The following is a 60948-nucleotide window of genomic DNA, read 5'->3' on the forward strand; positions in this document are numbered from 1 at the left end:
TGAAGATGGGTTCCCCCAGCTCCCCACCATGTCTCTGGTTTCTGAAATCTGATCAGGATTCTTGGTTCTTGTGAAGCCTTTCTAGAAGTAACAAAACCCTGACATTACAATATCAGATGCAAGGGAGAAATTAGCTGCTCCACCAAATTAATATGTAAACTTTCTCTTTCTATCTATCCCTCCCCAAGTAGTCAAACAGGACAAGAGGAGGGGGAGGGAAGGAGGGAGGGAGGGAAGGAGGGAGGGAGGAAGGGAGGAAGGGAGGAAGGGAGGAAGGGAGGAAGGAAGGAGGGAGAAAAGGAAGGAAAGAAAGAAAGAAAGAGAAGAAAGAAAGAAAGAGAAAGAAAAGAAAGAGAAAGAAAGAAAGAAAGAAAGAAAGAAAGAAAGAAAGAAAGAAAGAAAGAAAGAAAGAAAGAAAGAAAGAAAGAAAGAAAGAAAGAAAGAAAGAAAGAAAGAAAGAAAGAAAGAAAGAAAGAAAGAAAGAAAGAAAGAAAGAAAGAAAGAAAGAAAGAAAGAAAGAAAGAAAGAAAGAAAGAAAGAAAGAAAGAAAGAAAGAAAGAAAGAAAGAAAGAAAGAAAGAAAGAAAGAAAGAAAGAAAGAAAAAGAAAATTCTTCCAGTCAGCTTAAAATAGCAAGTAGGCTCTTAAAATGCAGGAACAAAGGGGCAAAGTCTCAAAACTGGGTGTAAATCTCCTAACAGAAATGCTTTCTGGGTGAATGAATTGTCAGCAAAGTCTGTCTTGTCTTTTCTGGGTGTCTGAATGTGACGTAGTTAGTTTAGTGAGAACAGTAAATGAAACCTTTAATTTAGCTGCAGACAGCTCTCTTAGGAGGGAAAGAAGTACCTAAAGTAACCCTTGAGCAATTAATTGGGTGATTTTTCTCTTCTAAGAGCTGGCTGATCAAAAGAAAAAGGAGAAATAAATAAGGAAAGTCTCCTCTTTCCAAGATTTATTGCATAGAGTGATAACACATGTATAACATGAGCTTGTTGGCTCCAAGAGGGGACGGAAGAGGGGAGGGAGAGAAAATGAGTCATATAACCATGAGAAAATATTTTAAAACTAAAAAAAAACAAACACAAAATCTCACAAAATTGATTGCATAGGATAATGCTTATTTATGGCCCTAAGGAAATTGGACAGTTGGAATTTATTTTGAAGGATTGGGAATAATATCTGATTGAATTTCATAAAGACCTTATTATGGATTGTTAGATTGGGAATTAGGAATTTGGATGTTTATAATCAGTCCTAGAATAAGATTGTGTTTTGCTAATTCACTGTTTATTGCCTTTTGAGGGGAGAAAATATCTAAGATGATTTGTTCTTGAAATTAGAAGTTATTACATTAACTTTTTTTCTGGCCAAAGTATGTTTAATGTTTGGAAAAGATTGTACTTTGAAGCTTAAAGTTATTGTTGTTTTAAATACCTCTAAATATGTAAACTGCTTGTGTTCTTTGAAAAAAATATTGAATGCTGTGATTTGCAATGGTAGGGTTACTTTAAATGGAAGAAGGCAGCCTTCAGGGTAAACAAAGCAATGCTTTGTATGCCAGATACAGTAGGAAATGAATTTAGAACATGGTGCCCTCTCTCAAAATGTTTAAATATTTGGTTCCTTGGTGTGCCAAGAAAAAAACAGACAACTTGCAAGTTTGACTCCTTTAACAAATTCTGAGTCAGTTTTCTGTGAAATAAAAATGGCAACTTCTGCAGGAATGTGTGTGTGTGGAAGTAAAGCTTCTTTGCATTTTAACTTGAGAAAATAAACCAGGATAATTAGAAAAATGTTTTTTTTCCAGATTGATACATTTTATTTTAGAAAGGTACATGGATTTTAGAAACCAACCTATTTAAAAATTGAAATATATATGAATAATCCTCTTCAAGACAGAGACACTAAGATAACTAGGCTCTGGGGCATTTAGGTGACTAAGTGGATAGAGAGGCCTAGAGATGGGGGTCCTGGGTTCAAATTTGATCTCAGACACTTTCTAGCTATGCTTAGGTAAGTCATTTGATTCCAGTTGCCTAGGCCTTACCATCTTCTGCCTTGGAAAGGATAAGATAGAAGGTAAAAATTAAAAAAAAAAAGATAATTAAGTCTTTCCCCTTCCCACTAGAATTATAGGAGGTAGGGGAAGATAAGGAATTATGGGACATACCTTGAAAACAATACAGCTCACAAGAACAGGGAACATTAAGAGTATGATTGTGAAGACATTGCTTATGTAGTATATAAATGATGAATTTGTCAGGCAATTCAGTTCATTATCTTTTCTCTTTAAAATGCCAATATTTCAGCCTCTGGCTAAATCCGTTTTGGCTTTTCTGGTTTATTTTTAAAAATATTTTTGAGAGCTCTGAATGATTATAGACAATTGTAGAGTGATAGTTCATTCCATATGGTCCACCAAAGTATGTGGGAAAAAATTCACTCACTAGATTCTTACTCTAGACAGGGATTTGAAACCTTTCTTTGGTAACATTTCTCTTTGGCAGTATCTTATGAAATCTATGGACTCCTTCTCAAGACGACGTCCTTGAAAACAAAAAATAAAATATATAGGATTACAAAAGAAACCAAATTTTATTGAAATATAGGCAACTAGGTGGCATAGTGGATTGAGAGCCAGGCCTGGAGTCAGGAAGACCAGAGTTCAAATATGGCCTCAGACGTTCCTAGGTGTGTGACCCAATTGCTTAGCCCCTTACTGGTAATTAGTTTTGATTCTAAAGCAGAAGATAAGGGTTTTTTAAAAATAATAAAAAAAATAAGGACATCCCTAAGGTTGCAACACAGTAGAGATTCAACTCTCTGAAAAACATGGGTAAAATAGAAAAGGAGAAAAGTCCAGGGCCACAGAGACCCAAGACTTGTAGACTGTATTTTTGTTCATCTTCTGAGTGGATCCCAGGATAAAGCATCATCCAGCATTTGAGAGATAAAAATCATCTTCGTGTATTATCACTCAAAACCTATTTCCATATTATTCATTTTTGCAATAATCTTTTAAAATCAACCCCCCAAATCATAGACCCATATAAATAAGTGGTCAATTATATGTTTTCTTCTTCAAAAAATAATCTTCAAAGAGGAGGAGGCTGGCATATGTTAGAGGAAGGACCAGCCCCGGGACAGGGTACTGGCCCAGGTAGAAGCTGGGAGCAGGTATTCTATCTTTACCCCAAGAGTATTAGCGAATCAAACTTAAAACAGAGTGGGCAAAGAGTCGTTAGAGGCAGTGAAGAGCAGAGGGTGGAAGGTAGCCCCGTTAAAGCACTCAGTTGTAGCATGACAAATATTAAAAGCAGCTTTGATGTACCCAGGCCATCCTGCATAAAAAAATATTTCAGCCCAAGAAGAGTTATGAGAATAATGGATGCAAAATTGGTAGTAATGCTATTCCCCTACACTAATTCTATGTTCTCTTTGGCTCCCCACACACTGTGGTAGATGCCACTGAGGCGATAATTAAACATGTCTGCACCCGTGGATGGGAAATAAGCCCCAAGAAAATTCAGGAGCCCAAAACGTCTATGAAATTCCTGGGAATATAATGAGTGGGGCCCTGCTCTCCTCCTAGCCTTCCCTGGAGCCCCCTGCCAGCCCTCTTCAATAGAAGGAGGAGGAGAAGCTACCTGGTGAGCTGCTGCCCAAGAAGACAGCGAATTCTCGGTGTGGTGGACTTTTCTGTGACCCTGAAGGTATTTGCCTGCCAAGCCAAGCAAAAAAGCAAACTTTTAAGGGGAAAACATAAAAATGGCCCCTAGGATTCTGCAGCTGGTATTTCCCAGAGGCAGGCACTGCAGCCTTTGAAGGACAACCCTGGGCATGTTCAAGGCTGACTCAGGGCAACCCACCGCTCCTCCCTTCAAGCCTGAAATTGCAGTCTGAGATGGGTCTTGCAGACAGGGATGGAGAAGAGAGGGCTGGGCCCTAATGGGGCAAATGATCAGGGAGTGGGTGCTTCCCATAATGGCCTGGGGCATCCACGGGCCAGATCCACAGCAGAAACTTGAACACAACAGCCACGAGGTTCCGATTGGTCGGAGTTTTATTCCTATTAGCACTTGTCACTCAGAAGAGGTCTTCCTATAAATGCAGATGAAAACACAGGATTTAGCCCTTGTTTATTTGGGCTAATGTTTTGGGGTTTTGGTTCTATAAGATTATTCACTTACAAAAATGAATAATATAGACATAGGTTTTTCCATAATACACGTATAAACCAGTGGAATGGATTGTCAGCTCCTGGAGGCAGGGAGGAAGAAGACAAAACGAATCCTATAACTTTGGAAAACTTATGTGGAAATTTGTTATTAAAATAAAATAAAGACATTAAAAAAAAAAGGTCTCCACTGGGGCAGTGGGACTTGGACACCCTCATCCGGTTGTTCAGTTCAACTTGTTGAGGTCATGGTGACTAAGACACCATGCCCTGTGGGATGGGTGCCCACATGCTCCCTCTGACTAATGACCATGTTGCTGACTTCCTGAATATCAAACAATGAACCATTCCTAAGTGGATTTTAAGATGCCCAATAGTGATAGATGGATTGGAAACACTAAGACCTATTTGTGGTAGATACCTACTCAGAGTATAAACCAGCAATTCCAACCACCACCATTGCCATCTTCCTCAAACATTTTCCCTCCTTTATGGATGACACAATATGCTTGGACCAAGGAACCCAGTAAAGAGGGGCAAGATGGGACAAAGTCTCACCATGTTCCCTGGAAATACCAACTCCTATATCACCCACACATTGTGAGGTGATATAGGAGTTTAAATTTAATTTTTTTTCTATGATTCCATGATTTGTGTTGTCTTCCTCCCTTCTGGAATTGACAAGCAATTGCACTGGATTATACATATATTATCACTCAAAACCTATTGGAATGAACTTCTTAAAGAACAGTTTAATGATTCATCCCCATCCTATAGAAATATTCTGGACTCAGCAGTGGCTACCCCAGACCATTGCCACCTATGCAAAGGTGGCATCACATCTGGGTAGATTTTTGAGCATCTCCTCAAAGACATGATACCAATAAGAACCAATTCTCCTTTTTTCAATCCAATAATTGCTATTTTGGGGATATCTGACTTGGTGATAACTACCCTAGGGTAGAAGAATTTCCCCACAAGTAATGCCACTTAACTTTAAAATCTCATTCCCTCAAGGATAGTTTGGACAAATCCGGCCCCTGTCACATCAAGGAGTGACTAGGTAGACCTGGGTCATAATTGTAAATGAAATTATTGTTACAAAACCAATGATTTAAAGGATTTTGTGGAAGAAAGGGGAAATACTAGTCCAGCTGATTCTTCTTGCCAAGTCAAAGGATCATTGATGCAGCCCCCTACAAAGGACATCAGGGACTTTCTAGTTCAAATCCTTCATTTTAAAGATAAGGAAACTGAGGTCCAGTAAAGCTGTGACTTGGCAGTCATACAAAATATCAAGTCACAGAACCAGGATTTAAACCCAATCCCTCTGATTTCAAGCCCACTACTCTTTCCATGGTCTCCTTGAGTAAAAGTTAAGTGAGGAAGGAGCAGCTAAGTGGCTCAGTGGATTGAAGCCAGGCCTGGAAACAAGAGGTCCTGGTTTCAAATCCAGCCTCAGACACTTCCTGAACACCACTGCCTAGTCCTTGCCGCTCTTCTGCCTTAGACCCAATAGGCAATATTGATTTGAAGTCTGAAGGTAAGGTTTAAAAAAAGAATGTCAATGGGAAACTTCTGGCTTCATTTAGATTGTTCACTATTGTACTCATTAAATTTAGTTTATCCTACCTTCAAAAAAATAAACAAAATGTTAAGGGTAGACAATACTCAAAGCAATAATGTAGGGGGACAAAAATCAGGAAATACTGATGGAGTTAAGGCTCCGAAGAGGAGAAAGAGGTCATTGCAAGAGGTCTAGGTAACAGATTGGGTGGCAGAAATAGGAAGACAAGGTGAATGCCTGTGTCTATGAGAGAAATCTCAGCAAAGGGGCATGGGAGCCCTTTATAAATACAGGTTTTTAATAATCTTCACTGACACTATTACTCCAGTTAGACAAGAGGGTTCAGTGGAAGCTACAGTGAACCACAGGAATATTCAAGATCAGGCACATCCCTGAAAGAGAACAATTGTTGGCAGATGGCCACTTGTGGTCAAGTCTAAGCAAGGGTAGAAGTGGGTTTTGGCCAGATTTCCCCACCTCCAAGGACCCTACCAAATGTCAGGTGTTTTACAGAGAAGTGGGATAAGGAAGAACTCCTAGAAAACAGGGTGGTAAAATTGAGGGAGGGGAAAAGCTTAGTCATATAGCCCCAAGTGGTTTTGTCAAAGGATTCCACATGCAGCATTTGGGCTATAAAATTACTTCTTGCTCTTCTGATCTGATGAGGCAGTCACCCTTGCTGTGTTCTTTTGAATTTGTTCTTTTTGTACTTTGCTAATAACATTTAGGATGAATTTACATACTTTGTAAATACAGAGATCCTATTACAGTTAATAGAAGCCATTTAAATCAATTCTATTCACAGATTTGGATCTTTCAGTATGCCAGCAGTGAGCCATCCATTTATAGAGTAAATTGGAAGGGAAATTGTGAGACTTTACAACCACCAGCAATTATCACTGCGAGTCTGTTAAGGGCAGTATAATGGCAAACTGGAAACCTTAAGAAGGGGAAAGTTGAATTTCTGCTAAGGCTGAACCTAAGTGGCTTGATACATTTTCCAATTCTTCAATGTAAAAAGGGAATAATAGAAATGCAAAGCACGACCCGACTCCACAGGAAATTCTGAAACTAAGCTTTATGTGAAAACCTGCTAGTTCTAATTACCCATACCAAAAAGATGTCCAATTATGAGAACACACCAATGTCCTAAGTTCACTATGTAAAGATTAAAATTTAGGAATATGGGGATACTGAGGCAGGTAGAAATTAGTTTCTCTCTGCAAGGAGTATTATATTTTTTAGAGGTTTATTAAGGATTAAGGATTAAAGAATATACAAGTAAGAAACATGTGCCTAGGCCAGAGGCCTAGACAAAAATAACCTCACATCATGGAAGAGACACCTCTGCTCCAAAACAGAAGTCCAAAAGAGCACCAAAAACCTTTGCCACCAGCTTAAATCCTTCCTCGATCTCGGTCCACCTCAGAATTCCCATGAGATTACAAAGCATTTTGGGGAAGTGGAGCAAAGGCTTGTGGGGATTGTAGTCCTGTATTCGAGTCTATTTTTACATTCCTCCATTTGATCCTCTGGGAAGAAGTCCTTCCCCAAAGGATCATAACAACATAATGAATTTAAAGATTACAATAATTTGAGGATAAGAAAAAAAAAGAACAAAACCAATAATTACTGGACGCATTGACAGAAAGCCAATTAGGGGGCAGTCCCCTTTGGCATAAAAGTTTACATACAGATAAATGTTCAATCAACCATACCCAAAGTTCAATTTTGTGCAACTTGTGGTCTAGAGGCTTCTTCATGATGGCTTCTCCAACAGTTCAGTTCTGGATTCAGAGAGGTAGCATCTTCTTTACCTAAAATTCTTCTCAAAAGGAATTTAAACTTTGCAATTTAAATAATGATATTTTTTACATTCCCCCCGTTAAGAGGGTGATTGACAAATACAGGATCACTTAGGGATGCATGGCTGAGGTATGAGGTATATGAATCAATTGGCAAGAGATATTAAAAGACATCAGAAAAATCGAAATAAAAAAAGAAAAATTTCTAGATGAAAATATAGACTATCAAAGTCTTATGTGTAAAAATTCCAAGTAAAAGAAAAATAAATCTATAACAGGTCCTTGAATCAGGGCCCAATTAAAATGATCGAAGCAATCATGCATTTACCCAATCAATAGCCAGGACTACAGAAAATTACCACACTATGAAAGGCAGAAAAGGGACCAGATTATAGGAGCCAAGGTTGAGATACTTGGTAGAATGTGGAACAAGGAAGACTTGCCTTTAACACATGTTAAACAGCCTCAACATCAAACCCCAAACACATTCAAGTCCTCTTTGTCTAGGCTCAAAATTGCATCAATCCCACCAGGATTGGTTGGTCTCTTTAACCTTGTGCTCGATTGGCACTATACAGTTTAGCTTTGTGCTTCTTTGGCACTGTGCAATGGCTCTTTTGTGTATATCTTGTCATGGAATCAGACAGAATCATTAAGCAAAGTCCCATAATTTTTTAAAATAATTAATGGCATCGTTTTTAGGGCATGCATTAGCAAATGTATTTCAAACTTGTAGCACTGAAAAGTCAAAAAGTTAAAGAAAATCTTAATGCTGGTGACATGTGCTTCAAATATAAAAAGGAGAGAAAAAATAATAAAAAAACTGAAAAAGTATATTGCACATGCAAGAAAAATATAATAATAAAAGAGCTTTAAAAAATTCAAAAATATAGCTTATAATCATTGACACTCTGTGTCAGCTAAGAAAATATAAAATGCAAGGCTTTCTCACCAAAAATGAGATCCATTTCCTCTTAATATCTGGCCATGATCACTGTGAGTAGAAGGCAAGTGAATTGAACAAGGTTAACAATTTTTTCATTTTTAAAAATACAGTAGTACAACTATGTAGTTACCAAAATCCCCAAAATTCTCAATAGCCCAATTAATTACAATAGCAAACAAACACACTTTCATATTTCACATAAGTTGCTGTATGACATTTTTAAAACCTATGAATTGATGGACATTTGTCACAATTTTTACAAACATAGCAATCCTTCAACCTTGGTATTTAAACATATTTTTTTAAACAAAGTAAAACTCATCTTGGGTTAAGAACATAATCAAGAAATCTAGATATCATTCTGGTGCAAGTAAAGTAGTGAGCTGAAGAGTATAAATAAAGGGGTGCTCCTTTTTTGGAGGCTTTTAGGGATACAAATGCCCTGAGATTAACTGCCCAACTTCCATTCACATGTGGGAAGGTTGGGGTTTATAAAATGTATTTCACTTCAGCTACTAGAATGGGCCTTACCTCGCGGTAGGGGCAGGCAAAAATAACCAGATTGTTAAAAAAAATTCCAAAAATCATATTTAAAAAACCCTTAAAATCAAATCCTTTGAGGTATTTAGCACATTAATTTTTTCCAAGGTTGTTAATACAATTATAACCAGTTCTGAAGTCCATCTATCCTTGGCAAAATAGAAAAAAGCTGTTTTTTCATATATGGGCTTATTCACAATAATATTTGTTCAATAGTTATAGGGGGAAAACAACAGAATTTTTAAAACTAAGTACATTCAAAATAAATTCAATCAACCTTCAATTCAAGCAGAATAATATTGAATCCAGTAATATATGAACTTAAAATCACAAAGTTAAACCATAACAAAAAATGCAATAGAATACAGAGATTTTTATAAACCATTGGAGTCTGAAATGCCTTAGAATATAGCCTTTAGTCTCTTCAAAGTTCCTTGGGTTCTTATCCATTTAAATGTCTATTGTCAGAAGGCAGAGTGGTAAGGGCTAAGCAATGGGGTTTAAGGGGTCTGCTCAGGGCCCCACAGCTGGGAAGTATCTGAGGCCAGATTTTAACCCAGGACCGCATGTCCTCAGGTCTGGCTCCCAGTTCGTTGAGCCACCCATTTACCCCTTCAAAGTTAAAGTTGAATCTTTGGGCTGAATCTTTCTTCTGGCACACAGGTGAAATCAATGAAATTACCAGAAGAGTCAAAAGGTATCCTTTTAAACAGCCCATTGCTTTTTAAGTTTCTGTTTGAAAAGTCTGTTTCTTCTCCTCTCCCTTTTCTCTCTCCCCTGCTCTGATACCTCCTCCTGCCCCAGTCCACGTGGAGCCAATTACCCCGTTTGTTAGTTACCAGCTGATAGAAATGAGTAATCTGCTCCAAGGCTGGAGTTTGTTGGGCAGGCAGGTCACCAGATGCAATCTTGGTTGAATTAGGTGGACCAGGTGATTGAGAGAAAAACAGCTGGGGGTGGGCAGGGCCGGGAGCCAGAGTACCAGGTGAGGACAATCGGGGCTGCAGGCAGGAAGCAACGGGCCGAGCCTGGTGGGATGGGTGGCAAGTGCAACAGGTCCGGAGCCTATAGCAGCTTTACGAGGATAAAAATAAACAAAAAACAAAAACTCGGCCAGAGTAATGTGGCCCCCCCAAAAAATTTCTAGGTACTAGATATTAAAAGCTAAACTAAAGATCAGAAAAGAAATCAGAAGATTGAGAGTTTTTTTTCCCATTAGGTCACTAACTGTAAAGATTAAAATTTAGGAATATGGGGAGACTGAGGCAGGTAGAAATTAGTTTCTTTCTGCAAGGAGTATTATATTTTTTAGAGGTTTATTAAGGATTAAGGATTAAAGAATATACAAATAAGAAACATGTGCCTAGGCCAGAGGCCTAGACAAAATAACCTCACATCATGGAAGAGACACCTCTGCTCCAAAACAGAAGTCCAAAAGAGCACCAAAAACCTTTGCCACCAGCTTAAATCCTTCCTCGATCTCGGTCCACCTCAGAATTCCCATGAGATTACAAAGCATTTTGGGGAAGTGGAGCAAAGGCTTGTGGGGATTGTAGTCCTGCATTCGAGTCTATTTTTTACAACTAGTAGATATCATTAAGTTCTTTCTTACCAACTGATTGTTGTTGTTGCTCAGACATTTCAGTCATGTCTGGCTCTTCAGGACCCCATTTGGAGTTTTCTTTTCTTTCTTTTTTTTTTTGAATTTATTTAATTTATAGTATTTTTTTGGGTGGTTACATGAATCATGTTCTTTCCCTACCCTCTTTCCCTAACCGTAGCCAAGCCAAGGAGCAATTCCACTGGATTTTACATATGAATTAAGACCTATTTCCATATTATTAATATTTGCACTAGGATGATCATTTAGAGTCCATACCCCCAATCTTGACATAGATACTGGAGTGGTTTGTCGTTTCCTTCTCCAGCTCATTTTACAGATGAGGAAATGGAGGCAAACAGAGCAAAGGTAGAGGGTTACAGCTAGCCAGTATCTGAGCCTGGATTTGAACTCCAGGACAGTCATCTTCCTGACTCCAGGCCCACTATGAAAACCCTTGGCATTTGATTTTCTCTTTCTCCTGTCCTATCTTTGCTAAACCCCATCAGACCAAGAAAAAGGTCAGAATGGACACACCAGCTTGTTTCCACGTTAGATGGAACCTCCTACTGTGATTTTTAAATCTCTATCTTGCTTGGTCTAGCACCCAAAATTGTGCACCCACCATTGGCACATGTGAGGCGCAGGAAGTGAGGTAGAGAATAGCCTCTGGAGTTTGCTCACTTCCTGTGGACAGGGCTAGGCGCTTGAGCAGGGAGGAGGCCTGCAGACAGCTTTCCTTCAGATACGTCATGTGAGTGAAGGACTGATTTCCTTCTCTACCTTGTCCTTCCAGGCCTTCTTTCCTTCTCTCCCTCTCCTTCTTTCTTACTCCTGTTGTAATTAAACCACCATAAAACTCCATACTGACTTGTGTTTCATTTAGGAATTTCATAAGTGAATTCCTTGGCGACCTTAAATTAATATATACCAGTCTTTAAAGGTGATTTCACTATCACTCTACTCCTACCCCACAATCAAAAGGGTAAGGTGGATGCTGTTCCTCAGGTTTCTTAACTCTCAGGTCCAAGCTTGTCTCATTCAAGAAGTTGAGGATTCTCTGGTTTTGGTTTTTCCTTTCTTCTTCAGGTATCTAAGTGACCAGAACTTTCAATCAAAGGTAGCAACTCCCCCTCACTCTGATTGGGAGGTCAAATACCAATTACCTCAAGATAAATAACACTGAATAAAGTTACAAGCTGGGTTGCTTTTTTTTGGTGGGGGTGGGTAGAGATAACTAAAGAGATCTTGTCTCCTCCCTTACATTAATCCATCTTAGAAACTGGACTCTGTTAAAGGAGCTGTGTTTTTGTCTCAATTCCCATAAGTCCCTTTCACTTTTAGACCGGTTAAACAGACAGTTCTAGTTCTGGACAATAATGAGAAATTCTACAAGGAGGCCCATCTTCAAAGCTCCTAAAACAGAAGCTAGCCATTGCTCTTGAGGGACACAGATTCCTCTCAGACTTTGGAAGGAAAGTCTTTCTGTGGTCCTTAAAGTTCTATTGGCCTGCTTTGAGCAAGACATGATTATTTTACAATGATAGTACCTAGTCTCAATTTATCCATGGAAATCCATGGATGACTTCAGGCAAGACATATACCCCTCCAGGGCTCCAGTTTTCCAATTAGCAAAATAAGGAGGTTGGTCGCCTATACCCATCAAATTAGTAAAGAGAGAGAAAGAGAAGGTGGGATGGAAAAACTCAAAATTCAGGGGGCATTTACTAGTTTATAAGCACACAAATTCATTACTATTGGGGCTATTAACTGGTTGAACTTCTTGGGGAGAGCAATATGGAATAACCCAATAGAAGTTACACAAACAATTCATGCATTTTGACCCAGAGAAAGGGTTTATAGCCAATGGAAATTTGTGATAGGGAAAAAAGATCTTTCTGTATAAAAACGTTCCTAGAAAACTGGAAACAAACTGTATGCCCAACAACTGAAGAATGGCTGAATAAATCATGTTGGATAGACATAATGGAATATGATGCTCTAAGCAATGACAAATACCAAGAATCCTCCAGTAATGTGGGAAGACACATAAAGTCATGCAGTGGAGAAAGTAGAACAAAAAGAACAAAAATCACAACTGTGTAATTAAAAAAAAACAACAAAATTCATGTTCAATAAACAGACAATATTGGCATGACCTTGTTAAAATTAAGTTTTATTTAACAATCAGTAATAATACTGAATATTATTACATATACAATCACTTTTTTGTCCTACTTTGTTCAGTAGTTATTAAATTTCTTTTTTTGTTCATAAATTTGGATATTCATGTTGATGGAAACTGGAACACAACTGATCAACCAAAAAAAAAAAAGGAATCTGAAATGCCAACCAAGAAAGGAATGAGAAATTGGACTGGGTGATCTCTAAGGTCCCTTCTATGAGGTATCGTGGTATTATGGGAAGAAGGGTCTTGGTCAAATCCTGATCCTTAATTACTATGCTGTATTATATTGTATTATACTGGCAAATCACTTCAACTGGACCTGTTTCCACATCTGGAAAATGGTGATGCAATTTAATCTCAAGACTACCTCATCCAGGGGGCTGTGAGGGAAATGCTTCATTATCATCACTGTATCAATAGAAACTAAATTATTCCAGCTCTAAATTCTATGATTTCATCAATTCAACCTTTGTTTTGTTTTGGGGGTTAACAGCCCAGTACTCATTCATAAATCAGAAGTCCCTTAAGACAAATAAAACCCTTTCCCAAAGTTTCTTCTTGGGGGAGACAGGGACAAAAACCCAGGGCCAGAAAGAGCTACTTTGGCAGTCAACCATCCCATTATGAAGACTGGGTAACGAAAAATTAAACATACATACGAAGATTTCTGTTGGTTCTGTCACTGAGTGAATTGGACTAGCCCTCTCGTACCACAGCCACCTTGTGCCACACTGGAGAAGGGGACGATAGATGGATCTCTGTACCCCTTCTGCCAACTACCTTTCTCTTGGACCTCATTAAGGAAACTCCTTAGCTTTGGCCTCCTTTAAACATGAGCCAGGGGTTTAGCACTAAAGGCATGGTGCTAAGCCCTTAGCACAGGGGGATCTATATATCATGTAGAAGCCATCTAACACATGAAGGGAAAGAGGGAAAAACTGGAATAAAGGGCTTCACTCCACTCCCCCTGGGTGTAGGGAGTGGAGGTGAATGGTGGGCAACGGAACTCATAATTGGGGCCATTTATCCCATCAAATCTTCAGGGATGCAACAGGTCCAATTTTGTATTTTCAGCCCTGTCTGACTCTTCATGGCCCCATTTAGAGTTTTCTTGGCAAAGGTCCTGAATGGTTTCCCATTTCCCTTTCCAGTTCGTTTTCCAGATGAGGAAACTGAGATAAAAAGGGTGATGTGACTTTCCCAGGATCACCCGGCTAGTGAGTATCTGAGGCCAGATTTGAACTCAGAAAATGGGTCTTCCTGATTCCAGGCCCAGGGCTCTATCCACTGCGCCACATCGATGCCCTTAGCAGCATTAATAACCATCCGTATCTCACTAGCACTTTAAGGCTTAAAAAGCACTTTTGCATGTGTTAGCTAATGGGATACTCATCTCAGCCTTGTGAAGTAAGTGCCATTCTTATATTGCTTTGATAAAGTGACTTTTTATGTGTGATGCTCCTCACCTAAAGATGAGGAAATCAAGGCTCAGACGAGTTGAGTAATTTGACCAGGGTCAAAAGAACTAGTGTCCGTGGCAGGATCTGAATGCAAGTCTTCCCCTCTCTCAATCTTCAGGATCCTTCCTAAGGGCCCTGGGGCAAGGGGGAAGGGAACGTTAGAGTAAAGGGCCCAGGATGGGTGTGTAAAGACACCTCCAAAAGGGTGCTATGAAGTTTTGGCTGGAAATCAGCCAGTTTGACTGGTCCAACTTCATTCTACACAACCAATATCGACTCCTGGGGAGGAAGGGAAATGAGAGCTGAGGAAATAAAAAGTCAAAATATACATCTGTTTCCTTCCACCCTCAGGATACTGAGCTTTGTCTGACGCCACAGCCGGGGTGAAATGTGGTGCCAAAAAGCGAGGAGATGGGGGGTTCGGAGAGAAGAGGAAGCAGAAGGCAGAGGGGAAATCCCTGAAGACAGCAACAATTATTTGGTGCCGGAGTTTTGGCTACAATTTGATCTTTAAAGCAATCGCCGAGCAGGAGTTGGCGATGGGGGCAACTTGGAAGGAAGGGCCGGGAAGCTGCCTTGGGGTGAGTGAATGCTCCGGGCTGGAAGAGGTGTGAACCCCTCAGTTCGGGATGGCAGAGGGACAGGAACTTGGAAGACACGATGAACTTAACGGTAGAAATAATAGGGCGGGGAGAAGTAGCACAGGGAGGAGATAAGGAGTAAAGATGCTTCTTCTCACCATGGAGAGCCATACCTGTTGGATATCAATTTCCCTCTTTCACACTCAAAAAAGGAAAAGAATGAAGTTCACAATGCTCATTTTTTCCCAGTTAATATAACCCAAAATGAGAATAAGAAGAAAAGGAAATGTATGGTTGACCTGGGGTACCAAGGCAAATTATGATAGACAGACTGAAGGCAATACATCTGGGCACGTACCCCTCGGTCTCTCTCTGACTTGGAAACAGTATGGAAAATCACCACCCAAACTCAGGGTTAACTGCAGTAGTTGACTTTCCTCTAAAAAAATCTTCTGTAACTGCTCAGGGGGAGGAAAGCTTTAGAGACATCTCCACCCCCTCCTTGGCATGGAGGGCTGCCACCACCACCAGAATGCACTTCACATCCCCCAGGAAGAGGCAGGGCTGGAGAAAAGGAGAATTCCTGTAAACACATATTTTCCTCACTTGTATAAAAACAAAGGGAAGTCCAGAGTGGGATATGGGAGGGAGGGAGAGGCAGTGAGGGGGAAGAAGCCACGTTTCAAGGTTTTTTCAGCTCGGCTATGAAACCTTTTGGGTCCTCCCCTTCTAAGAGGTGGAGAGCATTTGGAGGGCCCAGAGGAATCATTAAGGCAAATGAAGCTACAGAGATGGGCTCAAAGGGACAGGGATAATCAAGGGGCTTCTGTCAGGACAGGACCAAAGGCTGTTTTGATCCCTAAGATTGTGGGGGCGGCAGTGGGGGGGAGGTGGTGAGGACAGGGCACCGTTGGGACAACCATGCTCATGAACCACAGAAGGGAGCCCAGGGGACACGGGAGGGAAAACAAAGCAGGAATGCAGAAAGTGCTGGCCCCTGAGAAGATGCTTGGGTGCTGCCTCCTGGGTCTCTTTGGAAGAATCCTGGGTAGCCCGGGGACCTTGCAGCATCTGCACAGCTCCCCCTGCAACAAGCCCAGCTCAAACATTCACTCTGACTCCAAAGTATTTCCGGAGTTCTTCCAAAAAGATGAAGGTGAGGACGGTGTGGGGGACCAGGCGGATGCCAGCAGGGAAAATGCCCTGATGCGAGAGAAGATAAGTTCAATTAGAGGGAAAGGTGTGTGGTGGGAGAGAGGGGCAGGAGAGAAGGATGCCGCACTCCGCAGGGGCCCGAACCCCCAAATCCGGCCCCCGCCCTGCCCGACAGGGCACCAGTACCTTGTAGAAGGCCAGTGGCCCAAGTTTCGCAGTCTCCTTGGCACAGTGGAGAAGACCCTGAAACAGATGAAGGCGTCAGTGCCTCCAGCGGACAACAGCTACATCACATCCCAGCTCTCACAAGAGCGACTGATCTGGAGTCAGAAACAGGTTTCCATCCCTGACTTGACCAGGAGGTCTTGGGTGGGACGCTGCTTTCTCTTTGGGACTCCATTCCCCACCCCCCACCCCCGTTGAAGGAGACGGGGCCCAGATTAAAGGGTCTTTAAGGTCCTGTCCAGCACGGTCACTCGTCGAGGCCGGCTCAGACACACTGGGAACTGAATTCATGGCAGAAAATCAACTTGGGCTTCTGAGAAGGAAAACGAACGGAGAGGCTCGAGGAGCAAAGCAGGCAAAGCAGGACCACCTCTCTGCCACATTGGAAATAAGAGACACCGACATGTTTACCTCATATTCCCCCTTAGAGTTCATCAGACGAGTCTTCAGCACGTCCAGGGGATGGCACAGAACGGTGGCACACCCGCCCTACGGAGAAACGAGGTTAGGAGCTGTGAGAGAGCCTCCTCCTCCAGGCTCGGCTCCAACCGCGCGGTGAGGGACCCTCCCAGGGGCACTGCCGTCTGCTCTCCCCTCCTTCCTCCCCCCATGGCAGAGGCCCAGGACGTCAGGCCCGCGTGTTACGGGAACTTACAGCAATGAAACTGGACAGGAAGTAGGTAGCGATGTTGTCTGAGAAGAATCCTGTGCTGAGGACCAGCTGCTTGGCTTGGTCATAGCAAGATAACTGCAAGGAGAGAGGGAGCAGGACTGTTGGCGGGTCCCCCCAGGGTCGGAAGGAGAAGGGCACATACCCCATCTCCAGTGCTGCCCATTCTTCAGGCAACACAGCCAGGCTTCTGTTTAAATGCCATTTGAAAAAGTAAATGAATGCATCCAATGAACATTTATTAAGTCTACATGACAAGCACTGTGGGGGATACAAGGATAAGCAAGATGTGGTCCCTGCTTTGGGGAGCCCATAGTCTGGAGAGGGAGGCCTTAGACACTCTCTAACTATGAGACCCTGAACTAGTCATTTAACCCCCAATCTTATGTCTTAGAATTAAGATAGAAGGAAGGTTTAATAATAATAGAGAGGAAACTGGGTACACAGCTAGAAAGCTGGCCCTTAGAGCCAGGAAAAGCTAGGTTTGTTACGTTCTTGACATATATTAGCGTTGTGACCATTTAACCTCTCAGGATCTCCAGGCAAATAGTTTTGTTTTTTTTTTAAAGACTCACTAGAGAGCTAGGGTTAAGTGACTTGTCCAGAGTCACACAGCTCGGGAAAGCCAAATAATCTCAAGGACTGACAAGTTGCCAATCTTTAGCATTCAAAGGAATTTCCACAGAACCAGGAGAACATTGTACCCAGTAACAGCAATACTGTGGCATGATCCACAGTGAAAGATTTAGCTACTGTTGTCAATACAATGATCCAGGACAATTCTGAGCAACTTGGGACAAAGAACGTTATCCATCTCCAGAGAAAGAACCAGTGGAGTCAGAATGTAGAGGAAAGTGTACAATTTTTCCCTTGTTTATTTGGTTTTAGCCCTTATCTTCCACCTTAGAATCAGTACTGCATATTGGTCCCAAGGTAGGAAAGTGGTAAGGGATAGGCAATGGGGGGTCAAGTGACTTACCCAGAGTCACACAGCCAGAGTGTCTGAGGCTATATTTGAACCCAGGCCTGACTCTCAATCCACTGAGCCCCGTAGCTGCCTCCTTGAATTGGGAGGACCATAGGAATGAAAGTCAAGGTGGAACACAAGGGTTCGCAGAAGGAAAACAACCAGCAGCCTTGTCCCCACATTAGGGACGTTGGGGCAGCTGCATTTTACACCCTGTTTCTTTAGCCAAAGGAGAGTAAGAAAGCTAGCACCCCCAGCTCACTCCGCTGTGTACTGTCGGCCAGTGGCTCCACAGAGGAGGTGTGCAACTGAGAGGTCACCTACCTGCCCCACAGTGACGAGAGCCCCTCGGGTAGATGCCATCGAAGCTCCAGAAAACAATTTCTTTAAGCCTTCTGCAATAGAACCAGGAGAACATTGTACACAGTAACAGCGATACAGTGGAATGATCAATTGTGAGAAACTTAGCTACTTTCAGCAAGACATGATCCAGGACAAATGTGAAGGACTTAGGGGACGGCTGGGTGGCTCAGTGGATGGAGAACCAGGCCCAGGCATGCTCCCATCCTGGGTTCAGATCTGGTCTCAGACACTTCCTAGCTGTGTGACCCTGGGCAAGTCACTTAACCCCCACTGCCTAGTCCTTGGAACTCTTCTGCCTTGGAACTAATACATAGTTATTGATTCTAATACGGAAGGTAAGGGTTTAAAAAATGTGAGAGACAGCGCAAAAAATGCTATCTACTTCCAGAGAAAGAATTGCAGCAGCCTGACCACTGACTCTGCTACCCCTTATGGGAACTGAATCCATTCATTGAGCCTAAATGCTCAGCTTCCTTTTAGCCCACCGTATGGGACACTTCCTGGTGTACATCTGTGTGCCTACCGTGCAGAGAAGGTATTTTGCTAGGTAAACTGAATATGAATGAAAATGAAGGTATCCTTCCAGGACCTCACACAATTGATAGAGTACTGGATACAGAGTTAGGAAGACCCACATTCAAATCCAGTCTCAGATATTTAGTAGCTGTGTGACCCTGGGCAAGTTACTTAACTGCTCTGACTTAGTTTCCTCATCGATAAAATGGTGGTGATAATAGCACTGATCTCACAGAGTTGTGGTTAGGGTCAAATGAGATCGCAACTGTAACATGCTTTGCAAATGCTAAAGCATTATATGAATGCTAGCTATTTATTATTCATTATTATTATTAATCTAATGGGGATGGGGAATGATGCAATATAGATACAAGTAAACGTGATTAAAGAAGATTAAATGAGGAAACAAAGGACAAAGAGGTTTAAGAATTAATTATGGAGAGACTGCCTTCATCTGGAGGAGAAGATTCCATGGAAAGAAGGAAGGGAGGGGGAGGAGAAGGAAGGAAGAAAAGAAAGGAGGGGAAAGAAAAGGGGGAGGAAGGAAGGAGAGAGAAGCTGGAGGAAGGCAGAAAGGAGAAGGGAAGGGGAGAAGGAAAGGGGGAGGGAAGGAAGAATTTCAGCAGGCACTGATGTGAGAAAGAGTATTCAAGGCATGATAGAAGGCCTGTGTGAATTTATAAGTACAAGGGAATATAGGACAAGAATTGGGGGAACTGCTAGGATTCCTGTTTGGTTAGCACAGGAAGCTGGAAAACCCTATGAAATAAATGGCTCTGGAGTCAAAAGTACTTGACATTTATAACCTGGGGGACCTTGGACAAATAATTTAATGCCCCGAAGTGGTCTCAGGTTGCTTTTATTTAAAAAAAAAAAAAGAAATAAAGTTGAGTAAGATAGACTCTTTAGATCCATGTTCCTATGAATCTTGTGGGAAAGGCAGACTGGATCCCCAATGTGGCAGGCCTTGAATGCTAAGCTAGAAGATTATTCTATGGAATCCATACTAAGACAACAAATCTGGCAATTCTCAAGTGACTCGGAACCACATCACCCTTCCTGCAACAGATCTTACCTTCCCGGGCAACACGTATCAGGCCGTCTAAAGCATGGGAGTAGCTGTGGGGTACAATAAGAGCCCAAGGTAAGCTTCCACTTAAAGAGAATTCCCAACATCCCCAGCCCTCCCCCGACATTCCTTCCCCAGACCTCTGCTGATCTCCTTGCCACAACTTTCACAACGCCTGCCTCGGCCCCCGGGTTCCTGGACCTGACACCCCAGCTCAGTAAGAGTCTTCATGACTCTTATGTTCAACCCTCACTTTCCTTCCTTCTCTTCCAATTTATCTTCTTCTCCCCGAGTCAAGCAACCAAGTGGTGCAGTGGACAGAGTGTCAGGTCTGCAGTCAGGAAGCCTCTTCTTCCCATGAGTTCAAATCTGGTTTCAGACACTAACTACCTGGGTGACCCTGGGCAAGGCACTTTTCACCCTGTTTGCCTCAGTTTCCTCATCTGGAAAATGAGCTGGAGAAGGAAATAGTAAACCACTTTGGGATCTTTGCCAAGAAAACCCAAATGAGATCACAAAGAGTAGGACACGACTGAATCACAAAAACAACCGAAGCCCAACACCTAGAATCCTAGATTAATGAGAGTGGGAAGGAGCCCCAGAGGACAATCTCCTCCATGCCACTCCCCACAAGGGGTCACCCAACCTCCAGGGATAGGACGAGGGGTTCAGGAGGGCTCACTTCCTATCAAGGTCATCTGTTCCACTTTGGGACAGCTCTAAATGTTATAGAGTTTGTTGCTGTTTTTTAAAAATAAAGATGAAATCTATTTCTCTAACTTTCAGTCCCAGTGCTGCCTGCTTGGACTAAACTAAACAAAGAATCTATCACTTTCCACAGCAATCCTCGACCTATCTGAACCACCAATCAAATCAAATAAATTTCTTTTTTCCATGAAGTGGAATGCCTGTGACATCCTTTGCCCATGGTACGGAGGCAGCTGAGGATCTCCTCAATCCATAGTCATCTAAATTCCTTCTCATTAGACAGACAGAGAGGCTATGAAACTCAAACCCTCCTCGCCCCACCCTCTACTACTCACTTTCGCCTTTGGTTCAGAGGTAACTTCATGTCATTCTGCATCCTGAAACCCAAAACCATATACAGCAATCAAGACAGGCAAGATCAGAGACGATGAGAAACAGATGGGGACAAAATGAGAATTCCCCTGTTTCCAATAGCAAGACACTGAGCTTCATCCCAGGCCACAAGAAGTTAGGAATTTCGAGATAAAATCTCTTATCAGTAGAAGGATCAATGGCAAAGAATGCTGTCCACCTCCAGACAAAAAACTGTTGGAAGTGGAATGAAGAGCAAAGCATACTCTCTTTCACATTAGTTTATTTATGGTTTTATATATTCTCTTACAACAATGACCAATATGGATTTTCAAAAAATTAATTAATTAATTTAGAATATTTTCCCATGGATACATGATTTGTGTCCCCCCCCCCCCCCCTTCCTGGAGCTGGCAAGCAATTCCACTGAGTTATGTATTATTGCTCAAAACCTATTCCAATATGGAAGTATGTTTTGCATGATATTCAGGTGAAGTCCAGATCAAATTGCTTACCATCTCTGAGGGGCAGGGGAAGGAGGAGAGGAAGGAAAGGAAGGAGACAATTTAGATCTTATCATATTGCAAAATGCATGTTGAAAATTGTTATTACATATGATTGGGAAAATAAAATGTCTGAATAAAAACAACAAAAAATCTGGCTTCTCTGTAAGATTGTTTTTCAAACATACAATTTTTCACTTGTTTATATGGGATTTGGGTTTTATGTGATTATTATTAAATGAAAATATATATAAAATGAAAATGAAATAAAAATGAAAAAAAAATTTAAAAGATGGCTTTATAGCTTAGGAGTTTCTTGCTATCTGATCTACTTAACTCTTATTCTGGGAAAAAGGGAATCTAATACCACATTTCTATTTTTCAGATTAGAACAGTCTAGTGGCATTTTTTTGGTTTGTTTTTCTTTCTTTATCCTGACACTGCCTTGTGTTCCATAGACCCACAATAGACCAGTCATGACTGACCTGACGTTCACCATATCTGCAGGAGTCCCCACAAGACCACCAGCAAAACCTGAAAAAGGAAAAGATCATAAACTCTCACAACCATAATCTCTCTCTCACTGAACTGCATTCCTCATCCTTCTTTGAAATGTCCCCTCCCCCACATCCCTTGGTAACCCTCTTACCTCCAAGAGATCCCAACAACACCTTCTTATAGAACGGGAGGGGCTCGTGCTTCCCCTTTGCCTGCCAGTCTCGTATTGTGTCATAGATGGCAAACCGGGTCAGGGAGTAGGTCATCTGGGGACGAGAACATCACACTTTGGAGAGGTCTGCCCACACATGATGCAAAGCATACCGGCTGCTGCTAGACCTCGAAAACATGGAGAAGCCCACTTGCCTCTCCTCTCCTGATCCGGAGAAGCTCGAGTCCAGCCCTCCATCCAGGAGAATGCAGGTGCTTCCACTGTCCCACTCAGAGATCCTGCTCCTTCCTGCCTCCACCAATGCCCCTTGCCCTGTTCTGGTAGGGGCTCGCCTGAGCAGCCCTCCTCATTCCCACCCCAGGACATCCTCGCTCTCGCTACGGGGCTTCAACTGACTAAGGGGTTATTTTATTCCTCCCATTCCTTCCTCCACCCACCAAGAAGGCAAGAAATACAAAGCCTATTACAAAGGGGTACAGCCTTCTAAAACCAATTCCCACACTAGCCATATCCAAAAAAAAGGGAAGGGGGTGTGTGTGGAGAAAAGGTGCGCTTTCATCTGTACTCCGAGTTCTGGGCTCGGCTCGCTCTCTCTGGAGGTGGGTGACATGCTTTATCAGGAGTCCTTTGGAACTGTGGTTGGTAAGTTAATCAGAGTTCTTTCAAAGTTGTTTGTTTTTAAATTTTGTTGTTACTGTATAATACAGTTTGGGTTGGGGATAAAAATCAATTAGACTTCTTGGATCATTTGAGTCCCCTAGCCATTTGCTTAAAGTTCAAACTCCACAATGTGACCCCAAAGCCCTGGATGGTGCAGTAAGGAAAGCAAAAGCACTTTACATTTTACATCCACATGTTTCTAAATAAAACAGAATGATAACTATCTAATAGCAAGTTCTGTAAGGTGTAACTTGGCCACTGGCTGAACTTAAAAGTCTAGTCATTATAGAAGTGTTCCAGGAATCAGCCCTTGGCTTTAGGCTGTTCAACATTTTTCTCAATGACTGGAGGAATGAGATGAATTTGACTAATACTGTATCTACAGCTGACACAAAGTTGAAAGGGGCAGGTCATATGTTAGCTGACAGAATCAGGATCTCAAAAAATCTCAATAGACCTGCAAAGACCCTCATTGTCCCCCTAAATGCACAATTTTATCAACATAAGGAACTCCCTGAATGGAATGAGTGTGCTGTAGCTCTGTCTTCCCCCAGAGATGGAAGGTCACCCCCTACTCCCCACTAGACAAGCTCCTATTGGCTGCTAGGCAAAGGGATGGGGGAAGTGAGAAATGTCCTCGGGTGCATGAAAAAAGGGATAGAGAACAGCTTCGCCCTTGTCCCTCTGGCTTTCTAGTACAGAATTCCAGGAGGCAACTGCAGGCATGCCCTTCTGGCACATGTGCCATAGGTTCACCATCCCTGGCCTAGTGGCTTACATAAGTTAAATGACTTCCTTGTTCCTGGTCATACAGCTAATGTGCCAGAGACAGGTCCAGAATCCAGTATTCTGAATTAAAAATCAGTCTTTGGGGACAGCTCAGTGGCTCAGTGGATTGAAAACCAGACCTAGAGACAAGAGGTCCTGAGATCAAAGCTAGCCTCAGACACTTCCTAGCTGTGGAATCCTGGGCAATTCATTTAACCTCACTGCTCAGCCCTTACCATGCTTCTGCCTTGAAACCAATACACAGAACTGATTCTAAGATGGAAGGTAAGGGTTTAAAAAAAAAAGTCAGTTAGTCTTAAGTCCACTCTAATGCCCTTACTTTTCATAAGAAGCAGTTCCCTTTCCCAGAGGCATTAATAAACTTGCCAAAAAAAAAAATTTTAATTTAAATTTAAAAGAAAAACTCTTTTTATCAATAGAGATGAGTACCAGCTTGGCATCTTTTATTTCTGAGCTCATCTTAAAGATTAAATGAATTTCCCAGGCATCAGAGCCAGTACCTGTCAAAGATGGGATGACCTTGAAGACAGTTCTCTATCCCCTGCCCCATCACAGTCTCTCACCCAGGATCAAGCAGGTATTCAAAGACACAGCTGGGATTGGAACCTGGGTCCTCTGAATAGTCATCTTTCTACCACATCACATCACCAGACACAAATCCATGTGAAAAAGACCTTAGGGGTTTAGTAAACAAGCTCAAAGTGTCAATAGTATGATTAATCACAAAGGTTATGGCTACATTCACAGGAACTGTGCCCAGAAATGGCCAGAGCAGAGTCCACTTGTCTCCTCCCCTGACTGGACCCTATCTAGAATATTAGATTCAACTATTTGCTACATTTTAGGGAGGGCTTTGACAAACTAAAATCCATTCATAGGAGGGTGAAGGGACTCAAAACTACAGCAGATGGAAAAAATAAAAAGGAGATGTTTAACTCAAAGTAGAAAAGAGCATCTAAGAGCCAATCCCACACAAGCTTTTGAAGACAGAAGGGAAGCTGGCAGAGCCTGGCCTTTGAGATTAACTCCCACCTCTCTGGTACAGGACACTTGTTTGTTCACATTTGTTGGTCTTTCCCATAGTTGTTTGCATGCTCTCCTGCCCAAGGGAAGGTATTGCTTTTGTTTGATTGTTGGGCTTTGTGTGCTTAGGGCCCAGCAACTAAGCCCACAAGCAATGTTTGTTGACTTGATGTGAGATATTAGGAAAAAATTCCAAACCATGAGAGCTTTCCATAACCTCAGGGGACAATGTAATTCCTCAATTACTTTGTTGTTCAGTCCTTTGATTCTTTGTGACCCCATTTGGGGTCTTCTTGGCAAAGAAAACACAGTGATCGGTCATTTTCTTCTCCAGATCATTGGACAAAATCGAGGCAAATAAGAATGAGGTGACTTACATAGGGTCAGATAGTGTTTGAGGCTGGATTTGAACTCGGAAAAATGAGTCTTCCTAACCCCAAGCCTGGTATCCAGTGCACCATCTTGCCGCTCAATTACCACAGCAGTCCAGAGGTGACAGAACCATTTGGGGGAGCAGGGGGGTGGGGGGGATTCTTTGTCAGGCACGGATGGGTTGGAAAGAATGGGCTCCAAAGTTCCTTCCAATTTTGCAAGGTTAGGAATTATCCATGTCCAAAATAGGGCATGGCCTTTCACAGGGAAAGGTTGGGTTGGCTTCTAATCCCATGTTAGTGGCCAGGTTGCACAATGGATAGAGCACCTGACTTGGAGTCAAGAAAATCTGAGTTCCAATCCTGCCTCAGACACTGTGTGACCTTGGACAAGTCACTCAACCACTCTCAAGGGTCCATTTTTCACTGTCTGTAAAGTGGGGATAATAAAAATTCTTCACAGGGTTGTTGAATCAAATGAAATACCATCTATAAAATGTTTTACAAATGTTAAAAACCTCTATAAATACTAGCTGCTATTATCAGTATTGATTGTTATTATTACCACCACCTACCTGTCGGCAGAGGGACGCACTGAGGCCGTTGTACAGGGCCAAGAAGCCGTCTGTCTGCACCACCCTTATGGCCATGCCAGTCATCCTCATCTTTAACTTCTGCTGTGTTTGTAGGTGGACCTGAGAAAAATCAAATTGGTAAGCATTTTATTAAGTACCTACTATGTACCAGGTACTGCACCAAGGGGCCAAAAAAACAATTCTTGTCTTCAGGAGTTCCCAGCAGAGTAGGGGGAAACACCGTGCAAACAAGACATACACAGGGCAGACTGGAGGTCATCCCGGAGAGAAGGAGCAGCGACCGTGGATGTCCCCCAACATTAAGGGGCTTGGAAAAGGCTTCTTTCTAGCAGAGGAGTCAGTGGAAATGCAGAGTGCAGAAGGAGAGGGAGGGCCCTGCAGGAGGAGAGCAGAGAGGTGGATGTTGCAGGGCCTCTGCCGCTGGGACTGAAGGGCAGGAACGGGGTAAGAGGCAGCCTTGGGAAGGTAGGACAGGGCTCCCTTCAGGCCAGGAGCTCCCCTCCCCTTCCTCACCTGTTCCCAGGTGCTCTCCTGCATCCCCCTTGCATCACTCCCTCCCTCCCCCCCTCCCCCAGCAGCCAGTCCTGAGCCTTTGAGCTCTTGGACCTGCCCCAGGATCTCCAGCCCGTCCTTTGCTCAAATACCTCCCCAGACACAGCCAATGATTTCCAGACTGACAAAAGGGCAAAAGCTAGGTCTGAGCAACCAGGTAGGAAGCCACAAAGGAGCACACAAAGTGGGGATTCCACGAGAGAGTGGGAGCTGACTTGAATTCTGTTCTGGGGCTCAAGGGAAGAAGCTGTCAAGGAAGGGCTCCTGTCACGTTACCTGCACTCACACACGCCTCCACAGGACCACCCACACCACGGTCCCCAGCCACCCGACCGAGGAGGGCAAGGGATGAGGAGGCACTTAGATCCATAAATGCCTGGCGACTCCAGGAATGTCGCTGATCCATTTTAATCTCATAAGCCTTTCGTGCGTATTTGGAGGAGTGGTTCTAGAACATACACAGTTTCAGCAATCTTCCCCAAAGCACGCCACAAAACCAAAAAATGAACCAACCTAACACCAATGTTTCCCTCTTTGGAGAGAGTTTGCTGCTAGAGTAGGAGCTTAATAAATGTCTATTGAACAATGTATAACCCAGTGGAACTGCTTGTCAACTTCGGGAGGGGGGAAGGAAGAGGGGAGAGAGACAATATGAATCATGGAACCATGGAAAATTTTTTAAATTAAAAAAAAAATTCTTTGCTACAGAAAAGTATTGACTGGATATCTCTTGACAAGGGATGAAAATACAGTTACAGAAGGTGCTAGGGTAGCTCAAGTTCAGTGCCAGTTAACATTTATTGCATGTAAAATATCTATCCACGCAACTGCATAGAGCCAGAAAAAGTCATTATAAAATTAAATTGTGAATGTGAAATCCCCTATTCTCCCCACCATGATTACAGCATTAGTAGATAGTTATTCTTTACTTCGATATCTTTGCAATTCAGTCATCTTGTAATTTTATTGAGTAAGCATTCAATTATTTCTGCAAAATAATTATCAACTTTTCTCCTGTAAAAATTTTGCCTAAAAGGACTATACAGCACACATTATACAATGTGTATTATTTTTTCAACTTCTCCACACCTGTAACTTTTTGCACTTTTCCTTTATCCTATAATTTTGCTTCTTTTTATTCATCCCTTCAGTAAGAATTAAGTATAAATATATCTGAAAATTAGTCACTTTAGCACAAGTCTGAACTATATAAGAGGGCCACTCTCAAGGCTCAAAGTCTTTGGTTCCTAATGGGAGTCCAGCCCTCTCTAAATAAACCCATTTCTTTCTGGCTTGAAGACTGTTTTATTTTGGCATCTCAGCTAATAAATTTCCACCATGCAATGGAAGGAACAAAAGGTCAATAATCTCAAGGGAAATTTAAAAAAAAAAGGAGGAAAAGAAAGAGACCCAATAGTACCAGAACTCAAATGATGCTACAAAGCAATGATGATCAAAACAATTTTGTACCAGATAAGAAAGAGAGGTTAATCAGTGGGACAAATTTGGCATGCAATATATACAGATGCAACTAAGCAGAGTAACCTAGTAGTTAAATGACCCAAAGAAACCAACCATCAGGGAAAGGACTCACTTATTCAACAAAAACTGCTGGGAAAACTGGAAAGTGTTTTGATTAAAATAAGAGTCAGTCCTTAGATTCTAATAGAATTTTTTTTACAACACAATATGGAAATGTTTTCATAATTGTATGTGTGTGTGTGTGTGTGTACACACACACACACACACACACACACACCCCTATATTAAACTGTTTGCCTTTGGGTACAAGAAGACCCAGAAACAGGAGGTCCTAAGTTCAAATTCAGACACTTTCTGGCTGAGTGACTCCGGGCAAGTCACTTAACTCCCATTGCCTAGTCCTTACCACTCTTCTGCCAATCAATACTTAGTATCAATTCTAAGACAGAAGGTGGGGGTCAAAAAAATTTTTTTTGCCTGCCTTCTCAATCGGGGGGTGGGGAGAGAAAGGGGAAAAGAAACTGAAAGTTTAAAATTTTTAAAAATGTTTTACATGTAATTGGGGAAAATAAAATATAATTTTAAAATGATGAAGGGGATGGTTTCATAGAAACCTAGGAAGACCCGTATGAACTCATATGGAGTGAAGTGAGCAGAACCAGAGAAGAATTCATATAATAACAATAATATAAAGACAAACAACTTTGAAAGAATTAAGAACTCTGATCAATACAATGACCTAGCACGACTCCAGAGGACTCACGATGAAACATGCTACCCACATCCTGACAGAAACTCAGAGTACAGATTGAGACATTTTTTTTTTGGACAAGGTCAATGAAGGAATTTGTTTTGCTTGACTATACTTGTTTTTTTGTTTTTCTTTCTTTCTCAGTGGAAAGGTAGGGGGAAGAAGGGCAACAGAGAGAAGATTGATTTTCATTGATTGAAAAAATTAAAATTTAATTTTAAAAAATCTTTATTCAGCTTAAAACTAAGTTTGGTGAGGGAAGGACAAGGGAGAAGGCAACAGTCCTTGAGGTCAGAGGATTCATTTGAAAAAGCCCAGGTATCCAGTTGAATGTTAGGAAATGTGCTCGCAGAGGCTGGGATTCTTGTAGAGACAAGGAAGAAATTAATTTGGAGCAAACAAATAAATAAACAAACAGAACCATTTCTCTGAAGAAGATGGGAAGATCACCAGGAAGGTTGCCACTCTATACCAGGCTATAATGCTGTCTTTGGTCAATCTTCTACCAAGTGGAACCACAACACCCTCCCCTAGTCAAGAAACCCAGGTCACAAAACAAGGCCTCACGCTTCCCCCACTTTATCCTTTCTTTCAGTGTAGGATGATGGGATAACATTTTTTTTCAATCAACCACTAATTTTCACTCTAAACTTAAACACTAAATAAAATTACATTTCCCTATACCGAGTAGAACAGAAAGAAGGTTGCATAAAAAACTGCAGCAGTCCATTTTAAACAGCTCACTTTCTTTCTAAAGTTATAATAAGCTCCACCTCATCAATGATGTGAGTTTTGCTGACGTTTTCATTTTCCATGCTGGTAGTATTTTTTTCATCACCAAAAGGACAAATAAACCCTTTTGTTCAGAATAAGCTGTGGAAGTGAATATACCCAAACAGAGGCGTACAAAGGGTTTCAGTCATTTTTAGACTATTCCCCACCCCTGTGGGTTTCAGGATCGCTGCTCTTCCAACTTCTGTGCGGCTCTGAGCAAAGTCACTGGACTCCACTCCGCTCCCTCCCCAGTCACTCTGGCCATTCTAATCATAATAACTAGCATTTATGTGGCGCCTTAAGATTTGCAAAGTGCTTTACAGTATTATTGGTTTATCCTCACAACAATTTTAGGAGTAGGTTTTATCATTTCGCTCATTTTACAGATGGGAAAACTGTAGTTTGTCACACAAGCTAAGTCAGTGTCTGAAGGCCGTATCTGAACTCAGGTCTTTCTTCCTCAGGAGGCAGCTAGGTGGCTCAGCAGAGAAGAGTTCAGGGTCTGGAATCAGGAAGACCTGAATTCAAATTCAGTCTCAGACCTTACTAGCTATTTGATCCTGGTCAGTCATTTAACTTCTGATTGATTTCCTTAATTTATTGGAGAAGGAAACAGCAAACCATCCCAATTTCTCTGCCAGGAAAACACAGGGGATGGTCATAAAGCATCAAACAGGACAAAATGTTTGAATGACAACTTTCTTCCCGACTCCAGGTCTGGAGTTCTGTTTATAAAGGCAGCTGGGTGGCATGCAGGGCTGGACTTGGAGTCAAGAAAACTTGAGTTCAAATCTGCCCTCAGACAGTTAGTAGTTGTGTGAACCTGAGCAAGTCACTTAACTGCTATCAACCTATTTCCTCATCTGTAAAATGTGGATAATAAGAGCACCTACCTTCCAGGGGTATTGCAAATGAAATATTTATAATATTTTATATTGCCATTGGTTATATCTATGTTTGTACTATAAGCACAAATATTTACAATATTTTATATTGCTTATTTTATATTTTACACTGCTACTGCTTGAATCTTATAGAACACATTTATAATATTTGATATATTTTTTTAAAATAGTATGTATAAAGTGCTTGGTAAATCTTACTCTATAAGTGCTAGCTATTATTATCATTATTGTTATTATTATTATTATCCACTGAGACACTAACTACCTATCACTGCTCGCCTGTTTCTCCAGTACTAACAAAGTGCTCAAAGCTTTTTCTTCTATTCATAGGCCACACTGGCTCTTATAGGCCTGGGCCTGGAAAGACTTCTATGAAGTGATACAAAGTGGTGTGTGCAAAACTAGGAGAACTCAGAACTATAAGAATATACATTACTTGGGAATCTATCTGCCAAGACAAACACAGGAATTATATGAACACAACAAAAAACACTTTTCACACAAATAAAACTTAAACAACTGGAAAAAACATTAATTGCTCCTGGGTAGGATGAGTATGACAATCCTACTGAAATTAATTTACTTATTCAGTGCCATGCCAGTCTAACTACCAAAAAAACTATTTTATAGAACTAGGAAAAAATAATAAAAGATCAAGAATATCAAGGGAACTAATGAAAAAATGTGAAGGAAGGAGGCCTACCAATACCAGATCTCAAACTGTACTATAAAGCAGTAATCATCAAAACAATCTGGTACAGGCTAATAGAAGGCTGGATCAATGGAATACATTAGAGGTAAATGATCAAGGCAAGCTAGTGTTTGATTAAAAAAAAATCCTAGCTTTTGGGACAAGAACTCACTGTTAAGACAAAATGCTGGGAAAATTGGAAAACAGCATAGGAAAAATTAGGTTTAGATCAATATCTCACACACTCTACCAAGATAAGGTCAAAATGGGTATGTGATTTAGAGTGATTTTATACATATATTATACACAAAGAGTGATATTATAAATAAGTTAGGGAAACAGAATAGTTTACCTGTAAGAATTACAGAGAAAGGAAGAATTTATGGCCAAACAAGAGGTAGAGAACATTACAAGATGTAAAAGGAATCATTTTGATTAAATTTAAAAGGTTTTGTACAAACAAAACCAACGCAACCAAGATTAGAAAGGTAACAACAAATATGTAAAAAATGTTATAACAAATTTCTCTGATAAAGGTCTCATTTCTCAAATATATAAGTAAATCAAACATAAGAATCCAAGTCATCCCCCAATTGATAAATGGCCAAAGGATACAAATCACAGGAAAACCTGTTCTAAATCCCTCTTGATTAGAAAAATGCAAATTAAAACAACCCTGAGGTACCACCTCACACCTAGCAGATTGGTTCATATGACAGTAAAGGAAAATGAGAAATGTTGGAGGGAATGTGGCAAAAATGGGAAAGATCTGTCTGTACAAAAACATTTATAGCTGTGCTTTTTGTGGTGGCAAAGAATTGGAAATTGAAGGGATGTCCCTCAATTGGGGAATGGCTGAACAAATTGTGGTACATGTTGGTGGATGGACTACTATTTTGCTAGTAGAAATGATAAGCAGGATGAATCCAGAAAAAGCTAGAAATATCTGCAGGAACTGATGGAAAGTGAAAAATAAGCAGACCAAGGAGAACATCATACACAATAACAGCAAAATTTATGACCATCAACTGGGCAAACTTGGTTACTCTCAGCAATGCAATCGACTGAGAAAATTCTGAAAAGATTTATGAATGCTATCTACCTCCAGAGAAAGAACTGTTGGGGTCAGATGTGGATCTTTCTCCAGATGTGGAACTGTCTTTCACATCACTGTATTTATGGTTTTATTTTGGTGTTTTGTATGAGTGTGCTCTTACAACAATGACCTATATGGAAGTGTGTTTTGCAGGATAATTTTTAAAAGACTAGTTCTCAGGTGGGAAGATGAGAATCCAGTTTACAAATATATTCAATATACACACACACACACACACACATGCACGCACTCATGGTACTTGCAAAAACCAGGGAAACAGCAATTTTGTTCCTATCTTGTTAAAACTTTTAAAAATAAACTATAAGTAATAGAGATTCACCATTTCACATACAAGCTTCTTTTTTATATTAGAATGTACACACTAAGAATTGAGTCCATAATAAAAAAGAAAATAAACACTCAGGGAAACGTCGCTTTTCTAAGATGTAGATGGCAGACTGTGAACAACTGAGAACTAAAGACTTTGGATGAGACAGAATTTAACTACTTTTTTTTTTTCTTAAACCTTTACCTTCTATCTTAGAAGCAATACTGTATTGGTTCCAAGGCAGAAGAGTGGGAAGGGCTACGCAATAAGGGTTAAGTGACTTGCCCAGTCACTCAGCTAGGAAGTGTCTGAGGCCAGATTTGAACCTAGGACCTCCCATCTCTAGACCTGGCTCTCCATCCACTGAGCTACCCAGCTGCCTCCTTAATTTGACCTTTTTTATTTTTAAATAAGTTTGGGGGTTTTTTTATGCCTTTCACTTTTGTTATTGCCATTTCTGGAAATTATTACCCACCAGTTCCCATGTGACCTTTCTCAGAGAACAAAGTAAAAAAGGGCAGAGAAATAAACTCTTGATTGGATGTGGAAAACAAAGGAAAGCCCTGTTTTCCTTTGCCCTACAACATTTTGCCTAAAAAATGTGTAGAAAGTCTCCTTTTGAAAATCATCTACCCACGCCTGAGAATGTACTGAAACACTGGGTGAATGAATATCTCCTGCTTTCAAAAGGAAACATCATCACTTTTTGTATGGGATAAAGCTTTGGTTAATATTTAAAAGCAAACCTACCCAATCGAATCACTACCTTTCCACACCACTGCAGACAGAATTACTTATTTTTTCATTTAATCAGTATTTGTTGCTGTTCAGTCATATCTGACTCTTCACGACCACATGTGGGGTTTTCTTGCTAAAGATCCTGGAATGTTATGAACTGATTCAGAGCGAAATCTGCAGAACCAGGAGAACATCATACAGAGTAACTGAAACACTGTGGGACAATCATATGTAATCAATTTTGCTACTAGCAGCAATGCAATTAGCCAGGACAATCCAGAAGGACTTATGAGAAAGAACTGTGGGAGTAGAAACACAGAAGAAAAAATATAATTGATCGCTTGTTTGTTTGAGTATAGGATTGGGGGTTTTGTTTTTAGAAGATTACTCTACTACAAAAATGAATAATATGGAAATAGGCATTGAATGATAATATATATTGTAAACCTTAAAATTTCTTAGACTTATAAATGTTAGAAATTTCACCATTGGGAAATTTCATACTTGGAAAATTTCTTACTGATAGTCTATTGGAATGTGAACCCCATTGGCATGGAAGGTTCCTCCTCCTCCCTTCTTAAGATTACTTTAGGACAGAAACCTTTTGCTGAACAATGGAAAGGGCTTTGACCTATGCTTAAGCATAGAACAGGAAGTTCTTTGAGTCATGATTGATTTTAGAATTGATACAATAGAGATACTTGGAATGACAGAACCAGGTCTTGGAAATTACAATCTCCACCCTACTCAGTCCTAACAGGATTTAGGAAGGGCTGCAGCATAGATCAAAATTTAATTATTCCAATCTCCACCCTACTCAGGGTAACAGGATTTAGGAAGGGCTGCAGCAAAGGATCAAGATTTAATTATTTGAGAATATGACCTTCAACAGACATGTGCAAAGCCACAGACCTCTGGGCGGTCCTGGGTTAAGGTAGAGCCACCATTGGCACAGGGAAGACATGGACAGTGATTGGTAGATGTGAGAACTGAGGGGAGGGAACTTGGATGGTTTCCTTAAAGATAGCGGGGTCTGAGGACTAAGGGGGTTGGTTGGAGAGGTTTTGCTCTGAGAGGTTGTGCTCTGAGAAGCTTGCTCTGAAGGAAGCTGGAGGTGGAGGCCCCTGAGACTGTTTCTCCATTTTGGTCACGTGAGTGATAGGGACTGATCTCTTTTCTTTGCCTCAGCTATCTAAGGGCTTGGGCCTTTTGGCCCAGCCTAAACAGAAGGGGTATTTAAGCCCTATTCCCTTCTCTCCCCTTTCTCTCTCCCTCTCTCTCTCTATCTCTAATACCTTTCTTCCTCCTGTTTGTAATTAAACTCCATAAAAGGTTGACTGCTGACTTGAGTTTTCATTTAGGAATTACATAGCTGAATTCCTTGGCGACCTTAAATTAATATATATCAGTCCTTTAAAGTGATTTCCTTGTCACAATGTATAACCCAGTGGAATTGCTTGTCAGCTCTGGAAGGAGAGAACAGAGGAGGGAAAAAACATGAATCATGTATCCAAGGAAAAATATTTTAAAATAAAACTAAAAAAAAAAAGATCCTGGAGTGATTTACCATTTCCTTCTCCAATTCATTTTACAGATGAGGAAATTGAGGCAAGGAAGGTCAAGTGATTTGCCCAGGGCCCCATTGCTAGGAAGTGTCTGAGGTCTGATGTGAACTCAGGAAGATGAATCTTTGGGACTGCAGGCCCTGTGATCTTTTAGTATTTATTAAATATCATTTGGATGGGAACAGCTAGGTGGTTCTGAAGATAAAAGAGTGCCAGGCCAGGATTCAGGAAGACCTGGGCAAATCACTTAACCCCCACTGCCTATCCCTTAGGCTCTCTGCCTTGGAATGGATATTTCTATTGTTTCTAAGACAGAAGAGAAGAGGGTTGTTTTTTTCTAATTGGACACAAAACACTATGTGGTGGGGGCCTTGCCCTTGAGTAGCTTCTAATTAGTCATAAAGTAATAGATTCAGGGTTGGAAAGCATCATAAAGTACACCTAGGTTCATTTTCAGGAAGAATGTGGGCCTTTAGCCAAGAGGAAGGAGATGCAGCAAGGGAAGGGTATAATGGTCTGGTCAGTGACCAGGAGGTTAATCCAGTCTTTCTGGAAGCTTTGGCACCAAATGGTAGGTAATATTTTTATTTGTTCTCCCATAATCAAACATTATCGAACCCCCTCATTTTATTTTATTTTAGCTTTTTTAAAATTTTTTTTCTTCCTGTAGTTGACAATTCCACAGTCAAGCCATTTTAAAGATGAGAAAACTGAGGATCAACAGTGAGGAGGCAATTTATTTGTTAAAGGTCACACAGAGGTGGGTTCTCTGATAATAAGAAAACCTAAGAATTGTATTAATATTACTTATATTATAAGTATAACCCAGTGAAATTATTTGTCAACGGGGGGGACAGGACACACAAAAATTTCATAACCATGGGGGGGAACTTTAAAAAACATTACTTATATTAGCAGGTAGTGGTTTGCGAAAAATGGACAAATCTCATTTTATCCTTACAACGACCGGATGCTATGATTATCCCCATTTTACAAACACTGCCTCTACTGAGGTAGGCAAGAGGGTATTTGATGCTTTTCTTTTTTCAACCTTTACCTTTAGTCTTAGAATCAATATTAAGTGTTGATTCTAAGACAGAAGTAAGGGCTGGACAACTGGAGTTAAATGCCTTGCTGAGGGTTACACAGCTAGCAAGAGTCTGAGGCTAGATTTGAACTCAGGAAGGATGAATCTTTTTTACTTCTGGCACTCTATTCACTGTGCCACATAGCAGGCCCCTGCCGTACAGTAGGCACCTCATAAAATGCATGTTGATTTGATGGGTGTTCTTAACCTACAGTTTGGATAGATTTAAAGGCCGGGGGAAGATGGGGAAAAATTTTTTTAAATATTAATGACATTAACAGAGCACTTAAGGGTCAGTTGAGTCTCTGGGCAGAGTGGATGAGGTGTTGGGCTTGGACTCTGAAATCAAGAAGACCTGGGTTCAAATTTCATCCCTCTGACCCTTTACTAGTTGTGAAGAGCTCTGCAAACTTTGGGGTACTTAAATAAAAATCAAGATTATCATCACTACACAGCTGTAAAGCAACAGAAAAGTTGTCCCACTTCTTGTGGCTCCCACAAAACAAGGAAGTTGGACTGTGATCTCAGACTCCCAAAGACTCTGTGATTCTGTATTTTTATTAGCAAGACTTCCAACTGGGGACTCTTCCGGTGGTTCCTCCAAAGCCTGAGGAGGCTTAGGACAGGAAGGGGGCCGCCACGGGCCTGGGCTGGACTCTGTTTCCCCACCCCACCCAGAGAATGTGTGTGTGTGGGCCACACTTTGTTCAGTAATCTGTTTGCAGAGCCTGCAATATTACCACCCCACACTGCCTAGATTACCCAGTCAAGATACACAGGCCGTGTCCGCCCCTACTCCCTCCCCTCACCCTTTGCACCTCTCATTTGGAGTGCCCTAATCAAATACTGCCTAACACTGCCAGAACTTCCAGAAAGAGTGAGCTAGCAGAGGGCTCTCTCGTTCTTCTCAGCATCCCAGGAATTGGTCACAGGCTCCCTCCTGGCTTCCTTCAAGTCTTTTTTTTTTAAAACCTTTCCTTCCATCTTAGAATCAACTGTGTGTATTTCTAAGGCAGAAGAGAGGTAAGAGCTAGGCAACAGGAGTTAAGTGACTTGCCCAGGGAAGTCTGAGTACAGGCTGGAAGGCAGGGTCTCCCAACTCCAGGTCTGACTCTATCCACTGAGCCACCCAGCTTCCCCTTTTAACTGACATTTAGCAACAAACATTGTTTTGGAAAGGGCTCCACAGGCTTTACCAGGCTGCCAAAGGATCCATTTTAAGAACCCGTGCTCTGTAAGAATGTAAGCTCCTTATGGCTGAACACATGAGTGTGCTCCAAGGAATGATGAGCTGCTTGATTTCTACATGAACTGGAACGACCTCCATGAACTGATGGGGAGTGAAATGAGCAGAACCAGGAGAACATGGTACACAGAAACAGAAATATTGTGGGATGATCAAATGTGAAAGACTTTGCTACTAGCAGCAATGCAACAATCCAGGACAATCCAGAGGGCCTTATGAGAAAGAACTGTGGGAGTAGAAATGCAGAAGAAAATATGATTGGTGGACTTGTTTATATATATGGGTATGGAAGTTGGGGTTTCGGTTTTAAAAGATTATTATAAAAATGAATAATATAGAAATAGGTTTTGAGTTGCTTTTTTTTGAGTTGTTTTTGATTTATCAACTAGGGGAGTGGGGAGGGAAGGTCATTTTATGGGGGGGGGGGGGTAGAGAAAGAATGTAAACTCTTTGAGGACAAGGGCTATTCTGACAGGGCATTTCTAACCTCACAGTTTAGCACAAAATAAAACCCTTATTGAATATTCATTCATTTACTTATTTAAGGTGTCTACAGTGATTCAGGCTCAAGGGTTTCCAGAGAGGGTCAAAAGCCACCATTCCCCTCAGGAAAGGTAGGCAGAAGCCAAGACTAGGAATCTTGAGAAGTCATAAATTTAATTGCAAAGTCAGCTTTGTTGCCCTTCAGGGCTTCGCAACAGTTGCTGGTCAGGTGGACTCTTTAAGGCAAAGTGGAGTAGGTGAAAGTCAATGAAGCATTCTCTTTTAGCCCAAAGGGAGGCCTCCAAGACTCCTGGAGCTCAAATAGGAGGAAATACTAAAATTAGAAAATGCTTTAAATACAATCTTGTAGTCAACAAACTGGTCTGTGGTAAGAGATAATTGATGGGCTGGAACATCTGGCAAAGTCCAATGGAAAGGGCCCTGGACTGTGAGGGGACTCGCTTTAATGCTGGAATTTCCACTCACCAGCTGTGTGCCTTTGAACATCTCCTTTCTCAGGGTTAGCTTTAAATGTCAGGGTCCAAATGTCCTCTAAAGGGATCAGAGAGGGAGGTCAGGTTCTATTCTGTGATACAAACCCTTCAAGGACCATCTCAAGTCCCCCACCTATGTCCTCATATCCTTCAGGCCAAAGGAGGCCACCCATCTTCCCTTCTGGCCTTCCCCACACGGATACTTTCCCATTCCAGTGCTTATCTTTTTAGGTGAGTGGCATGAACACTGAGTATCCAATGGAATCAGAAGGCCTGGACTGAATCCAGGCTCCAACACTTACTCAACCTTTCTGAGCCTCCAATCTACTTTTATATCTGCATTTTAATTCTTCACTCCCTTGGCAACCAACAGGGAACAAAGATCCTCCCCAGCTACTCCTACCCCGGGGAGAAATAATCTACTGAACAAAGATAGCCTGAAAGGTCGGAATATCTCACAATATCATCCAATGTTCCTAACCTACTCTTCTCTAGCTGGTCCACTGCACCCTCTGCATCCCTGCTCTACTGGGGCTTTTTGGGGGGTTTGTTTTAAACCCTTATTTTTTGTTATAGAAACAACTTTTAAGATAGAAGGGCAAGAGCTAGGCAAACAGGGTTAAGCAACTTGCCCAGGGTGGCACCGTTAGGAAGTGTCTGAGGCCACCTGTTAAAACATTTCCCTTTTTATTAGACTTGTGTCCTTCCTCTAGAAATGACACTGTAAAAGGGGCAGCTAGGTAGAGAGCACCCAGGCCATTACCCAGCCCTTATAGCTCTTTCTGCCTTGGAATTGATATTAATGATTCTAAGACAGAAAGTAAGGGTTTTTCAAAAAATGTCACTGTGTAAATATTTTATACTTCCTTGTAGTATGTTCCTCCTAAAATGGAATGTAAATTCCTTGGGGTCAGGGAATGTATTGTTTTGACTTTGTATTCTCAGTGTTTATCTAGTAATATGCCTGCAAAGGGTAGGTGCTTAATAAATCCCTGGTTGAACTGAATTTATTTCAAACAGCTGTTTATTAAGGGCCCTCACTCTATCTATATTCAAGACCTGCTTAGAAGAGAAAGAGATAAAAAGATAATATACACAAGTACCTATCTTTAAAGAGTTTATAGTCTGGGCTTTATTATTAAAGATGACACTTGAGCTAGATCTCCAAGGTTGGTTTGGAAACATTAAATCAGGGGCTAAATCTGGGAGTTCTTTCTCCCCACTCACACTATGACCACCCCTAGTCACTCCTCCCAAATGGTCTCCTTACATGCAGTCTCTCCCATCATCCTCCCCATGACTATCAAATTGATAACACTAAAACTGGCATTTCTAAGCAAGTATGTCCCTTCTCTGCTCCAGAAGCAGCCCCTTGTCTTAAGTATAAAATAAAAAGTTCTCAAGTTCGTATTTGAAGTCCCTCATAAACTAGAACCAGCCTCCTTCTCCAGACTGATTATTCCCTTACTCAGCTTCAAGAAAACTCAGCACTGCTCCCTTTTACATCACCAACATAGACCATTCCATCTCCTCCTTCCTTCACCTTAGCACAGACTATTTCCCCCCATGCCTGGGATGCTCTCCCGATTCACTTCCCCCTCTTGGCTCAGCTCCATTGTGATCTTCAAGAGGCCTTTCCTCATTGGAACCAGTAGTTAGTGCCCTGTCCCACCACATCCGGGTTTTACTTTTTTCTCTATATCTTGAATTTACTTATGCCTAAATAAATTCCCCTTAAGGGAACTCAGAGACGGAACTGTTACCACTCTTCCAGGTATATAGGAGGTGGTTTAATAAATGCAACAAGACAGAGAAGGTGGGCTACACAAATAGTGAAGAATGGAAGGGGGAGTGTAGGTTGGACTGGTTTGTTCTCCAGGATCGAAGGGTACAAACACAAAAACGTTCTTCAGGGAAGGGATTATTTTAATTGCTGAGGGCCAGACTTCACACACTCCACTATTAATCTCTTTCTTAAAAGGGGCAGAACAGTCGCCAGGGAAAATCCCACACAGTCCAACTCTCTTAAGCCTCTCCAATTTCTTTTGCTGCGGGCACCTCAACTGGTCTCCGGGGCTCCCGACCTTCCCAAGGGGCAGCCAGCTTTCTTTCCCTCCTCAGGGCCCTAACAAATGAGATAATATTTGCAAAGTGCATAGTACAATGCCTGACACATAGTAGGGACTTTAAGAAACTCTAGCAGCTACTGGAACTGGGGGTTGTCAGGGAGGAGGGAGAGGAAGACACTGACCGTTGGAGGGGGTGGGAGGTGCTCACGAGGACCCCTGCCCAGGAGGAGGCGCCAGGTTGGGATGGGGATCTACAGCTTGAGTCCCCGGCTTCCGGAGAAAGGGGGAGGGATGGCACTCACCTTAAGCAGGTCCAACGGGTGCGTGCAGCACGCGGCCCCCGAAGAGGCCAACCCGCCGAAGTACCAGCGGGACTCGCGTTTCTCCGGCATGATTGCGCCGGACTGGGCTGCACGGGACTGTTTGCGCCGACGCCGAGAAGAGTGCGAGTCCGTGGAGCACTACGTACTGTGCACGAGATAGAGCGCAATAGGAACTGAAGAGAGAGAGCAGGTCGTAGGGAGAGGCCCAGCAGCGCCTCCGGCTCCTGGGAAGCAGGTTCAAAGCACCGCCCGCCGCCCCTCGCAGCCAATGCGCCGCCGCGTCCCCGGATCAGCCCCCGCCCATCCTGCCGGGCCCGCCCAGCGGAGCGGAGCCGAGCTTCCAGCGGCAAGGCTTGGGCACGCCTTAAAGGGGCCGCGGCAGCGCCTCCCGGCCCTGGGGAACGGGGAGGAGGGGCCCGCGGCCACGGTCAAGGGCACTGCGCCGGAACATACGCTGCGGCTGCGCGCCTAGGGATCCCGGCTATCCCACCCCGAACCTTCCTCCTGTGGTTGGAAGTGAACCCAGGTTATCCCGGTGCATCCTTCTTGGGGCTGGCGGTCTCTGGGCTTGCGGCTCCGCGCCGGGGGAGCCTGAGGGTTTGTTTTTCCAGCCCCTTCCCAGTCCTGCCTTCCTTCCGAGGCTTCCTCCTCCGTAAGTATCGCCTTGGCGCGTAGTCTCCCTCATTAGATTCAGTTCAATTCAATAAACATTGATAATTCGTGGCTCCTTGGAGAGAGTGCTGGACTTAGAGACCAGAAGACCCAAGTTCAGACGCTTACTAGCGGTGTGACCCTGAGCCATTCACTTAAATCTGTTTCCACTAAAGCAGCCAATGGCAAACCGCCCCAGTATATTGGCGTGCCGTGGTCCAGGGGAGGCCATGAAGAGGAGGACACGACTGAACCACCGAGCAACATGCGCGAAAACACCTGGTCGTGAGCTCAAGGACAGGGGCTTGTCTTTGGCTTTATTATCCTCTGTGTTTAGCTCAGTGTACATTGGTAGGTGCTTAATAAATTCTTCTTAATTATAGTGGTGGAGCTCAAAGGGGCCCACATCTAAGGACCAAACCTTAGCCCATCTTCCCTGATGTCAGCCTTACGATTCCTATATCTTGGAACCTTGTTTAATCACCTGTTAGCAGTTTGGACAGACTCCAGATATAGAGCTTTTCCAGCTCTAAATTCTGTGAAGTTGGCCCCCATTATCAAAAGGTGTTGGTTTAAATGGGCCGTGTAAAACACCCTTGCACAGGAAAAACAAATCTTTGAAAAGCAACTCGAATGCTGTGTGGAAGGAGCTTTGGAAGGACAATTCAAATCCTAGCCCTGTCACTCTCTATGGTTTTGGGTGAATTACTTGTAACTAGGTAATTGGATTAATGATCCTTTCTGGGCTCTGACAATATGGTTTTGAGAAAAACTTGTCACACTTTCCACAGATCCAGTCAGTAGGTATGACTTAGAGCTCAATATACTTAATAATTTTAGGTTTTACTTCATTCTCTATAACTTTCCTCAGCTGAAATGAAGAGACTGGACTAGATGATCGACAAGACTTTCCTAAGGCCTAAATTTAACCTCAGTTTACTCATTTGCAAATCCTTTTTTTTACTAATCTTTTAGGGTTAGGAGGAGAGCAGTTGCCAGTCTCTAAGTTCTCATCCAGCTGTACTAGCTATCTGTACAATGTTGGGCAGTTTAGTTCACTCTCTGGGCCTGTTTCTTCATCTGTAGAGTGAGCATAGACTAGATAATACCCGATTCCTTCCAGTGCCAAATCTATGATCCTTCTCCATTGCCTCATTGTGGCAATGAGGTGGTGGAGGATGAATTCTAGAAGGATGCTTGGGCAGTAGCCCATCCTGGCTACAAAAACTTCAAATACAGGCCAGTGATGTTCCTGTTCTGGCTAAGTTGGAAGAAGTTTATCACCAGGTGATCAACAGGCTATGGGGTAGCAAATTTAGGTCAATTCTTGGTAATGTCCCTTAAGAGGTTTTGCCTAGAGGGAATGAATCACACCAACAAAATGATCAATTCTTGTACTAGATTTTCAGTGATTCTTTATTATTCCATCACAGAAGGCCTCATTTGGACAGTATTTCTTTTCTTTCTCTTTTCTCCCTTCAATTTCCAGTAAGGTTACACCTCAGACAGAACCTCAACTGACCCCAGAAGATTACTTTCCCTTCCTGTGTGTGCACAATGCACATCCACAGCTTTGCCCGAATTTGCTTCTGCCTTGCTCATTTCATCACCTCTAACATTACTAAATTGTAAGCACGAAATTATAAGGATTCCACAGAATTCAGAAAAGTCCTAGATCTTGAGAATATCACATTGAATTTAAGTCTAAGATGTTACCAGGATGTACTAGGAAATGCAGCTTACTGCTGTGACTGGGACCATGAACAGGGCTGTGGCTGCCAAGGTTGTCTTTTGGCAGCTCCTTTATAAGAAAACTCTTCACTAATCATAGTCACAGGCTAAGCCACAAGCAGCTGAAACAGTTTAGGTTCCCTTGATAGCGAGACTAGAAATAAGAAGCAGGCGCCTATGCTCTGGGATGCTGCCTCCTCAGCTCCCACCAAGTACACAGTTAAATGTACCAAGTCATTATATACTGCCAATAAAGACAAACTGACATCCCTACCTAGCCTGGAGTAACTGAAGAACCTTTTAAGTTGCTATTCTTCTGAACCCAACTCCAATGCCTCCTCCTCTATAAGGCCTCTCATCCTCCTCAGGTTATTAGGGGATCTCGGTATTTTTTAAACCTGTTATTTCTAGAAATCTGAGTATAGCTATGTAAATAACTTAAATCTAGATTTTAGCTAAATTTATCTCCATAGAGTTTAGGGTTGACTTTCAGTACTGCCAATTTATTTACTAATTTATTTATTATATCTTTCTTATTAGGAAAGCTATAAGCTAGGTCAGTAGCAAAATTTAGCCATTTCACCAGAAGGCATCCCCTCACTGAAGGGTGAAAGTATGGGTGTGGATTCTGATCAGAGTTCAGGCTAACCTCTCATAACCAAATAAAGAACAGGGTATTAAGACTTATTATCCCCAAGGAAAAATTTATTTAAAATAAAATTTAAAAAACAAATATTCAAATCTTCTTTAGGTCCTCATCATTTTCAGCAGTTCAAATGAGATTTTCTGAATATGTGACTGGATTAAATAAGGTTGAGGCCAGGAGAATATCAAACAGCAGTGCTTGTCATTAAGGCAGAATTCTCTACTTAAGGGACTAAGCTTCATAGCAGTTAATTTACCACAAGGTGCATGAGGCATATAATTTCTGAGCACTTAAAAATACTGCATGACTATAGACAATTCATATTAATTCTGAGTCTCAATGTCCACTTTTTTAAATGAGGCAAGCTTGTCTGAGGAAGTGGTGGTGGTGGTAGTAGTGGACTGGTTAATAGTTCCAACTGTGTAGTGTTGACGAACTCACTAAACTTTTCTTGGTTAATTCCCTCATTTGCAAGGATTAGATAATCATTAGAAGTATATTCTGTGATTAGGTAACCAGATAATTTCTTCTAGGATACTTTAAACTCTAGATCTGTACTCTGATAATTAGGAATCATGGGGAATAAGGATAAGGAATTCCCAGGTAATGAAACTCTTTACATCTAGGCAAACTGGTGCCTACTTTGCAACACAGAGCTACTTAGAAAACTGAATAATTAAGTGCCTTGCCCAAAGTCACAGACTTATTCTCTATCAGTCATATCAATCATAAAACTAGTCCATATCAAATATAGAAGGAATCATGAGAAATCATCCCATCCTTGTTCTAGAGAAGACTGAAGACCAGGAAGAAATGGGCTGGTTCTACTTTGTTCTATCCAGCTGATTATTCAAAGATAGTGAGGAAGTGAAATGTATGTGTACAAAAATCAACTTTTTATTTGGCTAAACCAGCTGCCCAACATCACTGCCCATGTCTATTCTGGGAAACTCCTTAGGAAGCCGGGATACAAGTTGGAAACAATTCTTACAGTACATGCATGTACATAGATGTGTATGCTTATACACATCCTATATAAAGTATACACATATATACCACATACACATACACCGAGTATACCGTATTAGCCCAAATATAATATGACCCCAAGTATTCTGAAGGGTAACTCAGAAAGAGAAAACACCCATTTTATTTTCTCCTTTTAAATTACAACCTTCTCTTAACTGGTAAAGTACATTAGCAGGCACTTTATATTCAAAGTTTTTGCTACAGTCAAATAACTAGGTAGATCCCTCTGCGCACATTTCAGCAATTCTTTTCTTCACATTTCAGTCACACGACACTTGGACATGTTGAGTATGAGCATTCTGCACCTGGACACCTACTCCAGACCACATTCAACCAATCTAACACAAGTTTTTCATCCATCCCTTTTCCTGCATGCGAAAGATCATTCCTGATGGTAACTTTCCTTTAGGTAATGTTTTACACCTTAAAATTATGTAAGGAGTCAGTTTTCACCTGTCATCTGTGACTGCAAGCATTAGGGTCATTCTAGTTTTCTCATTTATTTCCAGTAGTTTTAATCAACATGGATTTGGTGCCTTTAGTATTAATGGTGTCATTTGACAGAATATCAAAATAAACAGACATTTGGTCAGCATTTCCATCTGCCCCAGGAAATAGCCATCCTTTTTATGGATGCTGAGGTGCACAATACACAGCTTATGGTTTCAAAGTTGGAAGTGCTCAAATATAGTGCAAATGCCACTTTCAAAGGTACATATTGGGGGAAAAACATCACACCTTTTGCAACTAATATGGTATACACATTTCCTCCGTATACTCATACTATTTTCATTGACGTATGTGTACACCTGTTGGCAATATGAAGAGTATAAATGATGAAGTTCAGAGAGAAGACAGGCATGATCCCATGATCAGACACGTTCAAAATGTCTCAAGGAGGATGGAGGCTCTCAAAAAATAACAAAACTATACTAATCACAAATGAGGGCAAGGAGATACGGGTAAGATCTAGGTAAAGGTAAAGGAACCATTGAGGATTATCTCTCTGATGAAATAAGATTTAAGAACACATAGTAAAGTCGAAAAGAGTAACTATTACTAAGAACAAAACATAGAAGCCTGGACTTGTATAAATAATGTCAATAAGGCTAAGGCTCAGAATAAACTGAATCTTACCCTCCAAATGACAGAAATATGAAGTAGGCACTATTTTAAATAGATGTTTCAAATGAGTGTTCCAGGTCCCCATCCTTAGTCTTATCTTGTTCAATACTTTCCTCACAACTATCATGCAAGTAAGGTAGATGGGGCTAATGTTATGGTCTCTCTCAATTTTGTAGAAGAGAATAATTAAGGCTCAGAGGAATTAACTGACATTGATGTCACATATCTAGCTTGGAGTCAGCAAATGAAGCCAGTCTCTTAACTCTAACCAATTCCAGATCTCTTTCCATTTATTATCAAGCTTCTTGACATAGTAGGAATGCTTTCATAGATCTGCAAATGACAAGTGTTGAGAAGACCAGTTAATGGGGCTGGAAACTAGGATTCAGATTCAATAAAAAATTCAGCAGGTTGGAAATAGGCCCCATTGAACAAAAAGGGCTGGTCTTGAAGCTCAGGGAAAAGAGGAAGTACATGCCTGCTACTGAGTTAGATGGGACCTTAACAGATGGAAAAATGAAAGCAGTTCAATTCACATTTAGGCTATTTTCTCTATTAAGTATGTAATGAAAATAGCAACAATAGAGTTCATAAGTAAAGTGAGTTTAGAGATATAAAAGTGTGCCAGTGGACTGAAGGTCAAATGCCTTGATGGAAAAAAAAAAAGCCTGGAATTGAGTCAGTAAAGATATGGGTCAGGGAACTTTACTTTGATTCCTGTTAAAATTACAGGATATATTTTTATAAGGATAGTTAGCGAACACTTAAAAGAAAGGAAGGCTGTTCTAGCATGGCATCATCCAAAACAGGTTTCACTAGACCAGCCTTGTTTCCCTTTTTCAAAATACAGAACAAGGGAATACAATATGGTTTACCCACATTCTAACAAAGCATTTGACAAAACACAATCACACAATCCTTGAAGAAATGATGATTACATGAGATAGGTAATAAAAAGCCAGATTAAGAAGTTGAATAACTGGATCCAGAAAGTTCTCATTAACAGTTTGATGTAAACTTGTAAGGTGTCTAACTGAGATCCCTTTGGGATCTGTGGCCCTGTGTGATTTAACTTATATAAAAGCATATATGCCAAGTTTTTCAAATCTGAAGAGGACATATAACTAGATGAGTCAGGATCCAAGATCTCCAAAGTCTAGAATATTGAGCCAAATCTAGTAAAAAATGAAATTTAATAGGGATAAATTCTTATACTTGGATTAAAAAAAACAAATTTCACAAGTACAAAGTAGGAAGTCTGGATGGAAAAGATGAAGGTTTGAATAAAGGGCAAGCTCCTTAAATATGGCATGACAGCCAAAAAAGCTAATGTTATTTTATGCTACATGAAAGGACCCATCATTGGCTGTGGGGTGCCTTACTTCCACCCAGGCCTGCCTCTGTGTTCAGTCATGGGCACATTTTAGAAAGAAACTGAAGACAGTCTGGAGGTAAGCAACCAAAATGCTGCTCAAAATCATGGGATATAAGGATCAGCTGCAGTAACTGGGGATGTTTAACTTAAATACTAGAAAACATCAAGACAGGTGGCTGAGTGGGTACAAGAAAGCTGATGTTCAATATCTGAAGGTCTGTCACTTGAATGAGAAATTAGATTTACTTTGCCTGACATGAGCGGAAAACCAGAAGTAGAAGGGTTTAAAGCTGTTAAGATTTAGGTTTGACTTAAGGAAAAATCTCAACTATATATTAACCAAAAGAAAAATGAACTGCAAGTAATGGATTCCTGTCCAGCATTTAAACAAAAGCTGAACAACCACTTCTTAGTATTTGGTAGATGGGATTCCTGTTCAGGTTAGAAGTGCCTTAAAACTGAGATTGAATAGTACATTCACCCTCTTCCAGGGCTAAAAGTAAAAATGGCAAAACCTCATTGCTCCCATTACTAGGAACAGAATTTGGGAAAGTTATAACTAGTTGGGATCAGAGCATATAGAATAGCTTGAGGTTTGGACATGAGCCTTCCATTCAAGTATTGATTTTTATGCTTTTATCTCTGTTTCTAAGGATAAACAGCTCAGGGAATACTTACCATAGAATAGCTGGCTTCAACACTGTGCTGGGCAATCATCTTGCAAGGACACTGTCACACCTCAGAGAGCAAACAAGAAAACTCTGGGAGTGGTCAGAAAACCCCAGCCTAGCTAGGCAAATCATTAACTCTTCAGTAACTACCGAGATGAAATCAGGGGGGGGAAAGACTGGGCAAGACCCCAGATATAAGGCCCTGAGAATGGAAGCTATAGATGATATGCTTTCTCTTTTCTGAAGACTCCACTCCAGGTGATTTCCTAACTCCTGTAGTAGTACTTGTCTGCTGTACTTCCCAGGCTGCCTTGCAAGGTGTATGCCCCAGTTTTTAAAGCTGGGCAGCAGTGGCTATTCTGGATAAATTACTATGGCACAAACAGATCCTAGTCCCTTATGAGATTACTACAGAATCCCTATATAGGAGCTCATCTCTAGAGTTAAGTAGTTATAAAACTTGCTCAGTTTCCAAGGACAAAACCAACTTTATTAGCTTCCAAATGTTGCATCTACTTCCATTTCCTCAAATAGTGCCATTTGTGGGTGAATTAAAAGCCCAAACTCCTCTTTAGCGTAGAATTCAAGGCCTCCCAAAACCTTTCCTTAATTGCCTTATATATATAACTGCCCAGCCAATCTAATCTACTTACTTTTTCCTAAATGGATCTAGAGCACTTTTGTACTTATGCCTTTGCCCTCACCACTCTTCCCACTTGAAATATCTTCTCTTCCTTCAGGGTTTTTTTAAACTTATTTTTTGCCTTAGAATACATACTGTACATATAGGTTTTAAGGCAGAAGAGCAATAAGGGCTACGTAGGCAACTGCTGTTAAGTGACTTGCCCAGTCTCATAGCAAGGAAGTCTTTTGCGGCCAGATTTGAACCCATGACCTCCCATCTCCAGGCCTGGCTCTCTATTCACTGAGCCACCTAGCTGCCCCTAGGGTCTATCTTGAACCATGTCTTTCCCACACAGCCTTCCCCTATACTCTGGGTGATCAAACTTTCTAAAGTCTTATAGCATTTGTCTGTCCCATTTCCTGTGATACCTTGTACTGTTATATATCTATGTGGATGTACTGTTTCTTCAACTAAAATACTAGCTTGCTTGAGAGGATGGAGAATATCTTCAGATTTCTTTTTCTCAACCAATAATACCTATCATAAAATAAGGTACTATACCACAGACAGCACAGAGAGATGGTGAAAATAATAATGAAGGAAATACCTTTCCTTCAGGACTTGAGAAATAGTGTAAAACTGGCACCACAATGAAGAGGACAGGCAAACTGACTTAGAGCCCAGACCACTCTACAGGCCTGTATTATCCTCCTCCCCCAACATCCACCTTTGATAGTTAAAAAACTACGGTACCAATTCTTGACTGCTTGGTCTTCAGCACACAACTGGAAGCATACACTGGAAGCCTTGGCAATGATATATTTTTCTTTTAGACTACTGTTTGAACAAATTTGCTCCCCACTCATATGTTTCACAGAGTCCTTCTTCACAGCAGCCTTTTAAAAGGGCCTGGGACAGATGGGCCTTCCCTTCCCTCCCAGAATAGAGTCTCCTGAAAAGCTGAGAATGTTTTCACTCAACTACCCACACCGTTTTAAGCACATCTGTTCAGGTCCACAGGCAGCAATCCAAACGGGGCTATTGCCTGAGTGGTCAGACTGGACTGGAGTAAGCCCCACTTTGCACAAGTCTTTTAGAACCCCAAATTTCTATTCCAAAACCACAGTGCCTCCAGCTGCTTCCAAAGCCACTTTAATCTTCTCTGCTTCTGATTTGGCAACATTGGCTTTGATTTCCTGAGGCAGGGACTCTACCAGCTTCTTTGCCTGAAATGAAGAAAAGGGGAAAATTAGAACCCTAAAAAATCATTATAAGAAGTCTGGTCTTTGGCTCCAGATGAAGCCTGAAGCATTATGATCATGACTCTAGGAGAAAGATGGGAGGTGGGTGGGGAAAAGAAGAGGACAGAGAATCTCTCAACTTGGAAACCATTAAGCAGAAAGAAAGCAGAAAGCTGTGTGTCCTTAGGACAAGAACTCTGTACCTGGACAAGGTTTATGCCTTGGATGTAATTCTTTACTTCCTTGATTAGTTTCACTTTATCCACAGGCTTAGCTTCTGTCAGCCGAACAGTGAAATGTGTCCGTTCCTTCTGCTTGGGTACCTCTTCCTCTTCTGCTGCCTAGAATGAGAGGAGGAAGAAGACAGATGAAGACAGACATACCCAATGTCTGATCCCCTTGCTCTACTGTCTAACTTTAAAAGGGAAATCAGATAGCCATCAGGTAAATTTATTGCCCTGATACCTCTCCACTCAGGATCAAATGAGATAATACACACACACACAAATAATTCTGTAAATACCAGTTATTATACTATTATGTATAATATACAGAAATAAAGAACTCAATGAAGGTTTAGCTATTTTACTTTTCCAATAAGATCGGATGTAAAGCAAAGCTGTCCATTGTTACTACCATTTGAAACAGTTCTAGACATGCTACCTTTGCAATAAAATAATAAAAAAGAAATTGCATGAATAAGCACAGGAAAAGAAACAATTATCACTGTTTAATAATATGGTTTAGAGAAGATTATAAATTCAAGTAAAATTAAATGAAACAACTTCAACAGAGTAGCAGAATATAAAATAACCAGCCACTGTACTAGCAAAACTCAGAAAGAGGAGAAAGAGAAATCCCATTCAGTATAACTACAAAATATGAAAATGGGCAAATTCACCTGCCAAGGTACGTCTAAGTCTTAAATGAATACAGTTACAAAACACTCTTTACAAAAATAAAGACTTAAATAATTGGACAAATGTTAACTGTTCAGGATTGGCCTGTCACAATATAAACAAATTAATGTTTGATACTAACATGCTATCTAAACAAATTTACAAACCTATGAAGAAACTATCAAAGGATTACTTAAATAGGATTATTCCGATTACATTAAATTAAAAAGAGTTTGCACAAACAAACCAACGTTGCCAAGATTAGAAGGAAAACAAGAAAACGGAAAAAGATTTTTACTTATAAGTTTTTCTGATAAAAGTCTCATTTCTCAAATATATAGAGAACTGGGTCAAATTTATATGAATAAGAATCATTCTCCAATTGAAAAATTGCCAAAGGATATGAATAGGCAGTTTTTAGAAGAAAAATCAAAGCTACCTAGTTGCATGAAAAAATACTTTAAATTACTAGTGATTAGATAAGTGCAAATTAAAACACCTATCATATTGGTTAATATATGACAGAAAAGGAAAATTGGGAGGGGATGTGGGAAAAAATAGGGACTCTAATGCACTATGGGTGAAATTGTGAACTGATCCAATCATTATGGAGAGCAATTTGGAACTATACTCAAAAGGCAATAAAACTGCTTTGGGTTGTATTTGGTCTTTGGCCTGATAATATCACTACTAGGTTTGTACCTCCAAAGAAATTAAAAAAAAAAAAGACCTATTTGTACAAAAATATTTATAGCAATTCTTTTTGTGCTGGCAAAGAACTGGAAATCAAGGGGATGCCCATTAATTAGGGACTAGCTGAACAAGTTATGTCATATGATTGTGATAGAATACTATTATGCTATATGAACTAATGAAGATGGTTTCAGAAAAACCTGGAAAGACTTTCATGAACTGATGCAAAGTAAAGTGAGCAGAAGCAGAAGAGCAAACCTGTATGATTAACTGTGAATGACTTATTGTGACATTATTATAGGACTCTCAGCAATACAATGATCCAAGTCAACTCCTAAGAACTTATGATGAGCACACTATCCACCTCCAGAGAAAGAAATTGAAGCATACTTTTTAAAATCTATTTTCCTTTTTCCAATATGGCCAATCCATATCAAACAGCTCGCCTTCTCAAGGAGGGAAGAGAATATTAAACTCAAAAATTTTTTAAATGAATGTTAAAATTTTTCTTTTACATTTAATTGAGAATAAAATAAGAGGGAAACTGCAAAAAAAAAAGACAACTTCAAAGCTTTGATCAATGTTTGGCAGAAAGGTTATAGTCTTTCATGTCATTGAGAAGAAAACAAAAAAAGAGGGAGGGAGAAAGAAAGAGAAAAGGAGAGAAACAAAGAAAGGACTTCAGAGCTAAGATCAACATAATTTTTTAAAAAATCCTTGCCTTCCACCTTAGAATCAATACTATGCATTGGTTCCAAGGCAGAAGAGTGGTATGGGCTAGGCTAGGGGGTTAAGTGACTTGCTCAGGACCATACAGCTAGGAAGTTTCTGAGGCCATATTTGAACCTAGGACCTCCCATCTCTACCTGGCTCTCAATCCACTGAGCTACCCAGCTGTCCCCAAACATAATTATTTTTAATTGCTTGGTATAAAGATAATGGACTAAAGGTAAGGAATGAAACATTTTTAGGCATAGCAAAAATGTTGTTTTACTCAAGTACACTTATTGGTTATGAAGCAGGGCCTCTTATAGAAAGAAATATTAGTTGGTGATGCAAAAACAAAAAAAGGAAGAAAATCAGTGTGGCACATATATAATCCCCTTTTCTGTTCTTTGTGTATTAAAAGATTCATGTTTGTTAAACTGACAACACAAATAAAATTTTTAAAGAGACAGACAAGATGGACTAATAGGATGCCTAAACTGGAGCCAAAAATCTAGGTTCAAATCCTTCCTCAGACACATAGTATCTGTATGACTACAAGCAAGACCTTTGACGTCACTGGGTTGCATTTTCTTTTTATCAAATTCTGATAGCAATTGATGTGTAGCTCAAATGAAATCATACATATAAAGTGCATTGTAAACTTTAGTGTATATAAATGTCATTCTTTTTGTTTGCACATATGCCATAGTCTCCCTAGCAGAATCACAGATTTAAAGTTAGAAGAGACCTAAGTTATCTAGTTCAAAGGTGTCAGTCACACCTTCTGGCCCCCTGTAGTCCACACCCTTCCCTAGTACAGCTAGTACCACATTATAATGTTATTGGGAAGAGGCAGGTAGGTGACGCAGTGAATTGAAAGCCAGGCCTAGAGACAGAGGGTCTTGGGTTCAAATGTGACCTCAGATACTTCTTAATTGTGTGACCTTGGTCAAGTCATTTTACTCCCATTGAGTAGCCCTTACTGCTCTCTTCTGCCTTGGCACCAATACACAGTATTGATTCTAAGATGGAATGTAGAGGGTTTTTTTAAATTAAAAAATAAAACAATATACATATATGTAAAATTGGGAAATACTAAACAAAATTAATCAAAATTAATAGAGATCATATTATGTTTTAAAACTCAGTTAATAAGCAATCTGAAAGGATCCTTAAGTATGGTTTTCTATTTGAGTTGGATACCACTGATCTAGTTCAACCAACTCATTCTACATCTGGGCAAACAGTCCATGAAGAGTTCCCCCCAAATCATATAGCCACTGAAGAGCAGAGCTGAAATGTGAGTGCTACTATAACCAGAGCATTCTGTGTGCTAAGGGGAGGGAGAGGGAAAGAGAGTGTGTTTAGAGAAGACATGGTTGAGAGAGGAAGGGACCATAGCAGCCACTGACTCCAACTAATACTCTAAAGGAATCTGTACTAGAACACAACCAAGAAGTAGTAGTTATAGGTAATATTTATATATTATTTACTATGTGCCAGGCATTATATGAAGCACATTACAAATTTTCATTTCATCCTTGTAATAAAGCCTGTGAGATAGGCACTATTATCATCCTCATTTTACAGATAGAGGTTGTTTTTTTTTTTACAAGGCAGATGGTAGTTAAATGACTTGCCCAGGGTCACGTGGTATTAAGTGCCTGAGGTTGGATTTTAAATCCAGGTTTTCCTGACTCCTGGTCCACCATTCTATCCATTGTGTAAGTGATCATCCAGCCTCTCCTTGACTTCTGTGGTGGGGACACACCAACATTTCTCAAAGCCCAATCTGCTTGGGGGTGGGGAGGATTGGAAGGAATCTGATTGTTGGGATGTATAATCTGACATCAAACCAAATTGGCCTCTTGGCAATGTCTACCTATTACTCCTGGTTCTGCCCTTTGGAACAAAACAGAACAATCTACTCCCTTTTATATGACACTCATCGTGTTTATCTTGAATCTTCATCAGTCTAAACATACCCAGGTCCTTCAACCAGTAGCGGTACCAAAAGATTAGAGAAAGGCATAGCTAGTGTATACTAGCTTGTCATATAGTGTGTACTGGATGACAAGATCAAAAAAAATATGGAGACCATAAAATTGGGCTGAAATTGATGACAAAATTTAAGAGATATATTTTTTTTAACTTAAGGATAATTAGGAAACCAAAGTATTATTGGTGGAGTTGTGTACTGATCCAACCATTCAGGAAAGCAATTCCGTTATATGCAAAGGCTATAAAATCATGCATATCCTTTGATCCAACAATATCACTACTAGGACTGTTATCTCAGAAAAGATCAAAGGAAAAGGACTTATTTGTACCAAAATATTTATAGCAGCTCTTTCTGTAGTGGCAAAGAATTGGAAACTGCAGAACAGCTGACCAATTTATGGTATATGACAGTGATTGAATGTTGAGTGATAGGTGATGAATGACTAGATGTGTGGGACAGGTAATTAGGGTAAAAATCCACCATTACAGTCTCAGAGAGAGTCAGCTTAATTAGGAAGCCAGTTTCTCATAAGCAAGTGAAAGTGAAAGAGAGAGAAAATAGAGATAGAAAGAGCAAATACCTGAATGGCTGGAGAGAATGAACAGGCAAAACACAGAATAATGATTTGTAGCTAGGTCTTCTGTTTATTATGCCAAAGAGCAAGATTTTTATAGAATATAGTTTTAAGTATTACATCCTTTCAGAGGCATAACTTTCTCACAGAATATTGTTTATGAAAAGACTATACCCAAAACATTTCTAAGGCTATTCTACAAACCCAAGCAGTTGAGGAATATTGACAGTAACTTGGGGGTTTACAGGAATCAAGAGAAAAGAGTGTCTGGGTCATTTGGTCATGACATTACAAAAGCTTCTTTGGTCATCAAAATAATGAAGAGCTCAAGGATTATTATGAAGGAAGCTTTTCAGAAGATGTCTTTATTTGGATTACAGCTAGACAATATTTTTGAGCTGCTATTTTGAGACTCCAGCCCTGCCATGAAATCCTAGGCAAGCTCATAAGCATGCCTTTTTATTGCTGCTTTTCTTCAGTGGACCTAATTTGTCTTAGGTTCCTCCATAATGAAATACTGTTGTGGTATAAAATAATGATGAGCAGGATGGTTTTAGAAAGATTTGGGAAGATATATGTGAACCGATACAAAATGAAATGAGCAGAACTGGAAGAACTTTATACACAGTAACAGCAATATTTTAAAGATGATCAATTATGAATGACTTAGCTACTCTCAGCAATATAATACAAGACAATTCTGAAGGTCTTAGGATGAAAAATGCTATCCATTTCCAATGAAAGAATTTAGGGAGTCTGAATGCAGGTCAAAACAAACTTTTTAATAACCAATATTTCATAATTGCACAAAAGATAAAAACAAAATGCTAAGTGAAGTCTGACAGGAGAGGAGGAAAGGAAAAGGTTGCTAGTTTGGGAGAGATTAAGAAAAGATAAAATCATGTAGGAGGTAGCCCTTAAAATGGATGTTAATTCAGCAGGCAGTAATATATATATAGAGAGAGAGAGACTTTCTAGGCAAAAGGAAGACAAATGTTTGCAACTATCTTATTATGCTCTCTTTTTTCATTCATTCCACAAACTGAAAATCAACTGGTTCAATATCCCATTTTTAACAATAAGGAAACTAAGGTCCAAATATCACACAAATGTTTGAGTTGACAGTTTACATGATCAGCATTTTCCATTCTTCCATAGCATTCTATCATATTTTTTTAAAAAAGCCTTACTGGTTGAGCATTTCATTTGCTTCCCTTTTCAATTACTCTATTACTTTCCTTTCCTTGGGAGTTATGAAATCTTAAAATTTATTCTGAAAGATGGTGTTAGTGACCCAAAGGGCATAAAGCGTTACAAATTATTAGGCATTCCCATTCTCTCTCTAGAAAAAGTTAAATTATATCTATTGTAGTTTCAAAGTTGTAACATTCTCAAATTTTATTTTTTGCCAGTTATAAAGTGCATAATGGAACCTAATGTTTTGCTTTTCAGTTAAGTACTTAGGAAGGCTGTGCCCTTTCCCATGGGATTCTGTATTTTCCTATTTGTCAATCAAATAATATTTATTAAGTTATCTACCACATGCCAGGCACTGTTATTAAGGACACAAAGAATGAGAAAAGACAATCCCTGATCTCAAGCAGTTCTGTCTAGTGGAGGAAATAACATGTAAACCACCCGTACAAAAGATAGGATAGTCTCAAGGTGAAAAGGAGTAGGAAGTTTCTTGCAGGAGGTAATAAGACTTTGGCTAAGACTTGAAGGAGCTTTACTTATACACACACCAGAGGAAAACTTTTTTCTAGAATCTCTATTACAATGGCCATTATCTGGTTTTTACCCTAAAATTGGCATTTTGAAAAAGACTTTAAAATCTGATAGAGTAAACTCATAATCATTACTTCTAATAAAAAGAAAATTTGGAGGTATTCTTTTCCACTTAGAATTCTTTCATATGGATTCCAGCACAAATCTGCCAAATCCTACAAAACATACCCTGTGAAATTTAATTGCAACAAATCTATATATTTAGTGAGCATAATGACTTACTACATTTAAGACTTCCAGATAGGAAGAATATAATCCTGCTATCTTATTTCTATCACAGTTCTGAATATAAAACTCTGCATATCCTTTGATCACTACTAGGTCTCTATACCAAAGAAATCATAAAAAAGGGAAAAGGATCTACTAACACAAAAATATTTATAGCAGCTTTTTGTGGTAGCTCAATTTCTAAGAATTAGAAATTGAGGGGATGTCTAACATTTTGGGAAATGGCTAAATAAGCTGTGGCATGTTCTATGTGCACGAACAGGAAAGATTTCAGAAAGTTAGAAAGATCTACATGACCTGCTACAGAGTGAAATAAGCAGAACAAGAGAACACTGTACATAGTAACAGCAATATTATACTGTGATCAACTGTGAAAGACATAGCAAGAAAATGATCCGGACAATTCTGAAGGACTTATGACAAAGAATGCTGTCTACCTCCAGAAAAAGAACCACTGGAGTCAGATGAAGACCAAAGCATACCATTTTCCACATTAGTTTATTTATGGTTCTATTTTGGGGTTTTGGTTTTATATATGTATTCTCTTACAGCAATTACCAAAATGGAAGTATGTTTTGCATGACAATACATGTATAGACCAGATCAAATTGGGGAAGAGGAAGACAATTTAGATCTTACTATTTCAGAAAACATGTTGAAAATGGTTAGTATATATAATTGGAAAAAAAAAATCTTTGAATAAGAAAACTGATTGAAATAAAATTTTCACATTCCAAATTCATTTACTACCTAAACACATGATGTAAATGGGATTTTAAAATTATATTTTCTACTGTCATTAGTATGTCTTGCAACCTGTTGAACTCCTTTAATGCCATTAATTTTTTTAAATTTCCCTTGATCGTTTCAAACATACTATGTCTTTTACAAAAAGCAACATTTTCCTTCTTCCCCTCTTATACCCCACCAATTCTTATACCCAGAGAATTCTAGGATTTCTAGTATAAAAGATGAATGACTCTACTGCTTCTCCATTAAGTGTAATATGGATTTTGGAACACATATATTCATCATTTTAAGTCTTTGGAATAGTAAAAATACTTTTAAAAAATTTATTTTACCAATCACAGTAAAAACAAATCTCCATGTTTTCTGAAGTTATATGATTCAAACTGTCTCCTTTCTGCTCCTGCCCCTTTTTAAGAAATAAGTCCTAAATTTCTTCCTCCATAGCAGCCTACATATAAACATGAGGGGATAATGCTATAATTTCCTAATCTTTGTTTTCACAAAAAAATAAATACCCTAAATCTCCCTCTTAAGTTCTACTATGCAATGTAGTAAATAATGACAACAAAACCCCCTGCAAATATATGCAGTGCTATAGAAAACTCAGGCCATCTCTATAACTTTGCGAAATGTCCTAAACTACTGTTTTAAGATAGCAGTGCTCCCTGGAAGTCTATGGTCTACTGGATTTTACTCTAGGATCACCAGACCAGAAGATGTTAGAAGTTAAGAAATAAAGATTGAAGTAATATGTTGAGGGAAAAGCAAAACAAGTAAAGTTTGAAGGTACTAGGGAGAAAGTAGAACTTCTGCAAAGACTTATTACCAACACCCAGGGGACAAGGATTTTTTGTATGTTTTGTACAGTGCTGCTAGGCCACTGGACATAATGGGAGGGAAAACTCAAAAATGATGTGTAAAATATGGTATAGGATATTCAGAGGGGGTAGGGGGAGAGACAATCTTTTTAAAGGCATCAGAACATACCTCAGGGGCTACCGTTGCAGCACTTGGCACCATGCCACCCATAGGCACCAACCCAACATCCTGAATCTTCAGTGTTTTCTGTAGGAATATAAAAAACAATAGTTTTAACAACTGAAATTTCATCCTCTAAGCTAATTAACTGATGGGGAAAACTTCCCCAAAACCCAGCATTCTCCCACTCATGTCTTGAAACAGACACTATCTTAACATTTATTTAATATCCAACTCAACCAACATATGGCTCACTCCATTCTCAAGGCAGAACAGTTAAATAGCATAGTGAATAGAGTATTGGATTTGAAATCAGAAAGACCTCTAAATTCAGATCTTGCCTTCAGATCCTCACTAGCTGTACAGCCCTGAGAAAGTCACATACTTTTCTCAACCTCAGTTTCTTCATCTGTAAAAAGAGGATAACCTACCTCACAGGACTACCTCATATTGTAAAATGAAGTAAGATAAGGAAAATGTTTTGCAAACTTTTAAAGCATTATATAACGATAGCTATTATTACCTTCAGTAACTCGTTGAGATCAGAGATTTCCAGTAGTGTAAGGCCAGCAATGTCCTGTACTAACTGTTGGATCTTTGGAGGGTACTGCTTGGGGGCATTGTCCAGAGTGGCTCCAGCCAGGGTCTCACTTCTTCGATGACAGCTGCTTCTCATTAGCCTCACAGCTAAAACACCTGAAAATGGCAGCCTACACCCAACCACATTCAAACAAGAGACTGTCATTAACCAGCAAGTGAGCAAGGGAAAGTTGTATACAGGGCTTGAACCTAATATTGCTATAAACATATCTTAAAAGTTGGGAGTCCAATAGCTTTTTGTGCCATGGATCCTTCTAAGGGTCTGGTGAATCCTAAAATTCACCTTTTTCAGAACAATGTTTAAAATCCATATTCAGGGTGGTGCTGAACCTGAGGTGGAGTTCAAATCCAGCTTCAGATACTTCCTAGCTGTGTGATACCAAAAAGTCACTTAATCTCTGCCTCAGTTTCCTCAACTATAAAAATGGGAATTGCTCTACTTCCAAGGGTTATTTTATGAAAATGAAATATTTGGAAAGTTCTTTGAAAACATCAAAGTGCTTTGTAAATGTAAAATAAAATAGAAATGTATAAGTAAAAATGTCATGTAAATAATAGCTTGCTATTAATATTAATAATTATTACCAAAATGTATAGGATTTCAAAGGAAACAAATTATGTTGTAATAAAGATGCAATTTCTGCCCACTCCCCATCTAAGACCCAAGACCTAAGTCTTAACTTTCACCCTGATAGTCCAATCTCCCAGAAGGAAAAAAAAAACGAGGCACAGAAAATTACAATAAGTATCAGCATAATACCTTTCACAGAACAGGTGCTAGAAGAGTAGAGCCTTGGGCCAGACATAGTCAAAACCTGAATTCAAACCTAGCCACAGGCATTTACTGGCTCTGTCTCTCTGAGCAATAAACCAATATATCTGCCTCCGTATTCTCAACTGTAAAATGAGAATAACAAAACCTACCTCACAGAGTTGTTTTGTAAGGATGAATGAGATAAATTTTCCCCTCAATCTCCCAACTCCTTTTAAGGATTGGAGAGTAAGTGAGGGACCCAAGGTCACATTGGCAGAGACTAGAACCCTGGTCCCCTGTGCCAGAAGCCCCTGGGAAGTAGCAAGACCCAAGAAGGGGGGGGTGATTATGAGTCAGAGGGTTAAAGGGTCACACACCCCACTCCTTTTCCCAAGTGTAAGGAAGAATTGCCCCTGCCTCATCCACCTCATGGTGCAGGCGGGATACGAATCCCATAATGGGAAGAGTGTCTAAACTGAGGTGGAAGTCTACGGGCTCCAGAATAAGGAGTCACAGGCTCCAGAATAGCGAGGACGCGAAAAGCCTCCCTCCGCCCGGCAAGGGAAAGAACAGCCTGAGGCCTCACGCCTCCAGGCCTCCGCTTCTACTTTACCCCGAGCCCCCGGAGGCCCAACCCCACTGGGCCGTGCCCTCGGTTCGGGTACCTGGTCTGGAGTAGGGCCGCGGCCCGGAACCTCAGACAGGACCCCCGCAGGGGGCAAGCAGCCGCGGCTAGCATCCCCGTGGGCGCAAGAAGGTCACTCACGCGGCTGCACGGGCGGAAGGAGACACGCTGGCCTACCCAGCGGAGGCTCCCACTCTCCCGGAAGCGTCCAGGCGGAGGACGCTCTACCACAGATCAGCCTTAGTCTCGTTGGTTGGGGGAGGGGGGGTTACCCACAATGCCCCTGCCATCCAAGGCGATGCAGAGGAAGTAGAGGGTAGAGTATTATATACTTTACGCATTACGGTTTTAGGGGTTCTAACTCACTGGGCAGCCTCGCGGGATCCTTGCTGCTCACCCCTGGGGTCCTGTATCTCTCAAAGCTGTGTTGAAGGCAAAATGTATGAATAATTTTGCTCATTATATTTTTTATTTAGCCAACATATTAACGTAAATGTAGTCCGTGATACTTTGGACTAATATAAAAGTACCTACTACTTTGCTAAGTGCTAAGGTCATGGCCCCATACCCTGGCCAAAAACTAGGCCTTGCTATCGCAGAACTCCCAGTCTAATGAAGAAGACAACATTAAAACGAGTGCAAGTCAGGTCAAAAAGCATTTGCTCAACAAGAAACCAATAGGTGCTAGCCCTGGTGCTAAAAGCTGGGGACGGGGCAGTTGGGAATCTCAGTGGATTGAGAGTCAGGCCTAGAGACAGGAGGTCCTAGGTTCAAATTGGACCTCAGACACTTCCCAGCTGTGTGACCCTGGGCAAGTCATTTAACCCCCATTGCCTTTAAAAAAAAAAAAAAAAGCTGGGGACACAAAGCCTTCAAAACAAAACAAAACAACAACAACAAAAAAAATATGCTCAGCCCTCAAGGAGCAAGTCTCTTACAGGGTTCAATTCAGTGACTACCTTCTCCATGAAGTCCTCCCTGATCTATTAAACTAAAAGTGATCTCCCTTTCATTTTTTTTAAAACTCCTACCTTCTGTCTTCTAATCTAATCAATAGTCTGTATTGATTCCAAGGCAGAAGAATGGTAAGGACTAGGCAATGGGAGGTCAAGTGACTTGCCCAGGGACACATAGGTAGGAAGTGTCTAAGGCCAGATTTGAACCTAGGACCT

The 60948-nt window shown here is 40.7% G+C and overlaps 2 protein-coding genes across 2 annotated transcripts; both read right to left on the minus strand.

Annotated features, from left to right (window-relative positions):
- Positions 1-12789: 12789 nt before the first annotated feature.
- LOC100030196 (mitochondrial dicarboxylate carrier-like) lies at positions 12790-40420 on the minus strand. The gene is made up of 11 exons (XM_056817337.1): positions 40063-40420; positions 25479-25598; positions 22040-22154; positions 21876-21924; positions 20872-20913; positions 19835-19878; positions 18205-18275; positions 16899-16991; positions 16655-16732; positions 16205-16261; positions 12790-16066 (listed from the first exon to the last, which is right to left on the minus strand). Exons 1-11 carry the CDS (start codon positions 40150-40152, stop codon positions 15965-15967), a joined length of 861 nt encoding a protein of 286 aa, XP_056673315.1. The 5' UTR covers positions 40153-40420; the 3' UTR covers positions 12790-15964.
- Positions 40421-43986: 3566 nt separating this feature from the next.
- On the minus strand, positions 43987-60022 carry MRPL12 (mitochondrial ribosomal protein L12). The gene is made up of 5 exons (XM_007482861.3): positions 59817-60022; positions 58321-58507; positions 57807-57884; positions 49381-49518; positions 43987-49162 (listed from the first exon to the last, which is right to left on the minus strand). Exons 1-5 carry the CDS (start codon positions 59888-59890, stop codon positions 49046-49048), a joined length of 594 nt encoding a protein of 197 aa, XP_007482923.1. The 5' UTR covers positions 59891-60022; the 3' UTR covers positions 43987-49045.
- Between the last annotated feature and the right edge of the window lie 926 nt (positions 60023-60948).

This window comes from Monodelphis domestica, chromosome 2 (assembly GCF_027887165.1).
Source record: "Monodelphis domestica isolate mMonDom1 chromosome 2, mMonDom1.pri, whole genome shotgun sequence".
NCBI classification, from domain to species: Eukaryota; Metazoa; Chordata; class Mammalia; order Didelphimorphia; family Didelphidae; genus Monodelphis; species Monodelphis domestica.

Excerpts from the sequence above, each read along its gene's own strand:
- MRPL12 (XM_007482861.3), bottom strand. The coding sequence starts at position 59,890 with ATGCTAGCCGCGGCTGCTTGCCCCCTGCGGGGGTCCTGTCTGAGGTTC. Across the intron at positions 57,885-58,320 it reads ATCTCAACGAGTTACTGAAG|AAAACACTGAAGATTCAGGA; the intron begins GTAATAATAGCT and ends ATATTCCTACAG. Across the intron at positions 49,519-57,806 it reads CTGCAACGGTAGCCCCTGAG|GCAGCAGAAGAGGAAGAGGT; the intron begins GTATGTTCTGAT and ends CTCTCATTCTAG.
- LOC100030196 (XM_056817337.1), bottom strand. The coding sequence starts at position 40,152 with ATGCCGGAGAAACGCGAGTCCCGCTGGTACTTCGGCGGGTTGGCCTCT. Across the intron at positions 22,155-25,478 it reads GTGCGTCCCTCTGCCGACAG|ATGACCTACTCCCTGACCCG; the intron begins GTAGGTGGTGGT and ends TCTCGTCCCCAG. Across the intron at positions 16,067-16,204 it reads GGCCACTGGCCTTCTACAAG|GGCATTTTCCCTGCTGGCAT; the intron begins GTACTGGTGCCC and ends CTCTCGCATCAG.